The 72,089-nt window shown below is 37.5% G+C and overlaps 2 protein-coding genes across 2 annotated transcripts in view; one reads left to right on the top strand and one right to left on the bottom strand.

Annotated features, from left to right (window-relative positions):
• The window catches only part of ATSBT5.2 (Subtilisin-like serine endopeptidase family protein), a 10,998-nt gene extending 6,234 nt beyond the window's left edge, over positions 1–4,764 (top strand). Inside the window, exons 8-9 of the mRNA XM_078979029.1 lie at positions 2,014–2,224; positions 4,042–4,764. Coding sequence (XP_078835155.1) covers positions 2,014–2,224; positions 4,042–4,589 — 759 coding nt within the window. The 3' untranslated portion in view covers positions 4,590–4,764. The remainder of the gene's footprint in view (positions 1–2,013; positions 2,225–4,041) is intronic.
• Positions 4,765–23,634: 18,870 nt separating this feature from the next.
• Positions 23,635–44,455, bottom strand: LOC145030645 (GDSL esterase/lipase At1g59030-like). The gene is made up of 5 exons (XM_078979028.1): positions 44,119–44,455; positions 43,680–43,810; positions 43,355–43,588; positions 24,080–24,335; positions 23,635–23,949 (listed from the first exon to the last, which is right to left on the bottom strand). The coding sequence occupies exons 1-5, from the start codon at positions 44,396–44,398 to the stop codon at positions 23,753–23,755; spliced, it is 1,098 nt and encodes a 365-aa protein (XP_078835154.1). The 5' UTR covers positions 44,399–44,455; the 3' UTR covers positions 23,635–23,752.
• Positions 44,456–72,089: the final 27,634 nt, after the last annotated feature.

Genomic DNA, 72,089 nt, shown 5'->3' with positions numbered 1-72,089 from the left:
TTTATTACAAATTTGATATAATATTTACATTTTTGGCCCGAAATTCAACTTTTTTTTATTTTTTATTTTTTATTTTTTATAAATTCATCCTAAAGTTTGTTTTTTACATTTTTTTTCAAAATTTTGTTTCAAATGTGCTATTTTGTTGTATAAAACCATATTTAAACAAAAAAACACATTTTCACGTATAACACATTATTTTTTCTATATAAAAACGTTTTTTTAAAAACATTTTCGTACACAAAATACATATATAAAAACCATTTAAAAAATATTTTTGTATGCAAAATACCTATTTATAAAAATAGTTTTTTTATTCTAAATACTTGTTTATAAAAATGTAGTTATGTAAAATTATATGAAATATACTTACTTATGTAAAAACCGTTATTATACCCATATATAAAAACATATTTTTATACAAATATGTTTTCATAGTAAATGTATTTGTATATATTTATATATATAAACACATGTTTGTAAAAAAATAATGTTTTTTAGAAATATGCTATTTTATATATATATATATATATATATATATATATACACACACACAAACACGTATTTATACAAAAATGTTTTTATTATAAAAAATATGAACCACGTATTATATAAAATATATACAAACACATATTATATATATATATATATATATATATATATATATATATATATATATATATATATATATATATAGTTATTTCATAGTAAACATATTTATATATATTTATGTATATAAACACATTTGTATAGAAACACGTTTTTATGCATAAATGTATACAAATCCGTTTACTATGAGATATATGTTTATATAAAAACATATTTCCATACATTTTTTTAATAAAAAAATGTTTGTGTCAAATCGTATTTGTATAAATACATTTGTGTATGCATTTTTTATATAATAAAAAGTGTTTGTCTAAAACGTGTTTGTATATATAAATGTGTTTGTATACAGGCACGGATCTTCATTAGGAAAAGGGGGGCTTGGCCCTTTTTTTTTTTTTTTTTTTTTTTTTTTTTTTTTTTTTTTCTCGAACTAGTTCCTTTACTTTTAAAATTTTTCCATATTAGATCTTAAACTAAAAAAATTGATTGTGGCCCCCCTATTCTTCACTTTTTCTAGGTATTTTACTTTCGGCCCCCCAACTCGAATGTTCAAGCTCCGTCACTGTTTGTATACATAAATATATAAAAATATGTTTGCTATGAAATAGATGTGTATATACATTTTTTATAAAAGCATATTTGTATATAATTATGTATTTATATGCACACCAAAAAATTTTATGTACTTAATAACTACCTATTTTATAAAAGTTTTTTAAAGTAGATATAGGTATAATAACATATTTTAAATAAGTGTTTTTGTAAAAGATTTTTAAATAGCTATTTTGCATAAAAAAAAGTTTTTATATAGGCATTCTGCATACCAAAATGTTAAAAAAAAAAGTTTAATATAGAAAAAAAACGTTTTAAACGTGAAAATATGTTTTTTAGATAAATATGACTTTATACAAAAAAAAAAAAAACAGAAACAAAATTTTGAAAAGAAAAAAGATTTAAAAAAGAAAATTTATGATGAGTTTGTAAAAAAAATGAAATCTAGGCAAAAAAATTTAAATTTTTAACCAAATTTGTAATAAAATTTAATATGTAGGCAAAAAGTATAATTTTTGAAAGTTGGATGACCTATTGACCGGATAAATTAAATACAATTCCCAGGTTTTGGGATTTAAATGAATAAAAAAAACTATGACTAAATCGATTATGATGTAATAACATAAAGATTTTTATTCAGTTTCCCCAAATTTAATATAAAATGTCGAAAGTTTTTTTTTTTTTTTTCCTAAGTTTGTGAGTTTGGCAAATGAGACCCCTAAATTATAGGTTAGTTTTCATATTCCAGCATCATGTTCGGATTTAGTATTTCAATCTTGATTGAATAATGCATGCTTCCTTAATAAATTTACATACTAATTAAAAGAGTTTCACGGCTGTATTACCTTGCAGCCTGATGTTGCAGCACCAGGTGTCGCGATTCTTGCTTCATGGCCAGTGAAAGATTCAGTAGCAACACTCAATGGAAAGAATCCTCCACAATTTTATATAATTTCAGGAACTTCAATGGCTTGCCCACATATTTCTGGCCTTACAGCAATGATCAAATCTCAAAATCCCAATTGGAGTCCATCTGCAATCAAATCAGCAATCATGACAACAGGTTATTGTAAAAAATTAATAAGAATAGTTTACACAGATAAATATATTTCAATTGTCACGATAAATGAAAGAGATAATAAAAAAAAATGACCGGTCCAAACGTATATGGGGCCCGGGACGAAAAAAAAAGGCGCCTTAAAGAAAAATATAGTAAAGATTCAAAAAATATTATTTATTCTTCACTATAAATGCATTCAATTAGCAATAAAAAGCAAGCCAAATTGTTTATTTTTTGAGTTAGAACCAACTTTAGGTCCTAAAAATCATATTAGTAATAATTTTATTTTTTATATATATATATATACTACATAGCCCAATAATTTTGAACCCCCTAGAGTCGTGGGCCCTGGGCAGTTGCCCGGGTTGCCCACCGTCTGGACCGGCTCTAGGTTTAAAAAATTGACCACCTATTTTACCAATACCACAAAAAAGGACCAATTCTACGAAACTATTTTTTGAGTAATAATTAGTGAAATCGTCCCTGTGGTTTGGTCAAAATTGCACGTTTGGTCCCTAACTTTTTTTTTGCACTCGGATCGTCCCTGTGGATTTATTTTGTTGCGTTTTCCGTCCCTATGGTTTGATTTTCTTGCATTTTTCGTCCCTTACACACATAAAATTAGGGACCAAAAATGCAACTTTTACCAAACCATAGGGACGAAAAACGCAACAAAAGCAAACCATAGAGACGATTCGAGTGCAAAAAAAAGTTTGGAACCAAACGTGCAATTTTGACCAAACCACAGGGACAATTTCAGTAATTTACTCTTTTTTTTTTTGAATGATCCACACCACAAAATAACCTTCAAATATCTTTCAAAAAAGGAAATCATATTATTCAATTGTAAATACGAACTTTTTAAAATTGTGAAATATAAACAACTTCACAAAAAAATAAAAAAATTAAGGGTTTTTTTTTTTTTTAATCCCCAATTAAGTCATGTGTGGATATAATAGTTGAATAGTTGATCAATGGCGGGTTTTATGATGTGCGTTGTTTTTCTTTTCTAAACTGAATGAACCATCTGAACGAGGATTAACAATAATTTTACCCTCACATTTCAACAAACAATGTTTACAATATTTCATCATTTAGAAAATGATGCTTGATTACATTAAGATAGGTTTCAGTTTTATTATGTCCATATTATAAGCTTAACTAATTAAGCCCGTTCAGTAAAAAGAAACAAACCTTAATTTTTTTTTTGTAGCATTTTGTAGTAAAAAGTAATTTCGCAACTTTTTTCAAATTTCGAAAAGGGTTTTATGCGAAAAAATTTCATTATTTTGGGAAATTTTTTAATAAAGTCCTAAAAAGTTTTTTTTAACAAAAAAATCTCATTATTTTGACAAAATCACATAATCTGTCATGTCATGTTCAAATAGAAAAAATGATTTTTTCGTTAATTTGGATAAAATGTTAAATAAATAAGATTTTTCTATCAAAAAAAACCTTTTCACATTTTATTAAAATTTTCCTAAAATAATAAGATTTTTCTACATATAACCATTTTGAAATCTGACTTTTCTATCATTTGGTGGTTAGTTTTGTTATTATCCTATAAATGAAAACAATGTGAATAAGCTAAAGTATATGAATATATTCATAGAAAAAAAAGAAAAACTTTTTTTCTAGTTTTTTGTGCCCTTTGTCAGCAAAAAGTAATTTTGCAACGGAACAAAGTTTGGAATTTGCAAAATTACTGGTTATTTTGTGTTATTGGTAAAAAAAAAAATGATAATTTTTGTGAATATCCCACAAATGAATTTTATGGATATAAATTGCTATTTCTCACATGTAACGCTTTTCAATTGCAGCAAGTCAAACAAACAACATAAAGAAGCCAATAACAACAAACTTCGGTTCAATTGCTACACCATATGATTTCGGTGCAGGAGAGGTTGCATCAAGCCCATTACAACCAGGGCTTATTTACGAAACTGAAATAATTGATTATCTACATTTCTTATGCAACATCGGCTATTCTATCTCTAGAATTGAACGCATTTCCTCTACACTTCCTCCGGATTTTTCATGCCCCTCAAACTCAAATTATAACTCAGTGTCTAATATGAACTACCCATCAATAGCGGTTTCTAATTTTAATGGGAAAGAAAGAAGAGTAACTAGAACTGTTACAAATGTTGATGGTGATGACACGAGTTACACTGTTTCAGTGGAAGCACCAAAAGGATTGAAGGTTCAAGTTTCACCGAGTACATTAGAATTTACAAAAAATAATAAAAAACAATCGTATGAAGTGACCTTTAAATCCAATGGTAAATTGGGTGAAGATAGTTTTGGGGCGATTACATGGTCAAACGGAAAGTATAGAGTGAGGAGTCCATTTGTTGTGAGCAAGTAAAAGTAAAACACAATTCTGCGGAAGTTATAGTTTTCATGTAGTAGCATAGATAAAAAAAAAATGACCTACGGGCTTTTCCTATAATAAATGTGAGTTCCTTGTATTGGTTATTGCAAATTGTAATACACTTTATCTTGTGAAGTAAATGTGGTACACCACTTTTTTATTGATATAACTTGTTTAGCCTTTTTAGCTTTCAACTATCTTAATTTATGTTCAATGTGTAACAAAAATAAGTTAATATGCTAGTAACGTGTAACGTACAAGTAAAATAACTTGCTACCGTCGCTTTATGAATTGAAAGAAAGAAACTTGATCAACAAAATGAAAGAACACTAAGTTTGTTCTAGAAAACGATAGAAAAATAAGTATTTTAAGAGGAATATTATATATTTTTTTATATGTTCTAGGCATATAATCGGCATCTCACAAAAATTAACTTCGAAATCATGCCTAAACTATTTAATTGAAAATTCAAATAAGCTAAATGCATATAAATAAAAATATACTTTCGTTTATTTATTTATTATAACTTCTTACTATCATTTCTTTTTGTTTCACTATTATATTAACTTTTCTTATTAACACATTGTACTGTTCAAATACACAGTAAAAAAAACTTAACTGCTTTGTGTTTTGATGATATTATTATAACAGGGTAACTGTTTTTCCATACAACGATACCGTACAACAAAATAGAAGTAGCTAAGTTTAGATGAGAGAATGCATAAGAAAGATGAGAAATATTAAAGTCAATTCTTCAAGAGTCATAAAACATAAACAAGTTCCTTTAAAACATGATTGAACTAGCCATGGTAATTAAGAAATTAAAAGTCTATTTATTAACTAGACATTACTACAATGCCACAATAGTTGATTACTAATGATATGAAAATGCTCATACTGTAACACTCCGAAAATCACAACATAAAAATTTCATTTTTAAAACAAACAAAACAGCCATTTATCCTTTACTAAAACACTTAAAGGTATTTCATATTAAAAACAATTATCAAAGTATAATCCCAAAATCTCAAGGTTGCGGAAAAATATGGGTGTATGCGTTGCGATCAAGTCGAACCCTTCGATTTTGAATCGGAAGTACCTAAAACCATAAACAACAACTGTAAGCATAAAGCTTAGTGAGTTCCCTAAATACCACATTGATATTGCCATATTTATACACATGTTTAGGCAATATTGATCTACATTTTTATAAATATTTTGGTTATTTGCATAGAATTATGGTACTTATAAGGATAAATTGTTATGTGCAGCCAAATAGAAGTATTTCCGAAGAAAGGGACCAGAAGTGACAATACCTAGAACTTTGGGAGGCTTGAAGAAAAGAAGGATGAAAAAGTCAGCAAAAATCGTGTTCACGACGTGAGGAAGTGGGATGTCACGACGTGATTAGGAAATTCTAGAAGATAAGCATCCGGGTGAAGGAATCCTTGCCGAACACGATTATCTCGAGTTCACGATGTGAGACTTACATTCTCACGATGTGAATGGGAAATTTCAAGATATTATAAATACCTTTGCCGTTACGAAAAGAGAGATTTTTGGCTGATTGAGAGGGTTCCTAGAGACGAAATTCAGAGGAAGAGAAGGTCTGGAAGTTGGTTTTAACACCAAGAAAGAAGAAGTTCATAAATTAGTTTATAGATTGGTACAATTAAACATGTCTTTGATTATAATTTTTGTTTGTTTAGTTGTTAGTATGTCTAGCTAAATCTAGCTGCTTCTGTTAACTAGATGAAGCTGGAACTCATGGTTTTAATGCATTAGATTTGACTTTACTTGTTGGTAATATGCTTGTGTTGATTGATTTTACCTAGCATGCTTAAATTAAATAGACAAAATTGCAAAAATGGTCCCTGTGGTATGCATTTTTTTGGGGTTTCAGTCCAAACCTCGACTTTTTTGGATTCATGGTCATTTTGACCTAGTTTGTACGCAAAATTGGTCCCCCGACTTAACTCCCGTTAAGTTTTTGCTGTTAACCTCCTCATGTGCATCTCACATAAGGGTATATTTGTCTTTTCACTTTTAAAGGACCATTTTTGCACCTAATTTTTTTTTTAAAAGTATTACTTTTTTATTTATTTTAATAATTAAAAAATAAAAGATCTCTCTCTTTCTCTCTCTCAAAAGCACACAGACCCATATGACATTATGATGTATCCCTCCTCTTCATATACAAATCAGTTTTCACATTCATATACAAGGAGATGTAATAGTGCTTTTGTTTACATAAAACATCTGCATAAAGATTTCTTAGCTGCCTAAGTTCAAAACTAAACACCATGCCCACTATCAACTTCACTTTGAAGTATCTACTAGAAGACCATGTGCAATCCAATTTCAATCACGAAGCAAAACTTATCTCAATAACCTTGCTCATGAGTTGAGCTATCAACCAATGTCTGCATATGCCTCCAACTTATCTCCTCTCTTGTCTCCCCATTTGCAGCCTTCTAAGCCCTAAAAACGATGTCAACATATGCCTCCAACATCGACTTCCTCCCGAAAGGAATTTGAGACCTAATCATTGCTAGTGATTCCTTCACAAGTTGTCTAGATAACCTAAATAAGAATGTTAAAAGTCATATTTCTTGATCCATTTTCAAATACACTGGGGATATTAAGCATCTGATGAGCGTTAATTTCGAGTGCTATATACTCTCATCCTCAAAATCGAACAACATGAATGCTTCACGAAGAGCAAACACTCTATGAACATTCACTTTTTTCTTCAAAGCAGAGAAAAAGGCGACCGAATCAGAAGTTTATCAAGACCGAACCCTCGATTTGGAAGAATCAGAAGAAATCAATAGAATGAGAACAAATTGACAATCAATCGATAGCAATCAACAAAGTAGAAATCGATTTTGATTTTGTGAAATTAACCCAATCGATAACCAACATCTTGTTGTTAAAATAAAGAACCCACCTGAGGAAGACGACGGCGCGAAGGATGAATCCGACAGCATCGACGTCGGTGGAACGACGAACGAAGTGCTTGAGCGGGGGAAGAGGTGGCTGAAGAATGTGATGGTCGATGGTCTCGTTTCAATGACTGGTTGAAGAGGAAGATGGAGCGTAAATGCATATGGGTAACAGAGGGAAAAGTTGTTTATATGAAAAACCCTTGACCGAATTTAAAGTATTCAAAGCTTCAAATGTAGGGAATTTTCGTAGAATCCGAGGGCTGAGTGTAATTTCTTCATATTGGGTTTTTGATTGATTGAACTTCTATGAGTGTTCGCAGGTGATGTGGTTTGAGCTAGCTGAAGTGGTGAAGAAATGAAGCTGGAGTAGCACCTGGTGAGATCGATTCCTAATTGTATGGAAGGTTGTGGAGAGAGAGAGAGAGAGAGAGAGAGAGAGAGAGAGAGATCTTTTATTTTTTCATTATTAAAATAAATAAAAAAGTATTACTTTTTAAAGGGTGCAAAAATAGTCCTTTAGAAGTGAAAAGACAAATAGACCCTCATGTGAGATGCACATGAGGAAGTTAACAGCAAAAACTTAAAGACAGTTAAGTCGGGGGACCAATTTTACGTACAAACTAGGCCAAAAGGACCATGAATCCAAAAAAGTCGAGGTTTGGACTGAAACCCCAAAAATATGCATACCACAGGGACCATTTTTGCAATTTTGTCAATTAAATATTTGATTGCTTTAAATTCTTGTTCTGTGTAGTTAGTGAATATAAATCTGCATGAACTTGAATACCTAATAATACAGTGAACAATAGTTTTTTAGAGCTAAGATCAAACCAATCTTAGATAAGTAATTAAATCATTGAATTAAGCTGTGTAACAACCAAAAATTCAAGTCAATTTAAAACTTTTTAAACAACCAAAAACCATTAGCTATTACAAACTTGTTTTCAAAATGTAGAATATCAGAGTATCCCAGAAACATATTCATAAAAAAGTGAGGAGCTGTATTATCACGCTTGTGCCTTGCCATGATCCCCTGATGTACCTGAAACAATAAACTGAAACTGTAAGCCCGAAAGCTTAGTGAGTTACCCTCAAAATAACGATACACATACAGTCCACATAGCAATATCAACATTAGCATATCATATCAATCAAAACAGAACGACATGTACTGGGTCCACAGCTTTACAAGCTGGATTGCCCCTGAGCGGTCAGTACGAGTCTGGAATGCCTACTGGGCCCTCAGCTCGTATCTGGAATGCCATCGAGCCCTCAGTACGAGTCTGGAATGCCTACCGGGCCCTCAGCTCATATCTGGAATGCTCCCGAGTCCTCAGTATGAGTCTGGAATGCCTACCGGGCCCTCAGCTCATATCTGGAATACTCCCGAGCCCTCAGTATGAGTCTGGAATGCTTACCGGGCCCTCAGCTCATACCTGGAATACTCCCGAGTCCTCAGTATGAGTCTGGAATACGTACCGGGCCCTCAGCTCATATCTGGAATACTCTAGGGTTTGTTGGCAACCACACGGAGCAGTACAACCTCAACCATCCCACATAACATGTCGACATGTAACAAATAAATGCATATACAGGTAATCAATCAGTATCACAGGCAGTCCTACAGATCTACCCGATTAGCATATCAACTGGCATACATTACTGACTCAACTCAACATATCAATAACTACTAGAATATCAAATCCATTGGGTCGGCCTTGGTGCCATAGACCCTTTAGTATAGTGAGGATAACTCACCTCGCAACTGCTGACTGAAGAGAAAAGATCACGTTGCTCCAACCTCCGACATGAACTTCACCACTGATAATACCAAAGACTGAACTCAATAAATACCAAATTACCAAATTACCCCTGGAAGTCAACTGGTCAACTCTTGGTCAAAGTCAAAGTCAAACTTCCTGACTGACTCTACTCGCCGAGTCAGCTCGCTGACTCGTCGAGTCCCTAGGCCCTGAACACTCCCATAACACGACCCAACTCGCCGAGTCGCCCCAAGACTCGCCGAGTCCCACAAACTATGAGTCACCTCCTGCTCAACTCACCGAGTCGTCCCTCGACTCACCGATTTACAACTCAACCAAAAAGGTTTGGATTCCACGACCAAACTCGTTGAGTCCAAGAACAGAATCGCCGAGTCCAAGGAAATATTCAACAGACTCGCCAAGTTGTTCTTCCAACTCGTCGAGTTCCTGCCTATCTTCATCCAACTCGCCAAGTACACCCATGTGACTCGTCGAGTACCTCTAGTTCTTAGCCCATGCAGTGGCTTTTTAATCCATTCTGGAGCTCAAATCCATAGATCTACCCTTCCACAAGCTATTCCTCACGTAAAGTTGCAAACTTTACGTGAATCCAAAGAGATCTAAGAATAAAACTCTCTTGGGATAGGGTTTGGGACAAGAAGGCTTCACTAACAACTCTTGGGCATGAACTTTATGGCTTCCTGGACCATTAGAATCCTAGATCTGAGGTAGCAACCTCAGATCTTACACCAAACTTGAGATGGACCTCATTTATGCTCCAAAAACCCCACAATTGATAAATCTAGATGCACAAAAGCTCAAGAACAGATCTCTTACCTCCAATGCAAGCTCCCACTGGAGAATGAACCAAATATCTGCAAAGACCCTTTCTCCAAATCTTCTTGCTCTTCAATTCCCCTCCAAGATTTCCTCCTTCAAGGCTCTAATTACTCACAAAGGAAAGCTCACATGAATCTAGGGCTTCTAGAACTCAAAGGGAAGATAAAGAGGCTGGGGAAGAGGTGTTAGGCTCTTTATATAGAGCACAACCCCGAAAATTAGGGTTCTCTCCACCCAGCACCAACTCGCCGAGTTGGTCACTTAACACATGACAAGATTCGCAACCCGACTCGCCGAGTCTACCCATTGACTCGCCGAGTCGGTCTTCCATATTTACACTAAGCACCCTGGACTTTGCTCTTCTGAACTCGGGGTGTGACAATTCTCCCCCACTTAAATTAGGCTTCGTCCTCGAAGCCTGCTGCAGCACACAATTCCAATAACCATAACCCTACACTGCAACCTTGGATCTATACTGACTCAGATCCTTCCAATCACTGCTATCATCCCAAAAAAATGATCCAACTCCTTGCTTACCGATTCATATCAACTGTCTCAAGCCGACCACCGACTCTTTCCTCTGATAGAGACACTTATCACTCTTGATCTCCATATACACTTGCCTCTCGCAAGCCTAGATAATACCCTGAACCATCGAGTTCGGACCGAGTACTCACTGCTACCAACTGCTATCCCTTGCCTCGATTAACACAACCTTATCGAGTTCACTGTTGGGACTTATCCCTCTTCCTTTTCGAATTCGACTTTACTCTTTTCATGTTGACAGGATGATACATCCTTCAGCTCCCGAGCACTCTCATGACCTCTCTTCGCAATTGCATAAATGTGCTGACCCTGCCCTAGCATCCTCAGGTTGGGAACCCAACACACTAACGGTACTTTCGACCATCCCCCAGGATGAATTACCGCTACATACAACTTCCTGATCACAACCATACTGAAAATTCCAAGGCTCCCTCCTTGCATCCCTTACGAACTCTTCTAGTTCTACATTACCGAAAATCCATCCGCACCTCAACAGACACCCAGTCAGGATGTGTTTCCATACCACTGGTACAATTCCAGTACTTACTACCAATAGCTAAAGCATTGACAATAATCCACTTATTCCACTTCCTCCTATTTTGAAGTACCCATGCTCCTTTCGGAGCTACATGCCCTTCCTTTCCAGGAAATCCACTAAACAATCCTTACCGCACCCACTGAGCTACACTTCACTCTACATTATCCATGTAGAGCAACTGCTATTCTCGCACTTCCATATACCCTGAATCTACTCGCAAGGACTCTCGGTTCCATGCACTGCTTTCCACTAACATGATCAGTACTTGGGGCTAGACCATATTAATTATCACCCTTGGCAATGCATTTCCTCAATCTCCTCATACCTGATCCACTAACACTTACAGAGTCTTCAGCATGACTGGACCGACTTACCAGGCCTTCAGTCTATCTGGACCACTCTCAGAACCTTCAGCATGTCTGGACCACCCTCCTGGGCCTTCAGCCTGTCTGGACTGTTCTCCGAGCCTTCGGCCTAACTAGTATGCTCACAGGCCTTCACTCTCCCCGGACCGCTCAGACTATCATATATCATCCCGAACTATCCTCCTTGGGAATCTCTCCTGAACATACTGTTCTAGTCCCTCAGGGGTTCCAAACCCTAGTTCCGATCCCGGAATCCTTTCCATGGCCTAAACCAGGCCTAACCTCAAACACTATCTACCCTGAATCCATGGTCTGCTCCCTGCCCCCAGTAGTCTGCCACTTACTCATACCAGCCCACACTCTTGGCTGACTGAAACACTGCTGACTTCCAAAAAGCTAATCAACCTTAAATACTTGTCGATCCTCCTGAAAATTTTCCAATTCTCCCCACTTAGAGCACTGACTACCAACCACTGGTGACCGAACCGACATCGTCTAAACATTCTTACTCAACTAATTGTATATTTACTTGAACTGAATCAAAATGAGCAACCTCCACAAAATCACTTATCTGACATCGCACATCTCGAACTCTAAGGGAGTTCGACTCTTCATTGAACACTTCTCAAATCGAAAATTGCTATACCCACCAACAACATCAATCACCCAAAATCTGACCATTAATCCCTTGGATGCTAACTAAATCCGACCCCTCAATAATACCATAAACCCGAAAGATCGAATGGATACAATACCATAAATCATGCGAACAAGACTAGCAGATATAATATAGCCATGAGATACCAAGATATCAAGAAGGAAACATACCCGCAGCTGCATCCGGCTCTACCCTGACCTTCTCTGCTATAAGCTGAAAAGCATGCCCCTGAGCCCTCAGGGCTTGCTCCACCTTGACCTCCACCCGTAATCCTCAGAGTGGCCGGTGCTGGAGCCTGCACCGGTCCTGCAGTAAGCTGTGGACAGTTGGCCCTCATGTGACCAACCTGATGGCACTGATAACAAATCCTCACATCCCGAACCGAGGCTAACTGTCGACAATCCCTCGCATAATGTGCCTCTTTCCTGCACTTGTGGCACGCACCAACGGACCTACAAACTCCAGTGTGACCCTTCCCGCACTTCCCACAAGTGCGGATGCCTCGTTCTCCTAACCTAGAATCAACGGTCTTGGATCGTTTTGGCGCCGACTGCGACTGTACTGGAGCCTGCCTCTGCTCTCTCAACTGTAACTCAATCTCCAACTCCCTCCGCCTAGCGACTTCCTGCAACTCCAACAATGTCTCGCACCTCCGTGTACACACAAACTGCCTGATATCCCTCTTCAGCATACTCAAATATCGGGACATCTGGGCCTGCTTCGAAGCAAACTCCGGGCAAAACATCGCCCTCTCAGTAAACATCTTGGTGATCTCCGTCACCGACTCTATATCCTGCTTCAGCTCTGGGAACTCCTGAGCTAACCTCTCTCTCTCTCTCTCAAGCCGTGGAACATAACGAGTATTGAACATGTCTTGGAACTGATACCAAGTAAGTGCAGCCTGTTGCGCATCAGAATAAGACCCCTTAGTCAATCTCCACCAATCCTTTGCCCCGAGCCTTAATAGGTTCAGAGCACACCTCACCCTCTGATCAGCAGGGCATGAGCGCGTGAAGAAACATCCCTCCACGTCAGAAAACCATCTCACAGCAACGATCGGATCCGGAACTCCATCAAAGGTAGGGGGCTTTGTGTTATCAAAGTCCTGATACTGGAAACCCCGACTGGCTCCTCCCCCTGCTGCTGTTACAGCCGCTGCGGCTTCCGCGACCGTTGTCTCTGCTAGAGCCACATAGCGCTCATCAAAATACTCGACCAGGGCGGTCTTGATCTACCCAAACATCTCCGACATCTCAGCCCTGAACATAGCAGCAACCTCATCATGTAGGATCTCGCGAATCCTAGCATCCAAATCATCCGTACTAATCTGACCGATGACCTCGGGTGGCACCAATCCACCCTGACCGCCCTCTCCGGCTCCCGATCTTGATCCGGATCCACTCCCAACATGCCTCGTAACCAGCATACTGAAAAATACTGCAAAACATCAGATACCTCCCACTAACCCGAGAATCAAACCCTAACCCACCCCTAGGGCTTGTGACTTCCTTGATACGCGTATGGGTCCTATGCTTTCAGTAGTACAGGCCCATACTACCTTCCACACCTACCCATATTTATATCAAGTATCACCACAACACCCTTGCAATAGCATATACATAACGAACACCCGATCCCCACTATCCCATATACGACCTACCAGTCCCACGTAACCCTCCCATCCATGAAACTTCCACCAACCCTGCAGCACTAGCGTATGCTAGCCATACATAACGCTGGACCCCATAGACTTTCGAATATCCAATCCTACCCTAAGCTCCCAATCAAATAAGAACAGAACATAAGGCCAAATCAAACATTCTCAGGCTATAAGATCTTAGTTATGTATAACCATGATGCATACACTAAATAACTACAGTAATGATGTCAATTTCATTCAAGGAAACCCTAGGCTAGCAGGCATCATATAATCAGACAATCTTATCATGCAATTCCTGAAGATCCCTAGCCTAGTACTAGCATGCTGTTCTATCATATCACATAAACATATAACTTGTATGGTATTTTGAGGCCTACTTACTGGCTTCGGCTGATCGTACCTCCGCGTCCTCCTTTACTCATTTTTGAAAACCATTTTAAATTCTCTTTTTGAAAAATCTCCTTGATTTGAGACTGGATTCACACGAATGTTTCTCCAATTCACTCAAACCAAGGCTCTGATACCAACTTGTAATACCTAAAAAATCAAGTCAATTTAAAGCTTTTTAAACAACCCAAAAACCATTAGTTATTACAAACTTGTTTTCAAAATGTAGAATATCAGAGTATCCTAGAAACATATTCATAAAAAGTGAGGAGCTGTATGATCACGCCTGTGCCTTGCTATGATCCCCTAATGTACCTAAAACAATAAACTGAAACTGTAAGCCCGAAAGCTTAGTGAGTTACCCCCAAAATACCGATACACATACAGTCCACATAGGAATATCAACATTAGCATATCATATCAATCAAAACAGAACAGAATGTACTGGGTCCACAGCTTTACAAGCTGGATTACCCCTGGGCGCTCAGCTCGTATCTGGAATGCCATCGAGCCCTCAGTACGAGTCTGTAATGCCTACCGGCCCTCAGCTCGTATCTGGAATGATCCTGAGTCCTCAGTATGAGTCTGGAATGCCTACCGGGCCCTCAGCTGATATCTGGAATACTCCCGAGTCCTCAGTATGAGTCTGGAATGCCTACTGGGCCCTCAGCTCATACCTGGAATACTCCCGAGTCCTCAGTATGAGTCTGGAATGCCTACCGGGCCCTCAACTCATATCTGGAATACTCCCGAGTCCTCAGTATGAGTCTAAAATGCCTACCGGGACCTCAGCTCATATCTGGAATACTCTAGGGTTTGTTGGCAACCACACGGAGCAGTACAACCAAAACCCATCCCACATAACATGTCGACATGTAACAGATAAATGCAGTTCCTTTCTTTGTAGATCTCAGATCCAAACTTTCACTTCAAGCTTTTAGACTCCACAAGCTCCTTTCTTCCTTCTTCATTAACACACCAAGGCACTATTAGCTCCAAGAACACACACACTCATTAAGGACGATGGAAGGCTCTCTCTTAGGGTTTTACTCACTGATATGGAGGCTGAAAAATGAGACTTAGCATCCTTTAAATAGTGCACAACACAAAATTAGGGTTTTGCACCTGGGTCAGGTACGCCCGGCGTAACTCTTGGTACGCCCAACGTACCTTGGCGATAAAGCGTTATCTTTAAGCTTGAGTACGCGCAGCGTACCCCTATGGTACGCCTATCATACTCACTTGCTAACAAAAGTTCACTCAAGGCTAAACATGGCCAAACACAAAAAGAAAGGATGAAAGAAGAATACCTGAATCTCGGGGTGTTACAATTCTCCCCCACTCGAACCAGACTTCCCCCCCGAAGTCTCATTTCTCGAACAACTCTGGATGTTGCCCCCACATCTCCGACTCTGACTCCCAAGTCATCTCGGACCCCTTCCGATGCTGCCACTGAACCTAAACCAGAGGCACTTCCTTGTTCCTCAAAACCTTGATCTTCCGATCCATGATCGCCACCGGTCTCTCAGCATAATTCAGGCTCGCATCCACCTAAACATCCTCCAATGGCACCACTGCCGACTCATTTGCTATACACTTTCGCAACTGCGACACGTGGAAGGTGTCATGAATCTGACCCAACTCTACAGGTAGCTCCAAGCGATACGCTACCCTGCCCACCCTCGCGATCACTTTAAACGAACCAATATACCGGGGTCCCAGCTTGCCCCTCTTTCTGAATCGGATCACTCCTTTCCAAGGAGATACCTTCAGAAGCACCAAAGCACATACCTGAAATTCGAGCTTGGATCGTCGCCTATCAGCATAACTCTTCTGGCGACTCTGAGCAGTCAACAACCTCTGCCTGACCTGCTGGATCTACTCAGATGTCTGAAGCACTATCTCCGTACAACCCATCACACGTTGCCCCACTTCTCCCTAACAAATGGGGGTCCGACACCTGCTCCCATACAACAGCTCAAAGGGTGGCATACCAATGCTCGAATGATGGCTGTTGTTGTAGGAAAACTATGCCAAGGGTAAGTACGTGTCCCAACTCCCGTCGAAGTCCAACACACATGCCCGGAGCATATCCTCAAGCGTCTGAATCGTCCGCTCACTCTGTCTGTTAGTCTGGGGGTGGTACGCGGTACTGAAATGCAGTCTAGTACCTAATTCCTCATGGAATTTCTTCCAGAATCTAGAGGTGAAACGCACATCTCGATCTGAGACAATCGAGATCGGTACTCCATGCCGTGTTACCACTTCCCTCACACACATCTCTGCCAACCTCTCTATGGAAGAGCTCTCGCTAATAGCGAGGAAATGAGCGCTCTTCGTTAACCGATCTACAATCACCCAAATTGCATCGACGCCCCTCACAGTCCTTGGCAATTTGGTGATAAAGTCCATGGTTATCTGTTCCCACTTCCATTCGGGAATCTCCAACAACTGTAACTTGCCATGCGGTCTCTGATGCTCGTCCTTAACCCTATGACATGTTAGACACCTCTCCACGAACCATGCAACGTCCCTCTTCATACAGGGCCACCAATACTCCCTTTTCAGGTCCAAATACATCTTAGTGGCCCTGTGATGGATCGAGTACTTCGATCGATGAGCCTCTTCCATCAAAATGGTATGCGTTCCGCCCACATGCGGTACCCAGATCCGACCCTGAAACGTCATAAGCCCCGACCATCGGTGACGAACTCTGATACTTGCCCGACAACCCGTTCTCTCTTCTGGTTTTCTGGCCTAACGGCCTCGGTCTGAGCTCCTCAAATGGTGTCCAACACCGAAGTCATCACCGTCAACCTCATACAAATGTCACGCATAGGAACACTCTCCGCCCTACGACTCAAGGCATTGGCCACCACGTTGGCTTTTCCCGGGTGGTACAGGATCTCGCAATCATAATCATTTACCACATCTAGCCATCTCCTCTGTCGCATATTCAGGTTGGGCTGATCCATCAAGTACTTCGGGCTCTTGTGATCCGTGTATATGGTACACCAGACCCCATATAAATAGTGATGCCAGATCTTGAGGGCGAACACTACTGCCCCCAACTCTAAATCATGGGTAGGATACCTCGCCTCATGAGGCTTCAGCTGCCTCGATGCATACGCTATCACATGACCCCTTTGCATAAGTACTGCTCCCAACCTTGATATCGACGCGTCACAATATACCACAAAATCCTCCATTCCGTCCGGAAGGGCTAACACTGGGGCTTCGCATAGTCTATGGCGAAGTGTGTCGAAGGAGGCCTGCTGCTCTGGACCCCAAGCAAAAACTACATCCTTCCGGGTCAACTTAGTGAGTGGCACGACGATCTTGGAGAAATCCCTGATGAATCTCCGATAATAGCCTGCCAGACCTAGAAAACTCCTGATCTCCGTGGGTGACCTCGACACCTCCCAACTCATCACCGCCTCAATTTTGGCCGGGTCGACCAATATCCCTTTCTAGTTAATGAGATGTCCTAGGAACTGGACCTCTCGTAACCAGAAATCACAATTAGAGAACTTGGCATAAAGCCTCTCCGATCTCAAAACCCCTAGGATCTCCCTCAGATGCTCCTCATGCTGCTCTCTAGATCTCGAATACACCAAAATGTCGTCGATGAATACGATCACCGAGCGATCCAACATCGGTCTGCACACCCTGTTCATGAGGTCCATGAACACCGCTAGTGTGTTGGTGAGCCCGAAAGTCATCACCACGAACTCGTAATGCCCGTAATGAGTCCTAAATGCTATCTTCTGAATATCCTCATCTCGCACGCTCACGTGATGATATCCAAACCTCAAGTCGATCTTGGAAAACCAAGATGCTCCCTGCAACTGATCAACCAAATCGTCAATCCTCGGCAACGGGTAACGGTTCTTGATCGTCAATTTGTTCAACTCCTGGTAGTCAATGCACATCCGGTGTGAACCATCGTTTTTCTTGACAAAAAGGATAGGAGCTCCCCACGGTGAACTACTCGTCCGAATAAATCCCTTTCCCAGCAGCTCTTGCAGCTGCGAGGATAACTCCTGCATCTCTGGAGGCGCAAGGCGATAGGGCGCCTTGGCGATAGGCGCGGCCCCTGGAACCAACTCGATACTGAACTCCACCTGCATCACAGGAGGTACGCCCGGCAACTCCTCCGGAAATACATCTGGGAACTCACGCACTATCGGAACCTCTCCCACAGACCTCGGTCTCTCCGACTCAACCCTCGCGTCCATAACATATGCTATGAATCCCTTACATCCCTGCTGAAGACTCTGCCTCGCCCTGGCGGCTAAGCAAAATGCTGAACCGGAACGTGTACCCTCGCCGTACACCGTAAGAACTCCCCCACTAGGGTCTCGCATGGTCACCAGCTGTCGCTCGCAGTCGATGATCGCTCCAAATCTGCTCAACCAGTCCATGCCCACGATGACACATATATCCCCCATCGCAATAGGGACCAAATCTATTGGAAACTCAACCCCGAAAATCTCGAGTACACAACCACGAATCACCTCGGTAGCATACACCGCTCTCTCATCTACTATGGAAACTCTTAGGGATCGACTCATCGCCTCTCTACTAATCCTGATGTGTCGGCTAAAGGCCAACGATACAGAAGATCGACTCGCACCCGAATCAAATAACACTAGAGCAGGTACAGAATTCACAAGGAAGGTACCTACGCACAACATAACATAAGCACAATTATCACAGAATATAAAAGAATACATGAAAGAGTACATACCGGCCACGATATCGGGCGCTGCGCGGACCTCCTCCGCAGTCAACTGGAAGGCTCTCCCACATGCCTTCGGTGCCTCAACCTTTGCAGGCTGAACATTCGCAGCTCTCACCGCAGTAGGGGCTGATCCCGGAAATGCTCCCTGCGCTGACCCCCGCAACTGTGGAAACTCCGCCTTCCGGTGTCCAGTCTAGTTGCAATGAAAATAGACTGAAAAACCCTTGGGGCAATCCTTGGCCATGTGCCCCTACTTGCCACACTTGTAGCAAGACCCTACTCTGCATATCCCATTGTGACTCTTGCCGCACTTGCCACAGGTGCGGGCCTTCTGGTTCCCAGATCTCGAATTAGCGGGTTTGGCCCGCTTGGCTGCCGGCTGAGACTGAGCCGGACGCCAATCCATTCCCTGAGACTCAGCCTCCTCCCTGGCTTGGGTCTCCAGCTCTATCTCCCTCTTCCAGGCATTTGCCTGAAGCTCGGAAAATGTCCGGTATGTCGAGTTCGCCACGAACTCACGTATATCCCTCCTCAGAATGCTCAAATATCGGCTCATACGTGCCTGCTCGGAGGACACGTGCTCTGGGCAGAACATCTCTCGCTCATGGAACATCCTCGTAATCACCGTAACATACTCAGTTCCCTGCTTGAGGGTCAGAAACTCCTGGGCCAAACGCTCCCTCTCCACCTGGGGAATGTACTCATCTCGAAACATAGCGGTGAACCTCTCCCAGGTCACCGCAGTAAGCTTGGGAGATGTAAAATGCGCAGTCACAAACTTCCACCAGTCCTTCACTCCCAAGCGAAGCTGGTTCAGCGCGAACCGGATTCTCAAATGCTCTAGAGATGAGCAAGTAAAGAAACACCCCTCTATGTCTGAAATCCATCTCATCTTCGCGATCGGGTCCTGGGTCCCGTCAAACTCCGGTGGTTTTATGTTGCTGAACTCTCCGAACAACAACGCGTCACCACCCTGCGGCCTAGTCGCAACTATAGTTGCAGTGGCCGCAGCAACAACAGCCTCAGAAAGAGCAGCATATCTCTCATCAAATGTCTCTATCAGAGTGGTCTTGATAGACCCGAACATCTCTAGTATCTCTGCCCTGATGGCCGCAGCCACCTCCTCCTGGATGATCCTACGGATCTCCTCATCACTTGAACTGCTGATCACTGGTGTGTGGCGCGTCCCAACCATGGTCTCCTTCTGAAATACAACATTAGAATATTAGAGACCCTTTTTGAGCATAATCACACTCGATAACTCCACCCTACTCGTTCCTTGGTGCCTAAAGGATTCTTACTTGGACTGCGTACCAACCCGGTATCTTCAGTAGTATGAGCCCAATACTACTGTCCATACCGCATTGGCATTCATCCCAAGTCCTCCTCCTTGAGCCTCAAATCCCAAGTACTCTACTCTCTCTATCATATGCTACTCACTAACAAAACTCTCATAAGCACCTCGCTGCTATCTAAATCATTCTTAGGCATCTCTAGCAGCAAAACCCCTAGACTAAGGCATCATATATCAGGCCAATCTAGTCCTAATAAGAATACCTAGTCTACTCTATCATGCATATCGTAACTCATCATATAGCATACATAACATATCTGATAATCACTTATTATGAGGGTATTTTGGGAAATCACCGTTCGGGCGCTGGTTGATCGTACACACGACTCTGCTCTGTTTGTCTCAAGACTCTTTTTACTCTTTTTCAAAAAAATATTATTTTTATTATTAAAAATTTCCTCAAATCCCCAGTTTGAGTTCAGATATGCCCGAAGATATATCCGAATCCCTCAAACCAAGGCTCTGATACCAACTTGTAACACCGTAAAATTTGAACAATTTTTTTCACTTTTGTAACCCATAAAATATCATTTGTAATCATAAATAAAACATTGTATCAACATTGTATCAGTACAAAACCCAAGATCAATATATATATATATATATATATATATATATATATATATATATATATATATATATATATATATATATATAACTCCAGTGTGCGTGTGTACGAATCATGCCGGCGCCTTCCCGCGATCATCACTGGTACCTAAAACACATAACACATAACACTCTAAGCATAAATGCTTAGTGAGTTCCCCAAAATACCACTCTAATACATAATAGCCACTCGAGGCTGTAACTCTATTCACCCTCAGGTCTATGTGTCTCAGTAGGGCCCTCCAGCCCCAACTCTCTATGGGCCCTCTGGCCCTAACTCTATGGACCCGAAAGTCCTAACTCTGTGGACCCGAAGGTCCTAACTCTGTAACTCTGAATCATATATAGCACATATCACAGTAAATCATAGCACATAAATAACATGCAATTACACTAGCATATAACTCTAAAATACTCTGTCACATAACTTTGTTACCACACTAGGTAAAGTATAGTGAGAAAACTCACCTTGGATATCTCGGTAATCTCTGACTCAGTAACGCTGGTCTAACCTCCGCCTAACCAAAATAAATACCCTAATTATTATAACTCTCAAAGGCTAGACTATGTCCTCTTATGGCACTCTCAGAAGGGTAAAAGACCATTTTACCCCTCTCATATCTCAAAGGCCCCACAATAGACCATACCCTAAAATTCAACTCAAAAGTCAACTTTCCGGGATACGCTGCGCATACCAGATTTGTACGCTGGGCGTACCCGGCTGCCTCTCAGGATCGGGGGACGCTACCCAGTACGCGGTGCATACTGGGATTATGCCCGGCGTACTCCCAGCTTCAGCACCTTAACTCTTTTAGGTCTTAAACGGTTAAGACCCATGTCCAACTTTTAGATCTGACCATTTCTAAGCCTCTTAAACCATAAAGTCGAAGACTTTAAGCCTTTGCATGGCTGAATAAGTCACTAGCACCCAAAACATTTCATTCTCTAACCCTAGAAAGCATATAACTCAAGCATGACCTCCTATCAACGACCAAGATGGGAACTTTATGGATCTAGACCTCAAATACCACTGAAAGGGATAGATTTCAGACCATGGAGCACCTTACACTCATAAAGTCTCCACCTTTATGGTTTTTAACCCTAGAAATGGCACATGCAACAATCAAACCAAAATGAAGAGGAAAGTTTTGAACTTTATACCTCTAAATGCAGCTCCTTTCTCTGTAGATCTCAGATCCAAACTTGCACTTCAAGCTTTTAGACTCCACAAGCTCCTTTATTCCTTCTTCACTAACACACCAAGGCACTATTAGCTCCAAGAACACACACACTCACTAAGGACGATAGAAGGCTCTCTCTTAGGGTTTTACTCACTGATATGGAGGCTGAGAAATGAGCCTTAGCATCCTTTAAATAGTGCACAACAGAAAATTACGGTTTTGCACCTGGGCCGGGTACGCTCGGCGTAACTCTTGGTACGCCCAGCGTACCTTGGCGATAACGCGTTATCTTTAAGCGCTTGAGTACGTGCAACGTACCCCTATGGTACGCCCAACGTACTCACTTGCTAACAAAAGTTCACTCAAGGCTAAACATGGCCAAACACAAAGAGCAAGGATGAAAGAAGAATATCTAGATCTCGGGGTGTTACATTATAAGAGAGGATGAACCATCAGTTCAAACAACGTTGGCTGGGAAATGACGAGTCAATAAGGTAGGCCAACGGACTGAAATGAAATCCGACAAGAATATGATTTCTATGGTTTTCCAATACTCTTCAAGCGATGCAGGGGGACGGTGATGGAGGTGATTTTCCGGCGGAGGAGGGATTTGAGTCAACAAATGTTAGATTAGGATTTTGGGAGGAAATTGTTTAGGGCTTTGGGAAGAAATCAGAAGGAATGAAAATAAAATAAGGGAATGGGAAAAAAAGCGGGGGATGAAAATAAAACGAGGGTAGGAAAAAAAGAAGGAAAAGCGGGGGAAAAAATGGAGACGTCGATTTTTGCGAGCGATTGGCGAGTGCCAAGAAAAAAAGACATGCGAGTTTTAGTAGTCTCTCGTTCTTCCATCGCTAAGAGCTTTTAATTTGCAACAAATTAGTGAGGGAATATTTTTTGTCTATACATTCTTACAAATCCGTTGTTGGTCTCTTGCTAATGTCTCTTTAAAATTCTATAATTATTGTTGTTGAAATATTTGTGCATTCCCTCGCTGATCTCTCGCTAAGCCGTCATTGAATAGCTACAGATAAAATCCGTCGCTGATTCCGTGGCTAAAGGTGGTATTTCTAGTAGTGTTATTATTGGATATTATATTTGTACCTTTTGTAATTTCCAACTTCTTAAGAACGATAAAAAATAGGAACCTTCAGCTTCCATCAACTTTCAATTAATAATTTTTTTAACTGGATTCCAAAGATGAATCCTAACATACTCAATCTAAAATATAAAAATAGTTGAATTTTCAACTTTCATGGATGTTTTTTATATTATATTATCTCTATAATCACATATTTGACACAACATGATGCTAGTAATTTTTTTCTTGAAGTAGTGCTTCCTAACATTTATTATAGATGCTTTTATCATGTGTCGCCATGACTACCAAAATAGGATGAATAAAATTAGAACTGTACGCAAATTACCAATATAAATAAACCATTCATATAGCCACTCCCGAAAATTAAGTATGATTGAAAACTGAATACCATCTCAACAAACACAAAATAGTACAATCGTATGACCCAATATTCCATGGTCAAATGATAATGTGGTCGGGTGATCATCAAAGGCTAAGTACATCATTAACATATATTTGGAGTAGGTGATCAACAATGATCTTGTATGCTTTTTCTGTGGGGTGAAAACTATCCCAGAAAAAATAATTAGATATATTGGAGCATGTCCGACTAAGTGCATTACACATCCAACTCACCTCCACCTCTCCCGTGCCACAACAACCTCTGTCGACAATCTCAAACCCTAAAATAAGTCACATAAACAAACATACATATTTAAACTATGTTATTTATAAATAATATGCGTTTGAAATTAAAGTTAAAAAAAGAACAAACTACATAAAAGAAGTCAACCACATCATAAGGTACATTACCATAGGATTGAGGATTCTTAATGATATCAAGCATCGGGGTGTAAATATCTGCAAACACAACTTTCACCGGAGGATTTCTAAATCTAAGAGAGTAAAGCTCAGAAGATAGCTTTTTGTTGAAGAATTTAGCAGCTTTGTTGTAAATTGATGCACATGATCTATATTTCCCTCCACTTAATGTCCTGGAAGTTGGCATACACCCAATTGCAGGCAAACTAAAAACAACAACCCTTCGTGCTCCGAGTTTATGTAACTCCTTTAAACCAATAAGTATACAGAAAAAATATTACCATAAATCATAAAGATATTGGTTCCATGGTTGTAAGGTAAATAGAAGCAGTTTTAATTTCCTTGCTTGGCAGTGTCCAAAATATACTTTTTTGGAATGTTATTAATAGTCTGTCTAGTATCACCCTTAGTAAATAATAACTATTTAAAAATAGAACGTGGGTTACCTCGTTTTTTATCTAGTTAGGTTGTATCCCAAATTCGATACCCAGTACCTCTCCTTGCATTAAAGATATTAGATATGGGTTAAAATGTGGTTGGATTGCTTTTGATCCTTTGTTACTAATATATTAGGAGTACTTAGCGTGTTTAAATAGTTTATTTTGATAGAATTAACATGGGAAGAAAAGATTCATTTATTTTTACTCAATATTTGGAATGTCTATGTTCTTAAAGATATTGCCCCAAAGTATTTTTGAGATAACGTAAAACTCTATGTGCAACAATTAGATTAGATTGTCTTAGGTCAGCAACAAATTGGCTCAAGTTTTTTATGGTGTAAGCAATGTCGGATCTGGTGGCGTGCAAATAAAGTAATCGACCAACCATTCGGTGGTATTAGCTAGCATCCACTTGAGGTTCAGCTTCAACTTTTGTTAACTTAAAGTTGTATTTAATAGGCAAAGAATTTAGATTGTATCCATGCAATCCACAATTAGCTAGAATGTCTAAGATATATTTTCTTTGACTGAAATCCAGGCCTTCGAAAGTATGAGCAACCTTAATTCCAAGAAAGTATTTCAGTTCACCAAGATATTTAATGCTAAAATGTTTATCAATTAAGTTCTTGTTTTATGTCATGTATTTTTTGTGTTTCGTATCAATGATGACATCATCAACATAAATAAGTGCAGCAATAAAACCTTTACGTTTACAGTGAATAGCGAATGGTCAGCCTTGGATTGACTAAAACCAAGTTCAAGGATAACATTGGTGAACACTTGATACCAATTGTTTGAAGCCTGTTTTAAACTGTATAATGACTTCCACAATCTGCAAACTCTAGTTTCTCCTTCCTTTGTAAAACCTTGTTGAAGTTTCATATACACTTCCTTTGGATTATATATCCAGAGTATAGTAAGATCTAACCCAACATTTTGTTCGTGTTGGATCTTAGTAGAATCAATGTTGATTTTGTCTTTATTTGGGCCATCGTAGTGGGTTCCAGTGTTAAGAAAATCAAGTGGATCCTCTCAATTAGGATCATTGTTCATCCTTTTAAAAGGAAATATATCGTCGCAAAAACAGATGTCTCTAGAAACAACCATTCTTTTGTTCTCAATGTCATAAATCTTGTAGGCTTTTTTTCCCGATGGGTAACCCACAAAAAATCTAAGCCTTCCTCTCGTCTCAAATTTGTCTCCCTTTGTCTCTGTATTCGTGTAATAGAGAAGACATAAAAAAATCTTCATCATGTCATAATCTAGTTTCTTCTCAAAAAGAATTTCATATGGAGATTTGTTGTCAACCACTTTAGAATGTAAAAGGTTGATGATGTTAGCAATTGTCATCACACATTCACCCCAAAATCATTTTTGAAAATTCTCCTCAAATCTTAGGGCACAAGGAGGATTCGTTCTTCATTATTGAACATCAACATGCCATTGGAAGTAAACTCACTGCCATTGTCACATCCATTTTGTCTAGCATGTTTAGCCATGGAACAACAATCACTAGATTTGTTGAATAGAAAAATATTGGGAAAAATACTTTTATTAAGATTTTCACCTAAAGCATGACCAAATCTTTTGTGCCAAGTGTTAGCAATCGTCATCATGGCTTTTCTTTCTCTCCTAATTACTCCCATTTGATATATAGACCCTTTCTGCATTCATCAACACAAATCAAGCTCCTTGTGTAAAGCTTTTGCTCGACATAAAAATCCGGAAAGAAGGTTATAGCACTTTAGAGTACTTTTCTTAATCGCCTTACAAAGAAGAGATTGAAAGTAAATTTTAGTGTATGTAAAACTCCTGTTAGTTTTGTTCCACTTAGCATGGTGTAGTATCCTTTTCCTTCAATGTGTATAGTCTCTCCGTTAGGAATAAGGATGTGGTTTTTAAAGTGATTTTTGGTTTTTTCAAATTCACGAGGATATTAATTAATGTCATTGGTGATGTGTTGGGTGGAGCTGTAATCTACCACCTAATCATCATCGCTATCTATTTTACCTATCATATAAGTTATGGGTTTTGTGTCATCCTTGATCATACTTTCTTTCTCTTCAAAGTTTCATAGAAAAGTCTCATACGTTAAACCTAGAATGGAGCTTGCGTCTAAGTTGATACATGCATCCTTTGCTGTGGTCTCTTGTCACGTTTTATTCCCTGGCCACCACCTATCCTTTTGAAGCAGCCTTCTCGCGAATGACCATAATTTCCATAGAACTGCAATGCTCGGTAATATGATTGGGATTATTATTCTTTTGGCTTGATTTGTCACGTCGCGTACTGTTGTTGCCTTCTCGTATAAACGTTGTACTGGTGTTGAATGCATCGACCTCTATTGATGGATTTTTTTCGGAGAAAATAGCTCTCTGTGTTTCGTCTTCAACAACTAGGAGGTAAGCATTTCCAAGGCTAGGGATTAGATTAGTTACAAGGATTTAGATTCTATTAATAGTGAAATCTCTATCAAGGCCCATGAGAAAATCATACAACCTTTCATTATTTTTGAGTTGGATTAGACTCTTCTCGATGTTGCATATGTAACCATTGCATGAACATGTAGGGGTATGTAGGGCAAATTGCATCTCATCCCAGATTCCCTTGAGCTTGGTGTATTACCTGGGGACAGAAGCTCCATTTGATGTGTTATAGTGAGGGTTTGCATCAAATCATAGGCTCGAGGTTCGCTCTCCTTTCCAAATATCTCAAGGAGATCAGGTCATATCTCAGAGCCAGTGCTAGCATATTTTACACTGCATATCTTTCTCCATTAGCGTCATGAATCAGCCTTTCACCTTGTCATCACACAACATCCATGACATGTAGTCCTCTGAGGTCTTTTGAGATTTCTGAATGGATCAGTCAATAAATCCTACATTCTTCTTGGCGAAGAGAAAATCCATCATACCATGAGACCAGTTAGCGTTGTTGTTGTTGGTAAGGGTATTGTTGACATGCATTTGTTTGGGATAGTTGAAGGCATGGATATAGAATGGTGAGCTTAGATTAGTTGCAACTCAGGTTTGTTTTTTTAAGGTTCAGGAGTGTCGCAGATCATGGTTGTGGCTAGGGTAGGAGCCGATTAGGATTTGGATCACAACTGCTCTGATACCATGACAAAATTAATGTGGGATGAGAAGATTCTTTTTATTCTTACTCCATATTCGAAATAAGAATCTCTCTCTCTCTCTCTCTCTCTCTCTATATATATATATATATATATATATATATATATATATATATATATATATATATATATATATATATATATATATATATATATATATAGGGTTAGGTTAATATGAGATGACCTAATTTTGTGAGACCGTGACACACAATCCTAGCTACTCGTTTAGTAGATAAAACAAAAATATTTTTCAAATGCAAAATAATTGAAAATTTTTGAATTTTTTTTCCAATATTATTTTCGGAATATATATTTTCCACATATATATATATATATATATATATATATATATATATATATATATGAAAAATAAATACAAAAAAAAAACATTTTTTACATATTTTAGTAGAATATTTAGAATATTCTACATATCTGACAAATCTAGTAGAAATATTCTAAACATTCTAAAAATCATATTATAAATGTACCGTGTAATATTCTATTATAATATTTTATGTATTTTTCAAAAAAAAAAAACGGGATTTTTTTTAAAATTTTGTTTAGGTAAATAAAGTTCTTAAAATAATAATTAAAAAAAAGAATTTTTGGATTTTTTTCTTTTATTTTGTATTTTAAAATTATTTTTAGATTTGGTGTCACGGTCCCAAAAAATTAGCATGGTCTAAAATATATATATATATATATATATATATATATATATATATATATATATATATATATATATATATATATATATATATATATATATATATATGATACAATAGATAAGAAGGAAACTCGTAAACAATAGGAAGATAATAGCTAAGCAAAGAAGCAACTAGAAGATAAATTCCAATATATTTCCTAGATTTAGAGTTAAGATATTTCTAACCTTTTCCTTTCACTTTTAGAGTAAAACTGATGCTTTTTTTACAAAACTTCTTTCCTCCACTAACAATATCGAAAGTAAGTTTTGCTTATTACTTTGAGGATTAAATCATGAATAATAGATACTTATTTATTTTGATCAGTTCCTAACAAATTTTATTAGGAAGATGTTACTGAATGCCAAAATATGTGCGTAAATGGTCACATGTAATGGTGAAGGTGCTCAGAGAAACAAAAAGAACAATAGTGTTATGTTACACTATCCAATACTCATGAATTTAAACTGATCAATTTGCGTTATTAAATGGTAGTTGAACTTGCAAACACAATGATAATGGGATTCTATTAAAACTAGAAGAATAGCATAGTAGAAATATCATATTGTTCACAAGTCCATTACCAAGCGATTGAGGAGCACATACTTTTAATGTTCGTTGAGAAGGACATGACCGAAGAAGCAAGTGAAATGATTAAAATGATGCATATAGGAATTGATTAGGTAAGAGAGGCTAAAGTACAAAATTTGAGAAGTTACTTTGAGGTAATACCAATGAAAGATAGTGAATTAGTAGAGTATTTTGACATACTATCGAATACTATTAAGACAATATCGAATACTATTAAGACAATATTTGATCAGAAGGTGAAAATATATAGGAGATTTAAATGTTGAAGAAGTTTTTTCCAGATGTCCACATATGGTTTATGTAAATTGTAACATCAATAGAGAAAATTTGAGACTTGAAAAACATGAAAATAAAGAGGTTATGCGTCGTCACAAAGCCCATGAAGAGAAATTTTGGGGCTATGGAGAAAAAGAAGAAGGACTTTCTTTATTGGATATAAATGTAATATGGGCATCTAGAACATAGAAAACCGATAAGGAAAACTCATAAAACACTTCACTAAGCATCATCCAAATGGTGTATCCAACTTCTCAATCATGTATCTATATTCTAGATGGAGCATACTCCTTTAAGGATGCCATACCCACTCCAAAATGGCATATCCTTGCATCATGGAGCTTCAATGATTCCCATTTCCTTCACATATGGTCCATTCCATTTTTAGGTGCTTCACTACCTTTTTAAATGCTTTGTTCACTTCCTAGATGCTCCATTGCTTTCTCACATGCTCCATTCCTTTCTCAAATGCTCAACGTTTGATTTAGTAGGCCACTGAAATACAAGTGCTCCGATGAAACTAGATGCTCACATGTGATCATTGATGCTCACGTATGATCCTTAATGCTCACTTATGATCCTTAATACTCACAAATGCGCCCTGATGCTTACACATGCATCCAAGTTTTCCATTGATCCTAAATACTCATATATAATGATCCAAATTATTAATTTATATTTAACAATTTCAACCTTGACTTGAATATTCTCTAAAATCCACCTAGATACTATAACTTCCTCTCCCTTCCTACCTTCCTACCTGAAAAGGGACTTAACTACATTGATAAATCAGCCAAGTCCAAGAAAATCTTGAATGTCTTTCTAAGAATCAACCTTGTCAACGTGTCTTCCAGTTTCTCCTTGGTACCAAACTTTTGAGTACACAATCTCTCATAAAACAATATAGGTTTCTCCACCTTCAAAATAAGACTCTGAATGAGATAAACTCCAATGATCTACTTATCACTAGATCACCTTCATGGTTTGATTCTATTGACCCAACCTAGTCCGTATGTCAAGGGGTAGCACCATACACCATAAAAACATCAAACATTCCCTTCAAGTGTTGCAATATCCAATTGATAACTTCCCAATAAGCTTTCCACTATTTTCATCCAATTTCCAAAGAAGTATTAACATGCTTGGATTAATCACAGTAAAACGACTGTAAGATTTTCTCAGTGTGGTGATAATTTTATAACCATCCTATTCTTCTATTCCTATGAATCCCCATCCTTGCTATCTGGTTTTTAGATCATAGATCATTAATCACAAACTAATTTTTTAGATGCTTCTTTAAGTTATCTTTTCTAGCTTCAACATCAGTTGCCACTTCTTCCTTGAGTTGTATAAGGAATTCCTCATGTATTTACTATGCCATGCCACCTTGTTGTTTCCATTTAATAAAAAATATGTGTGGGGTTTTTGTTGCAAACTCCACATTGCAGATATAACCATGATCATCTCATAAAACACTTGTACCACCTCCTATCTGGTTACATATAGAAGATTCAAAGGTCACCTTGAGTTGTACAAGGGATTTTAGATTCTTTCCTTTTTATAAACCACAAAAGATAACCTTTCCCTCCAGACATGTATCTTAGAATTATACACTTCTTTTCCTTCAACCCTATTTTGCCATCATTCTCACGAGCGTAAGAAGGGCATCCAAACATTTGTAAACTAAAATAATCATAGGGTTTCCCAGACCACACCTATTGATCAGTCCTATAATCAGTTATAGTTGATGGAGATCTATTAACCATATAACAAGAGTCTTAACTGACTCTACCTGGAATTACTCTGATAAATCAATAGATGATCGTATGCACTGAGCATGTTGCATCAATGTTTGGTTCATCCGATCTACCACTCCACTTTTTGTGTTATTTTTCATATAGTGTGATGCCACACTATATCCTCTATTTTGCAGAAGTTATTAAATGAATCCTTGTAGAACCCAAATCCATTTTCTATTTTGAGTGACCTGAGTTGGTTATTGGTATGTTTTTCATCCATAGTCTTTCATTCCTTGAAATACCCAAACACTTCATCTTCATCTTTCATTTTCAAAAAGTACATCCAAATCTTCCCTCAGTAGTTATCAATAAAGCTCACAGAGTATTGACATCCACCATCAAACTTCACCAGAGAGGGACCCCATAAATCCGATTGAACATACTCGAGGGCCTATATGCTTGGATAATGAACCACATTGAACTTCACCCATTGTCACACTTGTTAAGCATAAGATTTACCAGGTTTTACCTGTCTAGTTACATTTCCATAAAACAACCCATGTTTACTCATTATAATACCATCCCAACTCTTGTGTCCCATCCTATGATGTAAAAACTTTGTTTTATCATCACACTATTCCGAGGCTTATGATCCAATCATCGTTCAACTCACTGTGCAAGCTTCTAGTAAATAAATTCTATGATTTGTTTTTTCCCTTTATAATTACAAGAGAACCCTTGGATACTCTTACCTAGTCACACTTTCTAGAATATTTTAGTCTATCCTTCACCAAAGTCCTAATAGAGGTTAGGTTCTTACGAAGACTCATAAAAAAGAAACAATCTAGTTTCTTGACCATGCCATCGTGTTTCTTTATCTACATTATGCCACTTCCCTTGGTATTATGAATTCCACCATCACCCATTTTGACTATTCCATTCCACTAATTAAAGGAGTCGAACTAGTCACGATTATAAGTCATTTAATTTGATGCTACTGGGTTGTATATATAGTCAAAACTTCACCATCATTCCCATTATCATAATTTCCTTAAACCACAACAATGTTGTTGTTGTTGGTTCAACTCCATAATTCATTTTGTTCAGAAATAGACAATATCTTCTAAAGTGTCCCTTTCATTCCTATTATAACATCTAATGTTTGCTTATGATTCAGAACTTCACTTCCTTTTGTTACCACCAGCTCTATTTGATGTTCTCCACATGCCTACAAACAAACCAGATTTGGAAACTTCTTTGCAACCTAAAACTTTTCTTTTAAGTTCCCTCGACATCTAAGAATCCTTTGCATCATTCACAATGAACATGATATCAAAGAGATTCTAATAATAATTCGACAGTAAACAAAAGATGATATGTTCTTGATCTTTATCTTTAATATTGTCACAGCTAGGAATTATATACCATGTAACAACAACAATGATAACATTTGTGAACCAAAAATGTGAAAGCATATATGATGCTTATTCGATAACAACAAATTTTCCATCAAACGCTCTATGTAAGCACCTAAAATAGTCAACAAAGAATTGGAAACCCTAGAAATCCCGGTTTAAGTCCATTATGGACTACGATTTCCTTATTGGACCTAATGGGCCAATAAGCTTCCAATTTGATTATTTTGGGCTTAGAACTCTTAAATGGGCTCTAATTGGACCTACTTCCATTTATTTTAATAATTTGGGCCATATTGGGCCTATAGTGAAATAAAATACCTTAATGGACCTGATTGGACCATAACTAACCCAATTAGCCCTAATGAGCCATAAAAACCATTCTTGATTTGTTTTGGGCTGTGAACACTCTCAGAAGACCAATTGGGCCAAAAATCATCTAATTAGATCATAATATGGGCTTAAGTGCAAAAAGGCCCAATCTTTTTCTTTCTTCTCCTTCTATCGACCCAAACCACAAAACATGGGGAGGAAGAGTTGACTTTCCTACATGCCACCTCACAATTATATATGTAGTATCCATGCACTCTTCTCATACTTCCAAGAAACCCATCACTTCACTCTCTCTCTTCTCCTCTCTTTTTCTTCTTCGTTCGAGAACACAAAGGGAAGGACACACACATACAAAATTCACTCAAAACTCTCTCAAAGAAAACTCTTACTTCTTCATCTAAAATTTTGAGATTTGACAGCTTTCAAGAAGGATTTTTCATAAGATTCATCATATTAGGTAAGTTGATGCTTGGATCCATAGTCTAGACTCTTTATTTTTATCAAAAATCTCTCGTTAACTCATAAAAATTCGTGATCTTGCATCTTAGAACACATCTAAGCCAAAAATTCCCCAAGAAGCTTGCTAGGCCGAGAGTAGCATCAAACTTCTTCTATTCTTCTTCAATACCGAACCCACAAGCTCAAGGTGAGTTCATACCCCTCTATTTTTGGTTTTCATGTGTTTTATGGTGGAGAATACAAGTAAAATGTGTAGATCTATGTGTATGTGTGATTTCATGTGTTTATGTGATAAATGTGTAACAAAAAGAATAGAAATTCGAGATCTATGGCTCTAAGAGGAATATAAGCATGATCTAAGAAGTATTTCACTAAAACAAGCCAAGAAAAATTACCCTCTAAGATTAAAATATACATATTGCAACATAAAACCCATTTTTGGGATAAAATTGTCAAACAAACAAAAGTTGAGTTGAAAAATTACCATTCATGGTTTTCTTAAGGGCTAAAAGAGTCAAATCAGTAAAAATAAATGTTTTTTTATGGATATCATACTCTTTTAAGGGCTAGATGTGTAAATTGTAGTTTAATGGGCCAAAATTTGGGCTTTTCGACCCATTAAGCCCTAATTTGCGAGAATCCCAATTTTTACAGGGGTGAAATGATAAACTTCTCAAACAAGGGGTAAAAAGGGTAAATGAAACTAATTCAGGGGTCAAAATGATATATTTTCGAAAGAAGGATAAAAAATGTGAAGTTTTTGGATTTTAGATGAAAATTGTAAAAGTTACAAAAGGTTTGGGCTTAAACTGAAAAACACTTTTCTGGAAGGGCTGAAACTGACAAAAGTAAATTTGAGCTAAACCCACCACTTAGACAAAGTCTACGGGTCAAAAATGACAAGAAAGTGGTTTTTAGGGCCTAAAAATGTATTTATATATATAAGGGACTAAAATTGTCATTTTTATTAAAGAAGGACTGAAAAGGTCAACCCAATATTTTGAATCAACTATTTTATTATTAAGATATTTGGGTTAAAATTTCCCAACCACAACTTATGAAAAATGACAAGATGATTATACATAAATTTCCAAATATTGTTATAAACGGTCGTCCAGTCTCGTATCGATACAAATTTAACAATTGTTCAATTAAAGATTTCCGACATCTATACTATACCTAAAACAAGTAAATATTAAATCCTTTGGGCTTGAAAGTTCCAAACATGCTTATTGGGCCTTTGTGACCCATTAACATGATTTTTGGTCCCAAGGGATAATTATAAATGTTATTGGGCTTTCCATGACATAATTTCATATTTAAGGGACCCTCAATGACTTTTAAGTGCTATTGAGCCTTAGTGGCCCATTAGCATTGCTAGTAAGGTCCAAGTAAATCAAATGCGAAATGGGCCAGCGTGTCCTTCGTATAATGAATAGCCATAAATAATACGCGGGAATAGTAGGATCTTGTAATCCTCTTCTCCTCGTTATTTAGGCCTATCATCAATCCAAGTAAAAAAATACGGGTCGATAATCAATAGTAATCAAAGTCAATTGGGCTTTAGTGAGTAATAACGGGTGGCACCAATGTGTGTCGGTCGTAGTGTGTAGTTATAATCAAAGTCTCCTGGAGGGAGAGCAAAAGTTTGTGTATAGATCTATACGAGGGTGACTCTCCCACACTTTAGTTGTTCGCTACAGTTAGACTTAGCCAGTCTAGGGTGACAAAATCTTAAGATCAATTCCGACGTTCACCAGAGTGCCAAGACAGACAAACTAGTCATTATCATACATGGTTATAACGACTCACATAAATAAATCCAATACTAATCAAGTAATTAAGATAAATCAAAATCATTCAAGGATGGGATAACAATACGAACAGTTGTATGATATTTTGTTTATTTTCGGAAAACATCGGGTATTCCGCGCAAGTTCAACAAATTTTCACTGGTACTTTTAATACGAAGTTTTTCAACTATACACGTTTTGAAATCATCATGCATCTATTTACGGATCTTCACACTTTTATACAAACAATTGTCTTTCCAAAAAATATCTGATTTTCTCGGTTGTTTTCTTACAAACTACACAAAACGTTTTCATATCAAACTTGTTAATGAACTCACTAACATTCCATATGTTGACCATTTTTAAAATAACTTGTATTCTCAGGTAATAGGTAAGCTGAGGAGTAGTACCAAGTTATGCTAGAGTATTGTGCCTTTGAAAACTATCAAACATTTTATGTTATGGATTCGAAATGTTAAAACAATGTATTTGATGCGAACAAAGTCAGTTGTAATATATTGATGCATGGTGATGCTTATGTTATGATTCATGTATATTCATTTTGATGATATTCAAATTTAGTCACGTGAGCCTCAAACGTTTCCGCCGTCTGGTTTGGGGGTGTGAGAAATGTTTACTCTCACACCTAGTAAATCCAAGATGATCCTATTGAAGTTTTCCTTATGATCCTTCATTTTTGTACTTTAATACATCCTAAGAGTATACAAACATTGCTTCTATTACATCCTTTTCGTCATAGAATTGGTCTGATATTTTTTATAAAATTTCTCTCAAATCCCACATACAATCATTTGATCCACAACCTCTCTCAGTACTTCATCAGCTAAACTCAGTAGAATAGCAATTATGCACTCTTTCCAGAATATCCACATTTTTCTTATCCGCCATGCCTTTTTTCAATTTCGCTTCTCCTGCTAATATTGTTATATATCTGAGTTGAACTAGAAGAGCCTTCATATTTTCCTTCTACAAAGTGAAATCATTTGAACCATTGAAATTTTCCAAAGAGAATTTGTGACCTTCCATCTTCAATCAATAAAACAACACCGCAACTTTGATACCACTAGTTAGGGAAATTAGACGACACTTTTCAAGAATCAGAAAAGATCTGATGCCACTTGTCAAGAACCGATGAACCTTTTTAGGAAGTAATGCGGATAACACATAAGATGAGCACACAAGACACATTTTTAAATGGTTCGGTCCAGGTGACCGACGTCGATAGACATGAGGGGAGTATTCTTTATTTATGAGTTCTCAATTAAGGTTACATGTACAATTCAATAGAGATTCGCCTAAAATAGTGGTTACTAGTATGCATCCCTATATATAGACTATGGGTAGACCTAACACCGTAATGGTCCAATCTCGTTAATCCATAGGCGTACGAGAGGTGTTAAGTAATCACAATAGGCCATGCAACCACCTTCGGAAGCTTCATCCATGAGATATATTCCATAACTATTATCCATGAGAATCATCCTTGAGCATCTTCCATGAGAATCATTAATTAGCATCGTCAAGGAGAATCATCCACGAGCATCATCCATGAGAATGATTCATGAGCTTCATCTATGAGCATCATCCGAATGGCGCATCCAAATTCTAGATGACACATCAACCTCCTAGGTAGCACATTCTTCTTCAAAGACAACAATTATCTTCTCAAAAATGACAAACCTACTTCAAGATGGAGCATCCTTGCATCATGGAGCATCAGTGATGCTCTATTCCCTTCTCAGATGCGCCATTCCCTTCTTGGGTGATCCATTCCTTTCTTAGGTGCTCTGTTCTTTTCTTTTATGTTCCTTTCCATTATCATATGCTCCATTTCTTTTTAGATCCTATATTCCTTTCTTAGATGCTCCATATTGATTTAAGTTATCCATTGAACTCCAAGTGCTACAATGAAACCAGATGTTCACACGTGATCATTGATGCTCGCATATAATCACCAATGCTCATTTATGATTATTGATGCTCACATATGATCACTGATTCTCACACATGCTTCCAAGTGCTCTATTGATCGTAGATGCTCAAATAGATTGATCTATATCCTAAAGTCACATTTAACTATATATATATATATATATATATATATATATATATATATATATATATATATATATATATATATTAGGATATGATATTTTCATTACTATTTGAATGGAACCTCTTCATATGTTATCGGGGGAAGTGAAATGTTGATAGATGTACACCAATTTTTTTTTATCAATCTATAAAGCTTCTTATGTGTGTCAGAGATTGATGGATCAATATGCTCAAGCACCATGTTAGGATGAAATTTTCTAATAACATATGATCATATAGGTCACACCCATAGCAATTAAAAACAAATTGAATATTTTATTTATTTGATTCTTGATAAATATTTATTACACTTGAAATTAATTAGAAATTATTCATCTAATGAATATAATAATTTTCAATGTTAAGTATGAAAATATTTAATACCATATGGTATATAAAGTCAAGTATATCTTTGCAGAGTAAAAGGATTTTTTCGTTTATATAAATATACATGAGTTTTCTAAGATATAAAAGTTGGAAGAATTTTATGCATCTTTATTCTTTTGTTGATGATTACTATAAGGAATGAGTCATACTTCAGAAGCATGTCAAATTACCATCATAAAGCATAGAGGTATGGTATGTTTAAACATTTTAAGAAACATGGGTAAATAATGAAATGATAAAGGCTTTCATTTCCTCTTAATTTTCCAATACTAGAATCATCCCTCTCATCTCCTTATATTATTTCTTTCTTAATGTGCTAAAAATATCATGAAATCATCTGATAATTTTACTCTCCTTTAATACAACATATTGGCTTTCATTCTTAAAGGCCAAAGAGCTTACTATGTAAGAAGAACTAGTATTCAAGTCAACTTGGTAGTTGTTTGCAAATACATTTCGAGGAACTCTCTTTGGGTTCATTCCATCTACATTAAATTCCAAACTCCTAAGAGGATTAAATGACTTTAAAGTTTGTAATTTACTTAATCCTAATATAGTTGTATTTTAATCTTTCATGTTCATGCAACATGATCATTGGTGGGAATATTTTTTTATTCAAACTTTATAATGCTTTTGTTACAAATTTTATAGTTTTGGAAACCGAATTATGTGACAACCTAGTGTTGACCATTCTGGAGGGTATCAAGGATTTCATTGTATATTGTGATGCATCCATCACTCGTTTGGGGGTGGTTCTTATGCAAAGAGGGTGAGTGGTTGCGTATGCTTCTTGGTAGCTGAAGTTGCATGAGGCAAGGTATCCTACCCTTGATCTAGAGTTGGGGGCATTAGTGTTTTCCCTCAAGATTGGTGGCACTACTTGTATTGGGTCTGATGTACTATCTACACAAATCATAAGAGTTTGTATTATCTTATGGACCAGCTGAACCTGAACATGAGATAGTACAGGTGGCCTAACTTGGTCAAGCATTTTGTTAACGTGATCCTTTACCATCCAGGTAAAGAGAATGTGGTTGCGTATAATTTTAGATACGTAGGAAGAAGGAGTGAAGAAGGAGAATAGGAAATATGAGAGGATCAAGGGCAAGATTGATTAATTTGTCACCGACAGTCGGTGATTGTTGACCCGATGTGGTCGGGTTTGGATTCCGGTTTCTAGTGGAGTTAGGCAGATGGTTTTGGAGGAAGCACATAAGTCTCACTTTTCGATACATCTAGGAGCCACCAAGATATATCAGGCTTTAAGACTAAGTTATTGATGGTTGTGTATGAAGCGGGAGATAGTTTGACCTGTAGGATGGTCAAGGCCGAGCACTAGAGGCGGCATGTTAAGATGTATCCTTTGGAAGGTCCTGTATGGAAGTGGGAATAGATCACCATGGATTTTCTCACATAGCTACCAAGTACTACAAAGGTTTTTGATACTATCTAGGTCATGATGGATCGATTGACCAAGAGTGCCCCCTTTTTGGGCATCTAGGAGAGCTCATCGACCTAGAAATTAGCCGATGTGTATGTTTGGAAGATTGTTGCTCGTCATAGGGTTCCAGTCTGTATTATATCAGATCGAGATGTTCGATTCACTTCCCTTTTTGGAAAAAGTTCCATGAGGAAATGGGTACATGTCTACATTTCAAAATTGGTTATCATCCGCAGACCGACGACCAGAATGGGCAACTCCTCTAGATACTTAAGGATAAATTATGGGCTTGTATCATAGATTTTTGTGGGAGTTGGGATTCCTATCTACCTCTTGCATAAATTTCCAACAACAACAAATATCATTCCAACATTGGTGCATCTCCCTTCGAGCTTTTGTATGGTCGGAGATGTCGTATGCCAGTTTTTTGGGGAAAGCTTGGTCACAAAATCATAGAGATGGTGTTATACGTTTCAAAAAGAAGGGGAAGTTAGGTCCCCGGTATATTGGACTATTACATGTTATCACTAGGGTAGTCAGGGTGGCCTACCGGTTCGATTTTTCGAGTGAGCTCATCTAGATCCATAACACTTTTCATGTTTCGCAGTTGCAAAAATGTATGTTGGACGATGAGGCGGTGGTCCATTTTGATGATATTCAGGTCGATGAGTGCCTGGATTATATTGAGAGGCTGTTGGTGGTGGTAAGGATAAAGTTGAATGTCTTATCCAAATAGAAGATACCTTTAGTAAAGGTTAAGTGGCAACATCAAAAAGGAGCCAAGTGGACCTAGGAGCCAGATACGGAGATACGCGAGCATTATCATAAGTTATTGGCAGCATCGGACTTAGAGGACGAAGTCTAGTTCAAGTGGGGGAGAACTGTAACATTCCGATGATGAGATATTTTCAATTTTAACCCTATATATGAAGGAATATTCCCTTTTGACCCTTGTGCATGAGAAAGATTGCCTAAATTGCCCATCGTGGGATTTTGGTGATTTTGGCCAGAGAGCTAGTACGTTGGGCGTACGTTGTCAACGATGGGGGTATTGGGGTGGACCCTAGTACACTTGGCGTACACGGGCCTACATGATAAACTCAAACCCTAATTTATTAGGTTTTGATCCATATATAATCATCATTTACTTCTCGTTTCTCATTTCCTCATCAGCCTCCACCTGAGAAAACATCCCTCTAGTTAATCCTATGTGATAAAAGTGCATCTTGAGCTCATCTTTTTGTTTTAGTGGTATTCTTTAAGAAGAAGAAGGTGGTGATAAGACTTTGGAGCTTTGAAGCAACTTGGATATGGGAGTATCTCCTTGCTAGCAACCTCCAGGAGGTAAAAATGTCATAGCTTGATCATGCTATCTTATAGATCTAGCAATTTCTGACTTAATGAGGGGTCTTGATTCATAAAAATATGGTTTGATGCTTAAGGAGGGCTTTCGAGAAGTTGGGATTTTATGTATTAAGCACTTAACGGGCATCCAAATCAAAAAGTTGGAAACTTTACGACTCTTAGTGTTAGTTTTTCCTTGGATCTGAAATTGGGACATGAGAGATTAATGCATTAAGCTCTTATTGAAGAAAAATGAATTTTGTGTGTACATCGTACATAACCTAGCATACGCCGCACATACAGGGTTAACCACCTGACACCGGTGAAAGCTTTAGTAAGCCCAACATAGGAGTTGAGTATGCATGCGTAATCAGCTGAGTGGACCAAGTAGATCTGTTGACCTTGACCTTTAACCAAAGGTTTGACAAAATGAACCTAGGGGTATTTTAGGGATTTTGAGCTAATTAATTTAGATTCGGTCCTCGATGTTGGTTAGGTGGTCGTTAAGTCGATTTCTAGGACTGACATTTATTCTTTTTTTTTTTAAGGTGAGTTTTCCTCACTATATTGTGAGTTGAAGGCATCAATGTCAACCCATTAGTTTATATATCTTGGTTATAACATAGTTATATACTAGTATTTGGCTAGGTAATGGATCTGCACGATTATCTGTATTTGCTAGTTCTGTGTTTAAGATATATATATATATATATATATATATATATATATATATATATATATATATATATATATATATCAACATATTGTGTTAGGTTGAGGCCGTACGACTTTGTGATGTAGCCAACAAACCCATGAGCATTCCAGATATGAGTTGAGAGCCCGCTAGGCATACTAGACTCAGACTTTGGGCTTAAGTGTAATCTAGAGTTATGCTGAGGACCATGCAGGGGTATTCTTGAAATAACTTAGGACCTAGTATATGTGTTATATGTTATGTGTTTGGTACTTTGAAGGAATTCATTAAGCTTAGGTTTACGGTTTTAGTTTATGGTTTCAGGTACTTCCGAGGATTGTGGGAAGATGAAGGCGTGATGATATACAACTCCCTATTTTGTCTCACTAGATCTTGGGAAAAATTTGAGTTGATATATATATATATATATATATATATATATATATATATATATATATATATATATATTTGTGTGTGTGTGTGTAACGTATTAGCTGGTGAAATTACTATAATTTATCTGTAATCAAATTGTATAAAACATAGAACGAAAAAGAATATCTTTGAATGTTGACAAACAAAAGAGAGTTCTTTTTGTTTGAAATCCCTATGTAATATGTAGGTATTTCCGAGTGATTTCCTACCCAAACAGATCTGTCACTAATCTATAGAAAATTTGTAGGAACTTTCGAGGGATTTCTAAGATTTTCTTTTCATTTTTTTGAGGTTTGAATGTTGGTTATTTTGTTCTATATATATTTCTTTAAAACTTCGTTATGTACTAAATACTTTATCTTACTAACCTATACATATTATAATAGTATGTACATGTAATACCATAGAAACTCATTAATTAAAACCATATCTTACTAATCTATATGTATAAAAATATATTATTTTTAAATGTCCTTTTGTGTCATTTTATTTCAATGAGCATACCAACTAGTAATTTTTTTTAGCAAACCTCATTTTTTTTATCAGCTAGCTTACAAGCTAGCAACTAACTAGCGTTTAAGTTAGTAGTTAGTTTTTTCATTTATGAACTACATTTTTTCTAGCAGCTACCTGTAATAATATAAAAACAATGCAAGTATTTCTAAAACATTTAGTTTATAAGATACTTGTTGGATTGCCAAACATTACAGTTTGAAGAAGCTTGAAAAATAACTAGTTATGGCGCATCAAACACAACATTTATAGGAACCGAGACTAAACACTTTATACATATTAAAAAGTGTTTCAGTGTTTTAAAAGAAATAATATTATTGTATAACAATAATTTTGGTTTATAAATTAATATCACCTAATACTTTTTTTTAGCAAATCTCATTTTTTTATCAGCTAGCTTACAAATTGGCAACTAACTAGCGTTTAAGTTAGTAGTTAGTTTTTTCATTTATGAACTACATTTTATCTAGCGGCTACCTGTAGTAATATAAACACAATGCAAATATTTTTAAAACATTTAGTTTATAAGATGCTTGTTGTTTGCCAAACATTACAGTTTGAAGAAACTCGAAAAATAACTAGTTATGGCTCGTCAAATACAACATTTATAGGAACCGAGACTAAACACTTTATACATATTAAAAAGTGTTTCAGTGTTTTAAACGAAATAATATTATTGTATAACAATAATTTTGGTTTATAAATTCATGTAGCAACTATTTATTAGTTTGTTAGATGAAAATTAATAAATTATAAAATCTGTTGATATGGTCGTTTCAAATAAAATATATTTTCTTTAAAATAACATTAAAAATACTAAAATATATTTATATTTAATCATTTAAGATAATTACTAAAAGTATGGACATTGTTTATTTCTTTTAAAACATATTTATGTCATTTGTTAAAATCTAGAATAGTTTTTTTTTTGTTAAATGCTATTTAAAATTGTTTTTGGATTTCAAGATTTTTTTTTTAACCCAAACAGTAAAAGCTACCGTTGTCAAACAAAATTCTTTTCTAGGTTTTTCTTAAAAGTTTGAAGTTATATGCTCTTAAAAGTTGTGTGTTTACACCTAGTTGAAAAAGAAATCTATTATATATTCAATTTTGTGACAATATGTTCTAATAGTTAACTTATGTATCCATAACATATTAAATTTCTTGAAATTTACTAAGGTGGCGCATCTTTATTTTATTTTCAATACAACTCTATATTAATTTTTTTATAGTTCAATGAAATATATTTTTAATAGTTAAAAAATTTTCTTTTTCTCATTGAAGAGTTTAATGACTATTGAATGTGTACATCATACCGTACAATTATAGTTAGGATGCTATTTTATGGATGGTCTTAGAAAGTATTGCATTTACGTGGACCTTGGAAGGAAGGGATAAGTGTATTGACTAGAGATGATGAGCAAAATCCAAAGAAACTAAAAGATTGTAACTTTTACCTTCACAAAAGTGGAAGCCTTTGAAATGAGATAGTTACAGTAAGAGGGTATGTCATACTGAACTTTCCTTATCGGGTAGGTGAAGTAATTATCTACGAAATCATCGCTTCCAGTTGCCACCAAAAACAAGCTGTTATTTAAAATGTTACCCGTTTCCACTTTTCCCAACAATACATGAAGTTTCCTAATATAATTTGAGAACATTTGCAGCTGATCCATCATGGGTATCGCCGACTGATTTTTACGAACAACGAGTTAAACACTTATAATACATGTTAGTATGAAAATAACCAAATTAAAATCCACAAAAAACTACCATACATACATTAATTCTCGATGTTAACGGATCAAGTCCTGTGGCTCCTGAAGCAAAGCTTACCCCCGTGATCATATCTTGGTCTTGTATGAACGGGTTTAAGTATGCTGACACGTACTCCTTGACCTTTATTTTTTCAGCTGAAAAACGAATAACCTACAGATTAAAATTGAATTTGATATACAACATTTTATAGTGCAATTAGAAAATCAAAATATGATACTAATTAAAGCATCAATATTCTTTCAATTTATAGCTTTTAAAGATTAATGATTTTTAAGCGATTACAAATGACATATTGATCCACCCCTGAGCACACGTTTACAAATGTTACCAAAAAATGTGACTAAGCTTGTGAGAAGAAGATATGATATTTATAGATATACTTTTGTGTTAATAATTTGATTCAAACATAACCAACTACTTAAGAAATAGTATAGAGAAATACCGATCAAGTCAGTAGGGGTCTTTGCGTTGGTGAACCTTCCGGTTGCTCTTGCACCCAAAAAATTCATCCCATATGGAGGGAAGTTGGCCCTTATGAATGTTGGAAAATAGTTGTTATTTCCTTGATCCAAGATTGAGTCTCCAAATGCTATCAATGCTGGAACCGTCACATTCTCGGGCATAATGAAGGTTGCCACACCACAATTCACTAGTAAAATAATGTAGTAAAAAAAGAGAATGATAGCTCTAGGCATTCTTAAAGAAATGAAAATAAATTCCATAACGATAGTTTGTTTGTGAGAATGCTCATTGGTAACGTTAAAGTTGGATATATAATGTGTAAGAAGAAGCACTTAAGGTTGGTTTGTTTGAGAAACAAGTGTTTTCTATTGGAAAAATACCCATCATGGAATTAAGATGATAGTCGGTTATAAAAACTATATTCCTTAAGTTATGACAACGTAAAAAATTTCTAGGTGAACTATAGTAAGTTCAATACTCAAATACCACTTATAATATTAAAAATAATTACATGATCCAAAAACATTAACTTATTGTGACTTATGACTACGTGTTACATATTGGTTTTGAATATCAATTTGCGAGTTTCTTAAAATAAGCAACTATTCTAGTAATTTTTTCACTATTATGATTTAGTCAAATTAAAGATTATTATGCTGATCTCCTCCTTTATGATTTATAATTGATATTTTCAGTTGATTTGGTATTATTAGTACCCAAGCATCTGCTAGAAATAATATTTCTCAAATTCTTTTTAATTTGGATAGCTGATCAAACATTTTGTTGTGAGTATTCTATAAGGCTACCATGAACGACAACCTTGGGAAGGTGTATAGCTAGAGATGGTTTCCCCATTTGGTGCTCTCTGGGCTGGAATGCATTGTGGTTAACAATGCAACACCTTATCTTTTTTTTTCTACGAAACCAGTCCTTGAGGTAATTTCTAATCCTAACCACAGTAGAATTACACTTATGTAAAACCATTGCATGTTGTTGAAATTGTTGTGAAACTACCATTTCTTGAATTTTAAGAAGTTCAAATTAGTATGAATATACAAATCTAAGTTGCAACATTGGATGAGAAATTAAAGCTTTGACATTCATGTCATTTATCAACCTATTGATTCTTCATTTTAAATTTCAAAATTTAAATTGGGACCTTGATATTGAAGAATTGGTGTATACATGTTAAAATATTGTAAAGTAATTATGCAAGTATGAGTTGCGAAATGTTGTAAATTAGGGGGTGGTTGTACATAGAGCTGAGCAACCTCCCCGAACCCAGTTTGGAACCGGAGCGAATTAGACCAATAATGAAAATGATAATCCGGCCATTCCTGGTGTTGTTGTCACTCCTGTTTTTCTGTCAAATATCAGTTGGGACCGATACATGTTCTTATTCTTAATGCTCTAAGCCAAAACCACTAAAATAATATCAAATCAACCAACACAATTGACACAGTACATAAAAAACTAAGGTGTTTATAAAGCATGCACATCCTCCATGAAAGTCTTAAATGTATCATTCAAAGTTGTATAACCTTTATAAAATCATCTTCTAGCTTTGTCTTTAGAGCTATGTAGTCAATAGCAACGTTATAACGGTTAGCGGGGATAAAGAAACGCTAATTCAAAATAGAATTTTAGAATAGCGTTGACGCTATTGGTGCCGTGATTTAACGTTATTTACCATGATTATGGTCACTGTTATAGCGGCGCTATATCCGCTATTTGAATAAATCCCATTTTGTGCTATTTTACATATAATAAAATCGTTTTTTTGTCATTCCATTGAATAAAATTGTTTTTTCGTAGTACAAATCAAAACTTTTGAGTCATTCCATTGAATAAAATTATAATTTTGTGACTGTTATAACTTCTATTAAAACCATGTATGTGTTGTCTTGCTAACTGTGTTGAAAACTTGAAGTAGTACATTATGATTAACTATCAAATAACTTAATTATTTTATTTTGCTAACTATAGTTGTATTAAAGTATGATAAAATAGTAAGTATTGCATATGTTTTATTGTTGATTGTGTTAAAGTAAGATTAACTGTGACATTGGTAACTGATATGTGAAGTATGATTAGCTAAATATTATATGTTAATTATGATTTACGGATTAACTAATTAATCGGATTAGGTTAAACTTTGAAGTTTGATTACTTATTAATACTCTAATATATATATATATATATATATATATATATATATATATATATATATATATATATATATATATTCTAACTAATATAAAAAACTCTATATCACCGCTATACCGCCATGAGAACCGCGATCTCAAATAACGACCATTAACAACTATTATATTTTTGACCGCGAGAACTGCTTAGCTCCAGAATATCAAATTTCTTGCTGGAGGCATCACCAGCTGAGCTCAAAACTCATCATTGGATTCCATTAACAACTCTTTGTTCATGGTTTGTTATTATGAAACCTCAGTAAACTTCTCCAAAAAAAACAACAGTTAATCAAACTTTTTTTCATGTCCATCTATCTAAATAGGTCCGAATTTGTAGACACGGAAAGTTCATAAGATGTTACAGTCTTGAAAAACGTTAGCAGATAACTATATTATCAAATTAGGCTTCTAATTAATTATTTAATGTATTTTGCGTTTTTGGCCTGGGACTCGACGAGTTGAAGGCCCAACTCATCGAGTAGGAGCGGGTTTGGACGAGACTTAAGTGATGGACTCATCGAGTCGGCGGCTAGACTCGACGAGTAGGTTCTGACTGGACAAAAACCCTAATTTGAGGGTTTGCACCCCATTTAATCATCTCTTTCAGCCACCACTCGTCCCTATTGCTCCCAAAGACCCTCCATAGCAAACCTTAAGTGTTTTGGTGCAAGAGCTAAGGCTTTTGAGTGATTTTTATGGGTTTTGACCTCAAGGAAGAAGGAAGAGCATAGAAGGATCAAGAGGAGACTGAAGGATTCGAGTTTGGTTCATCATTTGCAGTCCTTGAAAGGTATAAAGTCTGTACCTTGCTTGCTTGTTTGTTAGATCCCTTTTTGGGGAAGATTTAAGGCTTTTAAGCCATTTGAGGTGACCAAACATGATTTGCAAACATGGTTGGGGGTCAAGACTTCGGATCTAAGTCTTGGGAGGAGTCACAAGGCATATTTGGGTTTCTTATGCACCCAAGGAAGGTCCCATGCAACAAAAGAGCCGTTTCAGAGCCTTTTGTCTCAAAAGTCCCATGCATGCACGTAAAGTTCGTAAATTTACGTGCTAGATAGAGCTTAGGGGCTTGGATCTATCATTTGGACAAGTATTGTACATTAGAAATCAAGGATTTAGGGTGTGGACGTTATCGACTCGGAGAGTCCGTTCTTGGGGCTCGATGAGTCCAAGGCTTTGAGTCCCATATCTGTTGAGGGTCAAAAGAACTCAGTTGGGTGTTAGAAGGGTTGTAGCAGGTCAGAAGGAGTGACCCAACGCATTGTACTTAGTTTTAGACTTGGAGTTTATGGGAATCGACGAGTGCTAGAACAGACTCGGCGAGTCCTAGGCAATCTCCTTATGTTTGAAGATGGACTCGACGAGTTGTTCATACAACTCGGTGAGTCAAGGTCAGGACTTGTTCATCAGATGAAGGTGAACTCGACGAGTTGTTCATACAACTCGGCGAGTCGGATGAAGGTTCATTGATGTATGTAAAGAAGGGGAACTCATCAAGTCATTGCCAAACTCGACGAGTCGAGTCATGGATAAGGACGGGTAACAAGTTAGGGACTCGACGAGTCGACGACCCAGCTCGGCAAGTCGGGTCAACTTGAAGTTAACTTTGACTGGACTTGAACTAACCCTGTTTAAGGTTGCACGTTCTGTGTGATGACTTGAAGGTTGTCGTGTAGGGATCGAGGAGTCGAATGGAGTCGACTTGTACGCTAATGATAGTTCAAACACTGCGCGACATTGAAGTGAGTTACCTTCCAGTAGGGGTGGGTCTAAGGCCACAATGTCGGCCCACCAAAGAGGGGTATTTAGAAGATGATTGTCTTTGTCACAATTATCTTGGTTTGGTTATGTGCTTTAGTCATGAGATTTATATGTATGATATGTTATGTGTATAGTATGGGTCAGTTTCCTTGACCATGGTCCTTAGGACCGAAGGGTAGGCTAGTACCCGGATATGCCTGACTGTATGTTTATATCTTGATGTTGTATGCTAGTGGTAGGGGTGGAATGGTCCCCATTTACCGATTGAAAAATACCGATGACAGTTACCGGTTGAAAGATAACGACAATGATTACTGGTTGAAAGATACTAATGATGATAATCGGATGACAGATACCGACGATGATTACTGGTTGAAAGTTACCGATGATGATTACCAGTTGAAATATACCGATGGAAGTTACCAGTTGAAAGATACCGACGATATTGTATGGTATGTGGTATGATGGGGGAACTCACTAAGATTTGTTCTTACAGTTTCAGATTTGGTTTCAGGTACCTTTTCATCTAAGGGGAAGGAGCCGGCGGCGTAGCATCGCATCACACACACACACATGATTCTGCATCGAAATTTCTGGGATTGTACGCTGATTGTCATTACTTTTGATGTCATGGGTTGGGACACAACATTATGATTTTGTAATGTGTTGCTTTATTGACAATGTTATGGTAAAATGTTTTAAAAATTATTAATTCAAAAATGAAATTTTTGGGTTTGAATTTTGGGATGTTACATAGTGAGTTCCCCAAAATACCATACCACACATGAAACAACATAAGTCCACATAAGTCTTACAAACAATCATATAAGGATACCATGGAAACCCTCCATGGTCTTACTCTGGTGCCATGGGAACCCCTACATGGTCTTAACGAACTGCCATGGGCTCCTCCATGCTCTTCGCCTGGAATGCCATAAGCACCCCCACAGTCTGATATCCAACTGCCTCAGGTACCCCCGAGGTCTTCCATACAAGTATCACAGAGACAACTAGCATATCACATATCACAGAGCAACTATCATACCACATAACACATAATGAGCTGACATTGGTGCCTTCGACCCATGGATATAGTAAGGAGACTCACCCCGATCTCTAAAGCTCACTGAAAGAAACCCCTATTTGCTACCATGACGGCTTCCTGAACTATCAATACCAACAATACACCCAATTAGCATTTGAGCTCCAATCCATAACCAAAACACCATACTTAGGGTTAAGGACCATTTTACCCCTATGTAGCCTTGTCCAAATTTACGAACCAATTACAAAATGAAAGGCCGAAGGGCTCACAAATCGACCATTGGCCCAATATAACTCAACTCTAAAACCCAAAACCAAAGGATCCATAAAAGGCCCACTAATGGCCTAATTTTCCAAATTGGGTTAATTCCCATATGGGCCTTAGCCTAAGCCCATACTCCGCTTAATTGCAATTCATATTACCACAATTACCCCTTTGGGATAAACTTGCTCAAGGTCATAAGTCAAAAGTTATAGCCAACGGTCCAAGTTAACCCAACTCAATGTGTTTTCCTTCAACTCGTCGAGTTCTCCTCTCATTACACAGATCGTAAAAATTCTCATCAACTTGTCGAATTCACCAATAAACTCACTTAGTTGACTAGAAATTCAACCTTTTAATGCATTAAGTAGTTTTTCAAACGAAACCAAGGGCCCCAAATCTCAAATCCCTTCCAAAATGATTCCAAGAAAGGTAAAGTTTCCAGCTTTACTCTTAAGAACCATCTATAAATAGCCACATTCAAACTCTAGGCTCGTTAGAGTGAGTCTTAACCGATTAAGCTCTTAAACTCTCACAACAATGACCCAAAACACTGAACTGAAGTCCAAAGGTCAAAAACTCATGTAAAGTCTCCAACTTTACGTCCATGCAAGATAGAAATGCTCTGAAGAGCTTAATAGAGACTTAGTTAGGGACTTATTGCATGAATAGGACAAAGAAACAAATAAATTTGGCAACTTTAAGTCAAGAGGAGTCATGAAGGGGTCAGATCTAACTTATCAACCCCTGGAATCCTCATATTCTTAATCAACTCAACCAAAAACCCCAAAATCATGCTTAAACTTCAAATAAGGAGATCTAGATGAATACATGACAAGGTGATGCCTTTATACCTCACAAATGTTGTCTTTGAATAAGAGTTTTTAGATCTAAGGTTCTTCCTCCAAGCTAAATGCTTCCCACTTCCAAGCTCATTTCAAAATCATGAAAAACAACTCTTTAAGCTCACCATCCACAATCTTGCAAAATGAAACACGAATATAGGGTTTTTCTGGATAGGGAGGATGGTATGGAGGCCAACCAAAATAGTTAAGGTCATTAAATAGGGTGTCAAGCCCTAAAATTATGGTTTCATTCACAGCCGCCAACTCGTCGAGTTGGGACCCCCAATTCGTCGAGTTGAATCATTAAAACCTGCGGTCACAAAATTCTCTACACAACGAGTTGAGCTCCCCACCGCATCGAGTTCCCACAAAAACTCCAACATTTTGTGAAATAAATAATACCTGACCCAAGCGTTACACCAAGCTCTTGGTGGAGATGATGGTAATGAAGTATCTAATTCTGGGTTCGACTCCTCATGATGTGTAATGTTTGTGTCCACATTAGAAGTATTCATGCATAAATTATTTTAGACATGTTTAGCTAGTTGTGACTTAGCATTAAATTTCAAGGGTGTATTTGTAACTTCTCATTGTATTTGTTTAATTCCGTCTGCCTAATTTGGCATTCAAGAGTTTTTGGTGAGTTACTCTCACATGACATTAATGGGCGTCATCCTCATGTGACACCATGTTCCAAATAACCCTAAATTGGAGATTAGGTGTGACTAGAAGTTACCAGGCCTCAGAGAATCGAGTAAACACCCTAAGGGACAAGGTCCTTATGCTTAGAATTAAGACTTTGATTGTTGTGAGAAATTGGGCCTAAATCATGTTTTAGAGATTGTTGGTCAAGGTCCACCATGACGTTCTGCACGGTGGATAAAATACGCGGATCCTTTGGTTACCATGACGTGACAAGGAGGGTGTCACGACGTGGGGAGGGTTGCAGCCCACGCCTAAAGGTTTTAGGGTTTGTTTCATATTTACGCACTTAAACTCAAGGTTTAGGGTATCCTCTTCGTCCTCTAAACTTTCCAAAGGAAACTCTAGCCTCCATGCATAATTAAGGGCTATACTTCTTGATTTTGTGCATATTCTTTGGATTTTGGTGGAGCTTCAGGAAAGGAGAGGTTCATCTTTTTTGCAAATTCTAATGACCCAAATTCTCTACATTAGTGAAGTTACTTTTCCGTAATTAGAGTTAAGCATTATGTGTGTTTACGATGAGAGATTGGATGTGATTAATATATAATAAATAAAATAAATCATATTAATTAGGGTATAAAGGATTTAATGGGGATTCAAATTATTTAAAGTATTTAATTATTAATTAAATTGTACTAATATTATTTAATTAATTTTAGAATTTATTCAAGATAATAAAATATAGTGTATAAAAGTTGAAGGGTTGAACTAAAACAAGTTAAAGTGGAAGGTGTATGGCAATCAAGAACGAATCTCAAGGACCAAAATCGCAAATTTGGCTTTAAAAGCCATATAAATGAATTAAATGTTACTTTATGGAGGTTCCTACAAAAAACTTAAGGACTAGGTATTCAAGCCCAAACGTGCATTCCCATACGATATTTTTGCTTGCCCATCATCCGTTTCATTCCTCTTCTTCAGTCCCATTTCGCTTAGGCTGTTGTGGGTTAAATAATAGGGTTGGATGATTGCTTGTTTAAGTTGTTTGATCACAGTGACAATTAGGAGAGTCAATAGAGAGATAAATTGTGCGCTAGTCCGTGCTCCGGCAAGGGCTTAGCGGTTTCAGGTGAGTGGCTATCTCCAACAAGTTGATCTTGTTTTCCGGCGGTTTACTCCTGCAAATCGGGCACCTTCTTGTGTTCTGATACATCTACGACGAGAAGGAAACAAGAGGGATATTGGAGACGCACCGAAGCAGATACAGAGAGAAACACCTGGTATAGTTTGGTTTTCTTCCTTACATGTTAGTGTATTCCTCTGAATGCTACAGGGAAAAAAAAGATGAACTCTAGATATATTTGATATTTTGGCTATTTAGATGAATGTTCACACTTGAATATATTAATATCATTGAGCTTTAGTACAACCGTACATCTAGAACATGCTAGGAGTTGCCTTTTGGTGTAAAATCAGATAGGTGATAAAGAATTCATAAGTACTACACCAACTTCCAAGAAAAAACTATATGTTGTGATCTTTTGTCAATAGAACTACGTATCGATATTATAATTTTCAAAATCTAGTTAGAGAAATGATGCTTATGGAAGTTGGCTTAACTAAATAAATATATGCTCAATCGCTCTTGCCATTCACAGCTCGTTAAGGAACATGTCATGCATAGGCGGATCCAAGGGGTATCCCGGGATACCCCTCAAAAAAATTTCGGTAATGTAATTTTTTTAGAAAAGTTTCGTTTTTTTAGTGTATATATATGCATCCCTTCACTTATAAACACAAACATATAGCTAGTCTACTGGGTAAGGTGTTGGGTTATTGAAACAAAGGTCTTAAGATCAATTCTTGTTCCCTACAAATCCTTTGTTTATATTTCTTTTATTTTTTCAGCTATTCTATTCTCTTTTAATTTCTAAGCTATTCTATCCCACATCGCAAAACACATGTAAACTCAGTTGTTTTCATCTATTATAAAATCTTATCATCATGATTCATTTTATATCAACTTTGAGTCCCACATTGATTCAAGTATCAAAAAATACTTCAACTTTATGTTTATATAACAAGACTTAAAATTAGCTAACAATTCTATTAAGGTTTGAGTTTAATACCAAAACCAAACGAGGAAACTCATGTACAAACTGAAAACCATAACATCAAATTGATGGGTTTGAGTTTTGTTTGGTTTTAAAAGTTTCAAAATCGTCGCTATCAGATTTGGGTTTGATTTTAGGTCAAAACTGATCCGACCCGCCCCATGCTCAGCCGTTGCGGTGATACCCGGAAAAAAAAATTAGGATACCCCTTTACTTTGAGTTTGGCTCCGCCACTGATGTCATGGCTGCATAATCACTTTAATTATGCCATGATTTTCTGAATATCCTATTATTCTTCACCTTAATGTCACTAGGTGTTTGTAATATAAATATAAGATTTAATAAAGATACATTTTGATAAAAATAAAATATTAACTAAGGGATGTTATAATAATAAATTTATGTTTAATAAAGTGTTAGTCTGATTAAACATAATTATAATTATGTTGAGGTGCATGTGAAAAGGTGTTAGTTTTAAAGTGGTAACCAATAATCTTAAACACACACTATTATATATAACATTTGTTATTTTAGGTCCATTATGATGTTTAGATTATTAATATGCAACTAGAGAGGTTTCCTCCGCTGCGCGGGGTGAGAAGCTTTGGATGTCGTTTAGGATATATTGGGTAATTGACTTTATTATCCATCGGAATGGCATTTGAAATATAATAGGTAAGACCTGAAGTTATTTCTAAATTCTTTCTGAAAGGGTAGATATGTCAAAATCTCCTCCAAAATAAATGATAGAAATATTCTACTGCAATCCAAAGTATTCAATATCCTTTCAAAATATACAAACAACTTTATCTATTTTCGTTTATTTTGATTCGTTTTTTTAATGGATGAATATATGAAGTGTGCGATAGAATTTGGTTTTTTAATGGATGAATATGCGAACAGAATTTGGATAAAAAGATATTCATTCATTACCAAGTGATTACATGATATTGGATTACATCAAATTCTGAATGAAGGGACAAAATGAATTATTACTTGGGAAATTTCAAAGATAGTTTCCGAAATATCATAATAGTTGATTATAAAAGTCAAACACGCAGCAAATGTCAAAAATGGAAGCTTGGAATATGGCATATTTTGTTTTTTATTGGATTTTTAATATTATATGTAACCCATAGCTGATGACTTGGGGAATTATTTTGCAAGAAAGGAGCTGCGATACCAGTGACATTTCTATTTTATCCTATTTTCCTTACTCATCCCTTCCACTTCAAGTCTTTGCATCTGAATTACTCTTCCATCTCCTTCTCTCTCATATAAGACATAAATGTACATGATCGCACCTAGTAATGGTGGTCCGGTGGAGTAGAGAATGTATAAATTGCTTAATCAAAACATATTAGTGATATTAGGACTCACCAAATTACCTCCGTATCGAAATGTAGGTTAGTTCAAAATTTGAAATCAAAGGTTGCTTACCTGTAAAACACAAATTGACAGTGGTGTAGAGGTTGAACCCTAAAACAACATGAAAATTGAGACGAACAATTATAAACATAACGGCATCAAGCAATAACACAAGAGATAAAAGAAAAGGGGATGCATACACGTTTCATAAAGGAAAGGCGGAGAAGAACAGCTGTCAATTTTCGTATTTTTCACATGGGAATTGTGTGATTTGTAGGTGGTGGTTCTTCTATGTGGGTTACTAACGAAATTCTTCAAATTATTTCATAATCTAAAAAAACGAAAACCAAAACATGATTTAGTAAGGTCGGTGTGATTGCAAATATCTCGATTTTATTGTTTCTTTGCCATTTTGGTGCATTTTCCATATTTAGATGGTAAGTGAAGTGATTGACCTAATTCACATACTGAATTCGTGAATAGACTTACCTAATTCATAGAGCCTAGGCCCATCTCATGTTTTGAAGTGCTATCTTAGCTTCTATAAACGGGAACCTTCATAATCCAGAAATAGAGTTTTTTTTTTTTTTTTTTTTTTTTTTTTTTTTTATTATTATTTTTTTTTTTTATAAACAATAAGTTTCTATAACATGAGTTACAAAATTACACTTCATGTGTATCCCACTTACCAAATCATTAACAAAAGAAGGGAAATCTTGGGATTGTTACCTTCAAAAGTTCGTATATATAACAACGGGTATCAACATCAGAAAATGTTGGATAACCTGCAAGATACGACATATGAACTAGTAAAAGCAATTGATAGTTCTCATCCAAGAACCATTGAAATTTGAAGAGCAAATACACTTTTTTTTACATATTAAATTTACTTAGAAAATATAACATGGGAGTGGGACATATCTTTGATTAATAGTTAGATTTATTTATTAGACCATAAAAAAGTACATTAAACTCATACCCATCAGCATTTTCAGCGCTTAAACTCGCACCCCTATGCATAAGCCCATTTCAAGCTTAAGTGTTAGGTTCTACCCTCTACGCATAAGCCCGCATAATCGATCGTATATCAAGTACATGTTGAAAGATCTAGTATGCCCAAGATTCATTATAGAATGATATTGCTAATAATATATGATCCTATAGGGTCACATCATATAGCAAGTTACACTCAATTGATTATTTGTTAGTATAATTTGATTTTTGATAAATATATCAACACTTCTATTTAATTGGAAAATTATTATATCAAGGAAATAATATTTTACTAATTGGGAATTTATTATTTGTGGATATAATATTTATTGGAGAAATAATAACTTATGCAATATATTATAAAGTATGATTATTTATAAATTATATCTTAATAAACTAGTTCAATTTATTTAGAAGATAGTTTTATATATAATAAGATATTAATATATTCAAATTTATATCTTAATAACCTAGTTACAATTTATATAAAAGGTAGTTTTATATAACAATAAGATATTTATATATGACTAGTTATATATATATATATATATATATATATATATATATATATATATATATATATATATATATATATATTATATGTATATATATACATATATATATATATATATATATATATATATATATATATATATATATATATATATATATATATATATATTAGGGGTGTGCAAAAAAACCGCAAAACCAAAAAACCGAGCCGAACCGGCCGATCCGAAACCGAAAAAACCGAAACATAAAAAAACCGAATATCAACGGGTCGGTTTTGGTTTGGATACTTAGGTATCCGCGGATAACCGAACCGAACCGCTTGATATATATATATATATATATATATATATATATATATATATATATATATATATATATATATATATATATATATATATATATATATATATATATATATATATATATAAAACTTTTAGCCATATCTCAAACAAAAATCATGAGCGACTATTCCAATTTTACACTTCTACATTATGTTTTAGTCTATTTTTATTTTTATATTTATTATACCAATTATAATGTATGTTATTTGACCTTCATTATGCTTTTATAATTCTTTGGACTTAGTAATTTTTAGAAAGAAATCGCTGGAATGAAGTTTGTAATTTTAATTGTATTTAAATTTTTATATTTAGCGGGTACCCGTGAACCGAACCGTGGTTACCCACCATTATACGGTTCGGTTCGGTTCGGTTTTTTTGCTAATTCGGTTCGGTTTCGGTTAGTGCACATGAAGTACCCGCCCCGTGATGACGGTTCACAATTTTATTACTATCCGAACCGAACCGTCCCGTTAACACCCCTAATATATATATAGCCAAGAGACAACTTTTGTCTTCTTTGAGACATGTTTTTTCGAAAATGGAAACGGAGACCAAGCATGGCTCTCTTTTGAATTGTTAAATAGTTCATGCCATGCTTTGAAGAAGGTTGTCCCATGCTCCTTTTATTTTATGGTCTCCATTTGCTTTCTAGTCTTTATATAAAGGAGAGTACGAAGGCATTAGAAACAAGTTCTTGCATAATTCTTCTTCTGCTTTCGGCTATGTAAATCGAGAGCATTGTGCTCATATAGGGCTGACAAAATTTTGAGATTAAGGATCTCCCCTCTCTTTCATTCTCTTGCATTTTTATGTCAAAGAAAGTCCATTTGTTTCTTCACCTTTGAACATATATTAGGTATATATCTCAAAGGCCTATAAAGAGCAAATTACAAGTGAATACTAGCATATTTTGATGGTTCTACTCTTGCTTGATGGATACTTCTAGAGAACTCTTGTTTTAGTGTTTCATTCCACGCTTCATCAACTTCCAACCTCCGATGAGGATCAAAGTCTTCAAAGGTTTTTATGATTTCGCTTCTATCGTTGTTTTAATATTTCTAAGTCTTCCAAAATGATCCAACCTCCGACCACCTGCAACCTGTAGCCACATTATAACCCCTTTTGGTCCTAACACATTCCCAAGACCCGTACATGACCTAATATTGGTCAACCCGTGCCAACACCCAACCACCTACAATCTATAGCCATATTATAACACCTTTTGGTCCTAAACCATGCCCAACACCCGTATATGACCTAATATTAGTCAAGCCGTGCCAACACCCGACCAACTGCAACCCACACCCATATTATAACCCCTTTTGGTCCTAACCCATGCCCAACACCCATACGTGACCTAATATTTGTCAACCCGTGCCAACATCCGACCACCTGTAACCCATACCCATATTATAACCCCTTTTGGTCCTAAACCACGCCTCAAAATCCGTACATGACCTAATATTGGTCAACCCGTGCCAACACCCGACCAAGTGCAACCAATACCCGTATTATAACCCCTTTTGGTCCTAACCCATTCCCAACACTCGTACATGACCTAATATTGGTCAAATCGAGCCAACACCCGACCACCTACAAGCCGTACCCATATGATAACCCCTTTTGATCCTAACCCATGCCCAACACCCATACCCGACCTAATATTGGTCAACCCGTGCCAACACCTGACCACTTGCAACCCATACCCATATTATAACTCGTTTTGGTCCTAACCCAAGCCCAACACCCGTACATGACCTAATATTGGTCAACCTGTGCCAACACCCGACAACCTTCACCCCATACCTATATCATAACCGCTTTTGGCCCTAACACATGCCTAACACCCATACACTACCTAATATTGGTCAACCCGTGCCAACACCCGACCACGTGCAACACATAGCCATATTATAACGCCTTTTGGTCCTAACACATGCCCAACACCCGTACATGACCTAATATTGGTCAACTCGTGCCAACACCCGACCACCTATAACATATACCCATATTATAACCACTTTTAGTCCTCACCTATGCCCAACATCCGTACATGACCTAATATTGGTCAACACGTGCCAACACCCGACCACCTGCAACCCATACACATATTATATGTCACAAACAGGAATTTTGTGCCTTGTAACTACAACACTTAAGTCAAATTATGAATAAAAAACATAAGAGCATATGTAATGATTACTCCGTGACAACAAAACTTCAATCAAACACCCCATGCAAACAATTCAAATAGTCGTTAAGCAATTGGAAACCCTAGAAGTTCTTGTTTAAGTCCATTTTGGACCAGGATTTCCTTAGTGGTCCCAAAGGACCAATAAGCTTCCAATTTGTCCATCTTAGGCTTAGACCTCTTAAATGGGCTCTAATTGGACCCACTTCCATTTAATTCAATATTTTGGGCCATATTGGGCCTAGAATGAAATAGATTAATTATATGACCCTTTTTGGACCATAATTAACATAATCTAGCCTAATAAAGCATAAAAAAAATCATATTCATATTTTTAGGGCCAAAAATCATCCAACCTAACTATAACATGGGCTTAAGGGAAAAAAGCCCAAAAACCTCCTCTCACCCTCCCCATTATCGTCCCAAGTCTAAGAGAAAAAGGAGTTGACTTTGTGAGTGACACCTCACAATTGTTCATGGGACATCCATGCATGAAAACTCAAACATCCATGCACTCACATACATCCAAGTCTAGCCACTCTTTTTCTCCCTCCCTCTCTCTTGCTCTCGGCCGAGTTCAAGCACACACACACACATTTCACTCACTTTTCTCTCAAGAAAACTCTCTTATATATCCTCCATATTTTCGAGATCTAAGAAGGATTCAAGGGGATTCTTACACAAATTATTCATCTAAGGTAAGATAAAGTTTGGATCTATGATATAGGTTCTTTGTTTTATCAAAATCTCCTTCTAATCCATGTAAAAATCATGATCACTCTCTTAGAAACCCTCTAAGTTCGAGATCTTCCAAGGAGGGGTACTAAGGCCAAATTTTCTTCTCATTTTCTTCCAAAAACCGAAACCACACCCAAAGGTGAGCTTCATACCACCTATTTTCTGTTTTTATAAGTTTTTGTGGGGGAGAATACAAGCAAATGTGTAGAGCTAATAGTTCATGTATGTCTTGTGTGATTTTATGCATGTATGTATGATTTTTATGTGTTATGTGATGATTATGTTAGCTAACAATACCTAAAAATAAAGATATAGAACATGAAGGATGAAATAAACATAACTTATACCATTTTACACTAATTAAGTCAATAAAAATTATTTAGTTGGTTAGTATGAACATTTTTGTACACAAAACCCATTTTTTGGGCTCAAAATGTCAAAAATACAAAAGTAAGGGGCCCAAAACGACAAAACATAATTTCTGGAGGTTGAAACAAGTCCAAACAGTTTTTAAGATAATTTTTCTGAATAAAAACACTTTGGAGGGGCTTAAAATGTGAATTTTAAACCTAATGGGCTAAAAATGGGCTTTTCGGCCCAATAAGCCCCAAATTGCAAAAATTCGGAAATAGAGGGGCTGAAACTGCACATTTATGAAAAATAGGGGATTACTAGTGTAATAAAACTATTTCAAGGGTCAAAAATGTTTTCAAATTAAAAAGGGATCAAAAATGCAAAATTTTTCCATTTTCGGCCAAAATTGTAAAAGTTGCGAAAATCGGGGTTTCAACCAAAAAATTTCATTTTTGAGGGACTTAAGCTGTCTAGCAAGTAAATCTGGGCTGAAAACGTCTTTTCAACAAGTTTTGATACTAAAGTGTCAAGAAAATGGGTTAAGGACTAAAATGGAAATTCTTTTATATAAAGGGTTAAAAGTATAAATTTTATCCAAGAAGAGGCATCAAAAACAAAAACTCTAATGTTTAAAACAATAAATCCCTTAAGATAAAAATTCAAGTACCACGGCTACTGGCAAAACGTAATAGCAAATACACCTTCAACATCAAAAATCGTTACCAAACGAATTGATTCGGTCTCGAATCAATAACAAATCAAAAATCAATAAACGATGATACTTCAATACACACACGAAAACTTACGAGAAGTCAATACACCATCTTTGGGTCCGAAAGTTTCAAATCGTACTTGTTGGGCCTAGATAGCCCAAGGACATGATCTTTAGGCCTGAAGGAAATGCGCTTACATGTTGTTGGGCCTTATATGACCTAATTCCCTGTAAAAGGACTTTCAATAGCTTTTGGTGCTGTTGGGCCCCAAGGGTCATTTGGTACTGCTAGCAAAGTCGAGAAGTCAAATGCGAGTCGGGCCAAGGGCTTTTCGCATTCACGATAGCCTTGAACGACTTATGGAAATAGCGGGGGCTTCACACCCTCCTTTCTCCTCGGTCGTGGGGTTATGAGAAATCAGGGTGGTTGGATTAAGTGAGTAGTACGGACGACGCCTAAGGGATCATTTGTAAAGTTGTAAACTAGTCATTTTTATTAATGCGTGCTTATAACGACTCACAACCCATAATTAATCCAATGTCACCTGGAACTATAGAATACAACGTCGTATCGGAAATATACTAACTAAGCCACGTAATTTGATGTATTAGGAAAACATCGGGTTTTCCTAGGGAATTCAACACTTTCACCTATGATATGCATACAAAGTCTAACAATTATTCACATTTACTGAAATCAACAAGCATACTTACGGATCTTCACACTTTTTTCTTACTTACAATATTCTTTTCAGAAAATATTGGATTTTCTGGTGGTTTTTCAAAATAATAGAAATCATTACTTTTCAAACATTACTTATGAACTCACCAACATTTCATATGTTGACGTTTTTCCAAAATACTTGTATTCTCAGGTAATAGGTAAATCGAAGAAAATGTATCCAGTGATATCATGATGTTTTGTTTAATTAATATCGAACGGTTTATGTTTTGGAACTGTAATGTTTAAAAACAATGTACTAAATGTAAACACCGATGGTTGGAATATTTCAATGCATGGTGACAAATGATGTTATGATTCATGTATATTCATTGTGATGGTATTCAATTGAGTCACAATAGCCCTCGGACGTTTCCGCCGTCTGGTTCGGGGGTGTGACATTATAACCCCTTTTGGTCCTAACCCATGCCCAACACCCGTACATGACCTAATATTGGTCATCTCGTGCCAACACATGACCACCTGCAACCTATACCTATATGATAACCGGTTTTGGTCCTAACCCATGCCCAACACCCACACATGACCTAATATTGGTCAACCCGTGCCAACACCCAACCACCTAGATCCCATACCCATATTATAACCCCTTTCGGTCCTAATCCATGCCCAACACCCGTACACGACCTAATATTGGTCAACTCGTGCCAACACCTTAGCACCTACAACCCATACCCATATTATAACCCTTTTTGGTCCTAACCTATGCCAAAATCCTGTACATGACCTAACATTGGTTAACCCGTGCCAATACCCGACCACCTGCAACCCATATCTATATTATGGCCGTTTTGGTCCTAACCCATGCCAACCACCCGTACATGATCTAATATTGGTCAACCTGTGCCAAGACCCTACCACCTGCATCCCATACCCATATTATAACTCCTTTTGGTCCTAACCCATGTCCAACACCCGTACATTACCTAATATTGGTCAACCCATGCCAACACCCGACCACCTGCAACCCATACCCATATTATAACCCCTTTTTGTCCTAACCCATGCCCAACACCTGTATATGACCTAATATTGGCCAACCGGTGCAAACACCCGATTACCAGCAACCCATACCCATATGATAACCCCTTTTGGTCCTAACCCATGCCCAACACCCATACAAGACCTAATATAGGTCAACTCTTGCCAACACCCGAAAACCTGCAACCCATACCCATATTAGAATCCTTTTTGGTCCTAAACCATGCCCAACACCCGTACATGACCTAATATAGGTTAACTCGTGCCAACACCCGACCAACTGCAACCGGTACCCATATTATAACCCTTTTGGTCCAAACCCATGCCCGACACCCGTACACAACTTAATATTGGTCAAACCGTGCCAACACCTGTCCACCTACAACCTATACCCATGTTATAACCCCTTTTGATCCTAACCCATGCCCACCACCGGTACATGACCTAATATTGGTCAACCCGTGCCAACACCCGACCACCTATAACCTATACTCATATTATAATCCCTTTTTCTCCTAACCAGTGCCCAACACCCGTACATGACCTAATATTAGTCAAACCATGCCAACACCCGACCACCTATAGCCCATACCCATATTATAACTTCTTTTGGTCCTAACTCATGCCAAAAACCCGTACATGACCTAATATTGGTCAAACCGTGCGAACTGTAAACCCCCGTTTATTTATTAAATCAATAAATAAAATGATGAGCGAATAGTAGCCCTAAAATCGATAATTATATAGCAAGGTGTTGATCTCGAGGAGCTAATCGTTATAATTTAAGAGATTTGGGGGTTAAAATGTAAGTTTCAAATTTATTTTGTAAATAATTGAGAAGGCAAGGACCGCTTGTTATATTATTGGGATTTATTATGAAAATATTATAATGTCAGGGACTCCGTAGTAATTAGTTGAATTTAATTTAAAAGGAAATAAGGTTGAGGGGCTGAAATTGCCATTATGGAAAATTAGTTAAAGGACCGGTTATATAACCCATCCCTTCTTTTGGAACCCTAGAACCCATTACAGCCGCCACCTTACTCCTCACCTTTAACCATCGCTATGAGAGATCTTTGAGCCACCGTTGAAGCCAGTCGTCGGAGTCCATCCTCCCCCACGTCGGAGCGAGAGCACGTCACTCGGAGGATTGATTGCCGCTGTGAGACGCCGGACCTCGGTTGCCATCTCCTTCATCTTCTTATTCATTTTCCGATCAGGCGAGTCCGCTAGCGACCACCTCGCCAGCAGAATGCTGTCACCGGCCGGAGACGCCATGGGCCACTCGGGAGACACTGAGATCGAAATTATAGCTGGTTCGTTAGGCTTGGGTTAGCCGCCTTCTCATTTTCTTCCTTTCTTCTTGTCGTTCGTTGCTGCCATTATCGGTTTTGATTGCTACTGCCTTGTGTCGTTGTTGTTGAAGCTGAAGCCATCATCTGTCGCCGCTCAAATTGGTCGCTACGGATGCTGCCGAACCCTAGGACCGTTAAACTGCCCTTCACCGCCGCTTGTTGTTCATGTGGATGCGTATTATCTCAGGGTCCGGTCTCTAGTTTGGAGTTTGTGTGCGTGTTTGGGTGTTTTGCCGGAGTTCATGGAAGAGCCACTGCCACCACCGTGAGGTGGTGGCTGCCACCATGGGTGGGTGTATTTTATTTAGTGTGTGTGTGTGATTTCGGATCTTGAGTTGTAATTTGTAACATGAATGGTATAATGAAAAGAAATTGAAAACCACCACCTTAGGGTGGTGGCTGCCGCCTACTGCCGTCGCCGACCGCTGTGTCGGGTGGCGGTGTGCTTACTTTGTGAGTTTGATTCGTTTAGGGTGCTAGAAACCCTAATGGGCTCAAAGGAGCTCTAATGGGCCCAATGAAGCTTAATGGACTCTAATGGACCCAATAAAACCCTAATGGGCTTAATAAGATTTTAGTGGGCTTAATAGGCCCAATAAAGCCCTAATTGACATAAAAGGCCAACAAATTGATAAATGGGCTAATATTTGGATTGGAAAACCCTAATGCCAATGAAACCTTAACTTTAAGAATCAATCGGGTCACACACACGAGAATTATTTAATAAATTGAGATATTAAATAATAATCATTGGCAAACTAACATAAGGCATAATGGACTTAATGGATTAAGTCCTTAATGGGTTAAGAAAGAAACACCGAACCCTAATCATCATTTCATGTGAAAACTTTAATTTGGGATTATGGGCTTGGACTTATCGAGACCTACATTTGGACCATTGGAATAGAAATGTATGATTAAGCCCAATCACACCATATGACTTATTTAGAAGAATGATGGACTTAATGGATTAAGTCCTTAGAGGAATAATTCCTTAATGGGTTAAGTAGGAAACTTAACCCTAATCGACATTTTATGTGAAACCCTAACTTCACTTGGGTTTATTGTTGGGCCTTTCTATTGGGACTTGATGATTGGATTAATAATGGGCCATCCAAGAATAATTATATGGACTAAAATGATTTAATGGGCCTAAGGTAAGTCCCATGTAAGGGGTTAGGCCCAATTTGGAAAATTGGGCCATAAATGGACCATAGTTGGGCCTTAATGATTATATGATATTGGACCATTAGATTGTCAAAGGTTAGACTGGACTTTTGGTTTGGCCTTAGAATGAGATCATCTATAGGCCTAGGCCCAATTTGGAAAATTGGGCCATGTGTTGGGCTTCGATTCCTAATCGAATTTGGACCTATGGAGTGGGCCTTGGGCTTAAATAAGCCAAGCTAGGGGTAATGTAGTAATTACCCAAAGAATGTACTTATGATTATGTATTCAGACCCAATTATTAATTGGGTGTTATTTTGATGTTGACAGTTCGGGAATCTATCAGCCAGCAGCTGGGGTCGAGTCTGTGGGACTTCAGCAAGTGTGGGATTGTGTCTTCGGGACTTCAGCAGTGTGAGGTGAGTTACCTTCCAGTAGTAGTGGGTCTACGGCCACAATGCCAGCATACCAGTAGAAGTTGTATGATGAATGATTATCTCTGTGATATTCATCTAAGGTTGCTACTACCTGTGATATGTTTATGTGCTAGTATGATATGATGCTATGTGTTAGTGACAGTAGGGGGAGATAGACCCCAGATTACCGGTCGATAGGGCCGAAGGGGCGATCATGCCCAGCCATGCTAGATAGATTACGAGATATATGTGTTATGTGGTAGTAGTAGGGGTGAAATAGTCCCCAGTATCCGGTCGAGAGGACCGAAGGGGGAGAACAACACCCAGATATGCTAGTCAGTATCCGGTCGAGAGGACCGAAGGGGGAGACCAGCACTCAGATATGCTAGTCAGTATCCGGTCGAGAGGACCGAAGGGGAGGCCAGCTCCCAGATATCCTAGACAATATCCGGTCGAGAGGACCGAAGGGGCAGGTCGGGCACCCAGATATGCCTGACAATATATGTATGTTATGTGATTATATGGTATGTGGTATGATGGGGGAACTCACTAAGCTTCACGCTTACGGTTTTCAGTTTTGGTTTCAGGTACTTCGTGCTAAAGGAAAGGAGCCGACTTGATCGCAACGCATCACACTATGGTTTTCCGGAGAAGAGATCTTTGGTATTACACTCTGATATTGTTTTATGATAACATGCTTAATTATTTCTACTTTTGTTTTGACATGACATAACATTACAAATGTTTTATTACACTGCTGGTTTTAAAATGACGTAATTAAAAATGAAAATTTTGGCCTGTATTTTTGGGATGCTACACGAACACCCAACCAAATGCTACATATACCCATATTATAAACCCGTTTGGTCCTAACCCATGCCCAACACCCGTACAAGAAATAATATTGGTCAACCCATGCCAACACCTGAGCACCTGCAGCCCATACCCATATTATATCCCCTTTTGGTCCTAACCCATGCCCAACACCCGTACAAGACCTAAGATTGGTGAACCCGTGCCAACACCCGACCACTTGCAACCCGTACCCTTATTATAACCCCTTTTGGTACTAACCCATGCCCAACACTTGTACATGACTATATATTGGTCAACCGGTGTGAACACCCGACCACCTGCAATCCGTACGCATATTATAACCCATTATGGTCCTAATCCATGCCCAACACCCGTACATGACATAATATTGGTCAACCTGTGCCAACACCTGACCACCTGCAACCAATACCCATATTATAACCCCTTTTGGTCCTAACCCATGTTCAACACCCATACATTACCTAATATTGGTTAACCCATGACAACACCCAACCTCCTGCAACCCGTACCCATATTATAACCCTTTTTGTCCTAACCGATGCCCAACACCTATACATGACTTTATTATGGTCAACCCGTGCTAGAACCCAACCACCTACAACCCATACGCATATTATAACCCCTTTTGGTCCTAACCCATACCCAACACCCGTACATGACCTAATATTGGTCAACGCGTGCCAACACACGAGCACCTATAACCCATTCCCATATGAGAACCCCTTTTGGTCGTAACCCATGCCCAAAACCCGTACATGACCTAACATTGGTTAACCCATGCCAACACCTGACCACCTCTAACCCATACCCATATTATAACCCTTTTTGGCCCTAACCCATGCCCAACACCCGTACATGACCTAATATTTTTAAAACCGTGCCAAAACCCGACCACCTGCATCGCATACCCATATTATAACACCTTTTGGTCCTAACCCATGCCCAAAACCCATACATGACCTAATATTGGTCAACCCGTGCCAACACCCGACCACCTGCAATCCATACCCATATTATAACCCCTTTCAGTCCTAACACATGCCCAACACCCGTACATGACCTAATATTGGTTAACCCGTGCCAACACCCGACCACCTGTAACCCGTACCCATATTATAACTCCTTTTGGTCCTAACCCATACCCAACACCTATACATGACTTTATATTGGTCAACCCATGCCAACACCCGACCACTTGCAACCCATACCCATATTATAACCCTTTTTTGTCCTAACCCATGCCCAACACCCGTAGATGAACTAATATTGGTCAACCCGTGCCAACACCCGAGCACCTACAACCCATACCCGTATAATAACCCCTTTTGGTCCTAACCCATGCCCAACACCCGTACATGACCTAACATTGGTTAACCTGTGCCAACACCCAACCACCTGCAACCCATACCCATATTATAACCCCTTTTGGCCCTAACCTATGTGCAACACCCATACATGACCTAATATTTTTCAAACCGTGCCAACACCCGACCACCTGCAACCCATACCCATACTATAAGACCTTTTGGTCCTAACCGATGCCCAACACTCTTACATGACCTAATATTGGTCAACCCGTGTCAACAACCGACCTCCTGTAACCCATACCTATATTATAACCGCTTTTGATCCTAACCCATCTCCAACATGTAACGCCGTAAAATTTCAAACAAATTTTCACATTTTAAAAACCATTTAATTCACAATATTATAAAACACATTGTTTCATATGTTCAAACATAAGTCAAAAATACCAAGATCATAACATATAAATAAAATTCTGCATCTGTGTGTACTGATCATGCCGACGCCTTCCCGCTATCCTCGCTAGTACCTGAAACACATTACACAAAAACACTGTAAGCACGAAGCTTAGTGAGTTCCCCAAATTACCACATCTAACACATATTAGCCACTCAAGTCTATAAGTCTTGTGGGCCCTTGGGCCCTAACTTTGTGGACACCCTGGTCCTAGCTCTGTGGACCTTCCATTCCTAACTCAGATTACTCACATCATAAATCACATAGAAATAATGCAGTGCAACACATTAGATAAATAGCATACAAGATACTCTATCACATAGCTCTGATTACCTACTCAAGGTAAAGTATAGTGAACCGACTCACCTTCAATGTCTCGGGTAATACCTCGCTTGCGTATACGCTGATCTAGCCACTGCCTAAGCACATAACAATCATCTCAATCAATAACATCTCTCCAGGCTAGACTAGACTCTCACATGTCCTCTAAGAAGGCTAAAAGACCATTTTACCCTTCAAACGGTCCACAAGTCCAATTGTTGACAAAACCCCAAAAGTCAACAGTCAAACCTTTGACCAAACTCTCCGAGTGAACAATTGTGACTTGGCGAGTTCAGTTATGAACTCAAGTCCTCTAAATCCCCAATGACTCACTGAGTCACTTCCTCAACTCAGTGAGTCACCAACTATGTGGTTCTCGGGGAAACCTACCCCTACTCGTCGAGTCTGTCCTTGAACTCGGCAAGTTCATGCCATGCTCATACTCAAATGACCTCCTGAGGTCAAATCTATTCCTCTAATCCATAGATCTGACCTTCCCAAGTTTGATAATTACGTAAAGTTCAGATCTTGATGCTCATGTGAAGGCCCAAAGGCTTTATTCGGAGAAATAACCTAAAGTATGACATCCTAAGATCATCTCCAAATATCATATATAAAGATCAATCGGTTAAGATCTCTGGACCTCTTTGGATCAAGATCCAAAGCCTCAATACGAGAAGGGACCAAATGCTCATCCAATCAAGCCTCTAAAGGGTCTAGAAAACCCTAAGTCCAAAGGTTAATACCAAAACTGAAGAAGGATCGAATCTATACCTCAAATATGAAGTACATGGGCTCTAAAATCTACATAATAGCACCCTCTTCAGCTCCCTCTTGCCTTGGTCACCTTCTTCTTGAAAGAACACCAACATAAGGATCAGAAATGGCCTATCCTCCCTCACAAACATTCTAGATCTCATAGGGTTTCTCTCAAGGGTCTGGTAGCCGCAACTCATGGTTATAAGAGCCTTTAAATAGATCCCAAACCCTTGAAATTAGGGTTTCACTTAACAGCGTGGACTCGCCGAGTCCACGAGTCGACTCGTCGAGTTCGGTCACCAATCCAGATAAGAACCTGCGGTCCTACTTGGCGAGTCTAAGCATCAACTCGCCGAGTTCCTCCCCAAACTCAAAAATAAATGGATACAATAATATACCTGGAAATCCGGATGTTACAATTCTTCCCCACTAGAATCAGACTTCGTCCTCGCAGTCTCACTCCGCAAACAACTCTAGATGTTTCTCATGCATCTCTCGCTCCGGCTCCCAAGTCAGCTCGGACCCTCTCCGATGTTGCCACTGGACCTACACCAGGGGCACTTCTTTGTTCCTCAGAACCTTGATCTTCTGATCCATAATTTTAACCGGTCTCTCAACATAGTTCAGGCTCGCATCCACCTGGATATCCTCTAATGGTACCACCGCCGACTCATCGGCCACATACTTCTTTAACTGCAATAAGTGAAAGGTGTCATGAATCTGACCTAACTCCACAGGTAGCTCCAACCAGTATGCTACCCTGCCTACTCTTGCGATCACCCTGAATGGACTAATATATCGGGGCCCTAACTTGCCCCTCTTCCTGAATCGGATCACTCCTTTCTAAGGAGATACCTTCAGGAGAACGAAGTCACCAACTTGAAACTCGAGCTCCGAGCGACGCCTATCCGTGTAACTCTTCTAACAACTCTAAGCTGTCAATAGTCTCTGCCTGACCTGCTGAATCTGCTCAATCGTCTGAAGTACTATCTCTGTGTTGCCCATCACACGCTTCCCGACATCTCCCCAACAAATAAGGGTCCGCCACCTCCTCCCATATAATAACTCGAAGGCAGGCATACCAATGCTCGAATGATGGTTGTTATATGTAAACTCAGCCAAAGGCAGATACGTGTCCCAACTTCCCCCGAAGTCCAACTCACATGCCCGAAGCATATCCTCGAGCGTCTGAATCGTCCGCTCACTCTGACCGTCCGTCTGTGGGTGGTATGCGGTACTAAAATGCAGCCTCATATCCAACTCCTCATGGAATTTCTTCCAAAATCTGGAAGTGAAACGCACGTCTCGATCTGAAACAATCGAGACCGGAACTCCATGTCGCGATACCACCTCTCTCACGTACAAATCTGCCAGCCTCTCTACAGAAGACCTCTCACTGATAGCAAGAAAGTGAGCACTCTTCGTCAACCTATCCACAATCACCCAAATTGCATCGACACCTCTTGCAGTCCTCGACAATTTGGTGATAAAGTCCATGGAAATCTGTTCCCACTTCCACTTAGGAATCTCTAATGGTTGAAACTTGCCATGCGGATGCTGATGCTAAGCCTTGACTCTGCGACAGGTTAGGCACCTCTCTACAGACCATGTGACATCCCTCTTCATACAGGGCCACCAATATTCTCTCTTCAGGTACAAGTACATCTTAGTGGCCCTGGGATGGATCGAGAACCGCGACCTATGTGTCTCCTCCATCAGAATGGTACATGCCCCACCCTCAAACGGCATCCAAATCCGACCTTGAAAGGTCAAAAGCCCTCGAATATCGGCGGAAAACTCGATCACCTACCCGAATACCTGCTCTATCTTGCGGTTCTCTGGTCCCACGGCGTCAACCTGGGCCACTCGAATGGTGTCCAACACTGGAGTCTGTTGGATAAGGTGTCTAAGCCCATAACTTATTTGGTATATAGTTGACCCGACCCGGCATGGTCCATTTGGGTTGCATCTCATCCAAACTGTTTATGGATAATTTTATGAGAGTTATACACATATGTTTATTAATATATTATAACTTATAATATATTAATATGAGATTATGTTATTTAATTAGTTTTGGTCTTAAATTAATTATGAATTAATTTAGAGATTAAAAGGAAGACTAATTAGATTATGGGCTATTGGTTTTATATAGTGTGGGCTAATGCTCTTTTGTTAATGGGCTAGGCTTATATGGAAGTCCATGGATGATCCATGGAGCTTTTAACCCATGGATCCTTGGAAAGGAAAGGTCATGGGTTATTAGGGTTTCACCCTAACCATGCACACTATATAAGCATGCTTATGGAGCATGAAATGGTGCCTAAGTGTAACTAGTGTCACTAGTGTGTGTGTTTGTGTGTGGCCGAAATTATAAGTGTGTACACTCTCTCAAAGTTTTCCAAGAGTTTGTGGTGATTTGTGATTCCATTTGAGGCATTCACACTATTGGTGCTTGGCCCTCAAACTCCTTAGGAATTAAACTCATCATCAAAAGGTATGTAATCTCATCTAATACTTTTATGTTTAAAAGTACCTTATGCCATGTTAGATAGGTTATGAACCTTGGAAAAATATTATTTTGCATGTATTTAGACAAACATAGATCCAAGGTTTATTAGGGTTGCATGCACACTTAGGAAGTGTTAGATTGCTCAAAACCCAACAGTGGTATCAGAGCCTAGGCTTGCTTGTTTGAATACTTGATGCAAATTGCTGAAAATCGAAGATTTTATGCTGTCTGCACAGCTGATTCGCCGAGTCCATGAAGGGACTCGACGAGTGCAAGACAAAATTCATCCAACTCGGCGAGTTGGTTCATGCACTCAACGAGTTGGAACCCTAGACAACATATCTTCGAGTTTTGGTGTTGGAATTGGTCTAGAATCATTACCTTAAATTGTTTTGATCTTATAAAATCTGTTTTTGATGTGGTAATGATGATGGTGGACTAATTTCAAAGTTATAATTAAAATTTCAAGTTTATATGTGTTCATATGATTCTTGAAATTATTGATGTGGATGTTCATGTTCATATGAGTTTTGTTAGATCATAGGAATTATTTGCAAATTGTTTGTTAGTTAATTCTTGATCTTAATGTGTTTTAATGGAATTCATAATTTGTCCTCAAGTTATGGAATTCCAAAAGGTTTTTCTTTTAAATGTTTTTTTAAGAAATCATAAGTTACACTTTTGAAGAGTTTTTTCTAATAAATGCTTTTATGAACTCCATAACTTGTCCTCATGTTATGGATTTCCAAGAGACTCTTCATTAAAAGCTTTAAAACATTTAATTAATACTCATAAGTTATGAATATCCAAAAGTTTATGAATTGTTCAAAACTTGCCCTCAAGTTTTGGAATTTGGAAAAGTTTCACACACTATAATAAACTTTAATTCCAACACTTAGAATTTTAAAAGTTAAAATTCAACACTAATACTATTTATAACATTAATGGTTAATTATTATATATATGTATAAGAACAAGTCGTTTTACCGTTAGTAGGCCTCATTCACGAAGC

The sequence above is a fragment of the Lactuca saligna genome, chromosome 2 (assembly GCF_052625555.1).
Source record: "Lactuca saligna cultivar CGN05327 chromosome 2, ASM5262555v1, whole genome shotgun sequence".
NCBI classification, from domain to species: Eukaryota; Viridiplantae; Streptophyta; class Magnoliopsida; order Asterales; family Asteraceae; genus Lactuca; species Lactuca saligna.
This window is presented reverse-complemented; position numbering and strand designations above follow the sequence as displayed.

Excerpts from the sequence above, each read along its gene's own strand:
- LOC145030645 (XM_078979028.1), bottom strand. The coding sequence starts at position 44,398 with ATGGAATTTATTTTCATTTCTTTAAGAATGCCTAGAGCTATCATTCTC. Across the intron at positions 43,589-43,679 it reads CGTTAACATCGAGAATTAAT|TCGGCGATACCCATGATGGA; the intron begins GTATGTATGGTA and ends CGTAAAAATCAG. Across the intron at positions 24,336-43,354 it reads AGGCTTCCACTTTTGTGAAG|GAGTTACATAAACTCGGAGC; the intron begins GTAAAAGTTACA and ends ATTGGTTTAAAG.